This window comes from Centroberyx gerrardi, chromosome 11 (genome assembly GCF_048128805.1).
Source record: "Centroberyx gerrardi isolate f3 chromosome 11, fCenGer3.hap1.cur.20231027, whole genome shotgun sequence".
NCBI classification, from domain to species: Eukaryota; Metazoa; Chordata; class Actinopteri; order Beryciformes; family Berycidae; genus Centroberyx; species Centroberyx gerrardi.
In genome coordinates, this window is record NC_136007.1 from 21,391,595 (window position 1) to 21,448,535 (window position 56,941).

The 56,941-nt window shown below is 42.6% G+C and overlaps 3 protein-coding genes across 6 annotated transcripts; 1 reads left to right on the forward strand and 2 right to left on the reverse strand.

Annotated features, from left to right (window-relative positions):
• Positions 1-1,525: 1,525 nt before the first annotated feature.
• Positions 1,526-8,393, forward strand: stk36 (serine/threonine kinase 36 (fused homolog, Drosophila)). The gene is made up of 20 exons (XM_071900882.2): positions 1,526-1,634; positions 2,141-2,281; positions 2,461-2,538; positions 2,637-2,767; positions 2,865-3,114; positions 3,475-3,568; positions 3,712-3,878; positions 3,987-4,159; positions 4,280-4,385; positions 4,607-4,735; positions 4,820-4,996; positions 5,119-5,210; positions 5,309-5,372; positions 5,519-5,629; positions 5,748-5,822; positions 5,927-6,044; positions 6,141-6,267; positions 6,395-6,575; positions 6,789-7,733; positions 8,209-8,393. Exons 1-20 carry the CDS (start codon positions 1,551-1,553, stop codon positions 8,302-8,304), a joined length of 3,339 nt encoding a protein of 1,112 aa, XP_071756983.2. The 5' UTR covers positions 1,526-1,550; the 3' UTR covers positions 8,305-8,393.
• A 2,589-nt stretch (positions 8,394-10,982) lies between these two features.
• atf5a (activating transcription factor 5a) lies at positions 10,983-14,718 on the reverse strand. Its single transcript, XM_071900810.2, has 4 exons — positions 14,654-14,718; positions 13,281-13,529; positions 11,762-12,956; positions 10,983-11,656 (listed from the first exon to the last, which is right to left on the reverse strand). The coding sequence occupies exons 2-4, from the start codon at positions 13,420-13,422 to the stop codon at positions 11,470-11,472; spliced, it is 1,524 nt and encodes a 507-aa protein (XP_071756911.1). The 5' UTR covers positions 13,423-13,529; positions 14,654-14,718; the 3' UTR covers positions 10,983-11,469.
• Positions 14,719-21,718: 7,000 nt separating this feature from the next.
• Positions 21,719-53,426, reverse strand: phldb1a (pleckstrin homology-like domain, family B, member 1a). Of its 4 annotated transcripts, none has more exons than XM_078286560.1 (22): positions 53,329-53,426; positions 47,124-47,225; positions 45,631-45,754; positions 44,474-44,644; positions 42,575-42,700; positions 39,935-41,007; positions 36,136-36,387; positions 35,888-36,019; positions 35,344-35,481; positions 34,287-34,415; positions 33,589-33,744; positions 33,365-33,475; positions 33,087-33,176; positions 31,291-31,431; positions 29,641-29,754; positions 29,446-29,524; positions 28,982-29,126; positions 28,521-28,611; positions 27,493-27,639; positions 26,807-27,026; positions 23,305-23,390; positions 21,719-22,823 (listed from the first exon to the last, which is right to left on the reverse strand). In XM_078286560.1, the coding sequence occupies exons 2-22, from the start codon at positions 47,181-47,183 to the stop codon at positions 22,683-22,685; spliced, it is 3,726 nt and encodes a 1,241-aa protein (XP_078142686.1). In that variant the 5' UTR covers positions 47,184-47,225; positions 53,329-53,426; the 3' UTR covers positions 21,719-22,682. The 4 variants fall into 4 exon arrangements, with proteins under 4 accessions (XP_078142686.1, XP_078142685.1, XP_078142687.1 ...); XM_078286559.1 differs by lacking the exon at positions 53,329-53,426 and adding an exon at positions 49,313-49,437; XM_078286561.1 differs by lacking the exons at positions 34,287-34,415; positions 53,329-53,426 and adding an exon at positions 49,313-49,437.
• Between the last annotated feature and the right edge of the window lie 3,515 nt (positions 53,427-56,941).

Sequence of the window (56,941 nt, forward strand, 5' to 3'; positions counted from 1 at the left end):
CTAGGGCAACGTGCAGTGACTATGCAGCCTAAATGCAGGAACTAGTGCATCACGTCATTGCACCACTTGGTTGAACTCTGAAATGCACAAGCGTTTTGACACACTGAGGAAGATCAAGATATGCCTGTATGTGTTTTTCGGGTATTTCCCCAGATAGCCGAACATGTCATCTTAGCAGCAGTTTGTATTGTTAATTTGAAACGACTTATTTTCCCTTGCTTAAGGCTGAGAACTGTTCCTGCCTCCCTTGCGAAAAAGAACGATAGGAATCCTAAAATACATTTTAGAAGGATATGCCTACTACAGAAACATCACACCAACACTATAATATAACCTCCTACAGGAATATTATAGAAATATTATAGTGAGACCATAGGAAATAATAAATAGGCTACCATTAAGTAAGATAAGGTCATTATAAACTCACTATTAGCGTAAGTTCCACACTCACTAGTCATTTTTAGTCAAGGCTCACATGGATGCATCGTGGTAAGATTTCCTTCTCAATGTAAAACACGTACGACATCTTGCGGACAATAGAAGAAGAAACAGGAGCCTTTAGTTATGTGTTTTAATTAATTAGGTTACTAATCACAGAGTAAATTAGTGGGACGTCATTCCATACCACGTGGATGGAAAAAATATTTTTATCACTAATGTGTAGGGTAGGCTACAAGCAATTGACAGCAATTGTTGAACCCGTTGAATATTACCATAGCCTACGCTTTATGCAGGGTCGGTTTTCACCAGAAATGACACTGCTGAAATCCTTGTTTAAAAATAGAGAAATGAGACATTACAAAATAGGCCTAGCCTATGTGCACTGTGCTCTCAAAATGCCCAAAAAGTTTTCTAGGAAATGTCGCAAGCAGCGTTTTCAAATATTGCTATTATTATTTTCAATATACATTGATAACAAAGCAATGTTTGATATGAGCACAGAAAATGTGTGTGGAGCCCAAGGGTGCGGTCACTTTCGTCAAGCCGCCTGGTGGATCAAGGTCTGCTGCACCTGGTTTGTTTTCCGCTCTCAGCACGTTGCTAGGAACGCAAGAATGGTTGCTAGGCTAAGGACCCATGCGTACTTGTTGTCCGTAGAAAAGCCAGTTCAGACTTTTCATTGCAATGTGAAGAAAACGATAAAAAATAGCGGCTTATTGTTAGGGTAAGTTACTAAAAACTGAGCATCTACAAATACCGAGTTTATGCTCGTGGCAGCCAAAACTTTACCGTGTCTTTTGTGTTTTTTATGAAACGGCGGATAGACTTGCTCGCTAAGCCTTGTTTGTTGTTTACCGTTTCTGGAAAGTAGTACATTGACAACAGTATGCTTGCTCAAAATTACCGTTACATCTATACGGATTGCAAAAAAAATGTAAGAGTTGTAGTCTAAATTCGGAGTAACAGATACTCGCAAATGAAGGATGAGACAAACGCTGCTAACACTGACATAACGCTACAACAGAAAACTTACCGTTGCTAACAGGTTGCAGTTTGAAGAAGTTGTGTCTTCAGTCGTGCCAGCGGCCAGCCTGTCGTCGTTCGGTGACATGAATTCATATCATGTGTTGGAGCTGGTGGGAGAGGGCTCGTTTGGTCGAGTTTACAAGGGAAGGAAAAGGTTTACTGGGCAAGTAAGTAGCTGGCTTGTATGCTAAGTAGTTACCAAAATCTACTTGGCTAATTAGCCTATTGACAACACATTGGGACTTTTTTTGGACACCTTTATTTCCAGCTAAAATCATATAACACTAGCCTACAGTTTAGTGTTTGAGAAAAGTTTGAAAAACACAAACGAGCTTTTACATTTGAAAATCATGAAGCGCTGGATGGAATAGCAATATAATCGATTATTTGGACAGATCCCTAGTGAATACACTAGGTGGAAAAGGGGGAACCAACTTGACAACTTGACAGCTCCAGTATTAGCTAATAGCCTATGTGAAAATTTTAGGTCTGTTCAAACAATGATGTTAAATTTCCTTGGGTGTCAGAATCCATTCAAATTTGGCACGTCCAATACAAACCAATGCTAATAGGTTGTATGTATTCACAGTACTGTATTGGGCTGGTTAGATCTAGCTGTCTAACTGGTTGTTTAGCCACATCATTTCAGCATCTGTCCATCTGTCTCCCTAAGGTGGTGGCCCTGAAGTTTATCCCAAAGGTGGGTCGCTCTGAAAAGGAGCTACGAAGTCTCAAGAGGGAAATTGAAATCATGAGGGGACTTCAGCATCCAAACATTGTTCAGCTGTTTGACAGCTTTGAGACTGAGACAGAGGTTTGTTCATTATGATCCACTGATGTTGTCTTTTCCTTTAAAAACATCATAGAATATCCCATTTAGCACACAATCATTCAAATTGCCCCCATCTAGAATTCTTTTGGACTACCCAACCACTTGTCTTTATACTTGTGGTGATAATCCCATGACCATGATCCCGTATTTGTTTGTAATAGGTTGTGGTTGTAACTGAGTATGCAGAGGGAGAGCTGTTCCAGATTCTTGAGGATGACGGAAGCTTACCAGAAAGCCAGGTATTCAGTTTCAGCGCGCAGAAGTATGCCAGAAATTGAACACTGACAAACCATGTTTTCATTTGATCTACATATGCTTCTTGTTCTCCTCTTCCAAGGTTCGTGAGATTGCCTGCCAGCTGGTCTCAGCTCTGTATTATTTACATTCCCACCGGATTCTTCATCGTGACATGAAACCGCAAAATATTCTGTTGGGAAAATGTGGGGTGGTGAAACTCTGTGATTTTGGGTAAGCAGGTTTTGAACATTTTAAATGAAAAATAGCCATGCTAATCCTTTGTACAGAAATGTATTTTGGGTACATATGTAACATAATCTCCCTGTAGGTTTGCCAGGGCTATGAGTGTCTCCACCTTGGTCCTGACTTCTATCAAGGGAACCCCACTGTACATGTCCCCCGAGCTGGTGGAGGAGAAGCCATACGACCACACTGCTGATTTGTGGTCCCTGGGCTGCATTCTCTATGAGCTCCACACGGGGGCACCTCCGTTCTACACTAACTCCATCTTCCAGCTGGTGCAGCTCATAGTGAGAGACCCAGTCAAATGGCCAGACACTATGAGCCAGACCTGCATGGTACAGCACAACTACAGTGTTATGCTTTGCCTCCACTGGTCAGAGTTTAGCCGTGCTGGGGCCTTTCTGGCTCAGTCAGTGTCTGCACTGTATTAAGAGGCCTGTCAAACCTGGCTGAAGCACACAGACCTAGTGGTGAACTAAATGCTAATTTGATGTTCTTGTTATTTTCACACACTGTTGACCTTTGGCAAGCTGATTAAACAGTGGAGACGCAAACCATACCATACCACATCGCAGCCAGGCTGCCCCCAGCTGGGCTAAACAGAGCTAATGGAGGCAAGCATTAATGGTTTTCTTTATGTATGATTAACAGAATGTTATGGCCTATTCAGTGCTTCTCTGATTTTGCCCTGACAGAGTTTCTTGAAAGGTTTGTTGACCAAAGACCCCCAGAAGAGGTTGTCATGGCCTGACCTCCTGCATCATCCTTTTGTTGCTGATGAGGTTCTAGGTGAGGTCCTAAAACAATTATCATATGAATTTTAATAGGGATTTTCAAAATATATGTGAGAGATATGAAATATCTGTTTGAGATTATGCCTATGTCTCACTGTTATTGTTGTTTTTTCCCTGTAATGATGATGATGTTGGCAGTGCTGTCAGACACCGGTGTTTTCAGCCCTCTGACAGTCACACCCAGCCCAGACGTGCTGGCGCTCAAACTGCAGCAAGTAGTGGAGAAGACGTTACCGACTTCTGGAGAGAGCAGGTTATTGCGCAAGGCCAGGGAACAGAGGGACAACGATAAGAGAAGGAAACAGGTAGGTGGTCACAGTATGAGAGTGAGTCACCAATGTATTTTTCATAAGCAAAGTCAATCACATAGAAATTGATGGAGGAGCTCTAAGCTGTACTGTGTACGTTAACAGAAGATGAAGGGTGGAATGGGAAATGAAAGGGCCGACTCAGCGGCAGCAAGAACATCGCCTAGAACCAAGCCCCCCTCCAATGATGTCACCACTACCTCAGGCCATTTGGTCCAGTCAACCGCCAATCTAAGCCTCAAATCAAAGGATCAAGCCAGTGTGACATCAAAACACAGGTGCATATGGAATACAATGTTGAAAAGGAGCCACTCACAAGTCAGCATAAAACTAAAATCAGATACACTAGTGGAACAGACTCAGGTGTGTATTTACAGGTAGTGACTTTTCCTCTGCAGGGGTCAGATCAGCAGGGACTATGAGCAGGAGTTCCCGTCTGTAGAAGTCGGGCCACGACTAGTGCGGAGGTGCAGTGAAAACAGCCGGGCTACACTGTGTACGCAGGTCAGTGTCCCTGACACATTCTCTGGTGATAAAAAGAAAATATAGAATGTAGAAGACATATACTCTTCCTTGTAATTGGAAGAGAATATGACTTCTATATTCAATATTTGCCCTGGTAATAAAGAAGCTGGTTGCATCAACTTAAAAGAAAGAAAAGAAAGGATTTTTCTGTTGCGTATGCAATCCATTAATGTTCCATTGATCATTTATTGTTCTATCAGGATGTTGACAGTGAGGAAGAGTGGGAGAAATTGGCCCAAGAAACAGACCCAAGGCACCAGACAAAACTATTAAACCATGAAGCCATTATTCCTCAACTCAAAAACAAGTTGCTGGCTTTTAATACTCAGGTAATTAAGTATAAGTTGAATTGAGCATGAATTGACACTTTCCTTGGAGCAATACTGTTTATTAATTCTCTATTTTTTGGTCAGCTTGCAGATGGCATTCTGGAAGGAGTGTGGCGGATTCACCAACCGTTGAGGGTCTTGTGCAACCTGATCCTGACCTCTGACCTTGAGAGCTCATACCATATTGGCTGTGAAGTTGGACTACCCCATCTCCTCTTCGACCTGGTCCACAATACTGTAGAAAACCCAGTTGTCGTCGAGGTTAATACACACAGGAATGGAACCATATTCAGCACTGGATTGTTGATTGGCTTCACAGTGAGGCATCAAGCAACACTGTTGATAACTTTCTTGTACTTTTTTCTCCTCTTTTGCCTGCTCAGCAACCATGGAGTGTGACAATGCTTGGAGAAATTATAGTAGTGCTCCTGACCTACTGGGAGAAGCATTGTGACTGGGTGCAAGAAGAGGACAGGTACAGAGTAGTGACTACGATACATCTAGTTAGACGGAGTTTGCAAAGTATTGCAGTATATATTGTAGTATGGCTCATCAGCTCTTCTCTCACTGTAGGCTGGAAGAGTTCACCAAGCCCTTTGTCAAGATCCTTAATCAACCGAACCCCAATCCTTTGGCAGTAAGTACCTATAGAAGTTGGTTACTAGTAACTGATGTCTCCCATGCTCCACATGCCTTTTATGTAGTGACTCTGGCTCTTAGTTTTGGGTGAATACTGAGCTGGTCAATTGTCTGTCACAGTTGTTTTTGCTGTCTCTCCTCTAGCCTCTGGCTGCATCAGTTTTGTCTATGTTCACGCAACATGGGGTCTCTGTGGATGTTAGTATGGATAATCTAACCCCCATGCTGAAAAACCTTCTCTTGGACTCATATGAGGTACCTGATCTACAGGGAGCAATTTGTATACTTTGCACTATATATTTAACATTTTGTCATGTGACTATAAATGATGCAACATTGTCTAAGCTGTTTCTCCCTCCTCTGCCCCTCTTAGCCTCAGCTTCCACCACCTCCTGGCTGGGGACTGTGCGATGGCCTCCTGTCTTTGGTTCTACACACACTCTCTGAGGTCAGACAATAACTAAAAGAGACCGTATAAAATGTAATCCAATTGGCTGTATGGTGTTCAGAGTTCGAATTGTAATTCTACATTGTCCATTTTTCTTTTTTCAGCATGAAAATGGCCCTCCGTCTTCATCTTTAGATCCAGGAATTATTCTCGACCTGTGGAAAAGAATTGGTACTTCACTGGCAAGGACACCGCCTGTCACAGACATCTGTTCAGCAAATGGTAATTGTGTCCTATGAAACTTCAACCCTATTTGAAGCGACTTTTAAATGTTACAAATATTACATGAGATCATTTTTCCAACTCCTTTTCCAACAGGACTGTATGCCTTCCTGTCTACTGTGCTGCTTGTCTTCACCAAGGATCCACACTCATGCGTTCCTCTGCTCTCAGAGAGTGACTCAAAATGTGTATACAGCCTTGGCCATCTGCTTGACACCGATCGGTTAGTGTTCATGATTTCCTAAGTAGCAGATGTGCTCTTTCACCTACAGATTCAGCTCTGCCACCAGTCTTAGAGCAGCGCAGTAACCATGCCTGGAGCTAACAATAACTCTTTTTATACCCCACAGTCTTCATTTGCTTTCTGAAGGCACTCCTGGGAGACTTCAGGAGGATTTGAGTCACGGCAGCTTGTCCGTGCTGAGCTGCCACCTGCTGTGCTTTCCATTTGCCCTGGTCCTTCCTTCACACACCATGTCCAGGATTCTCCAGTTGTATGACAGCTGTGGCATTGCTGCGGGCCTCCTGCAGGTTCGGGCCTTCCTGTGCTCTGATACAGACCTCTCTGACTGTTGTAGCAAATGTCACACTCTGATGCAACAGCGGATAACTCTTGCAGTAGGCACATCAGGCACATACTAAATCTTAATGTCTCTGTACCCTTGGGAGAGCATTGTGTTGTTTCTTGTCTGCTGTTTGATCTGTGATGGCTTGACTGGATGATGCTTTTTCACGCTTTGACAGGTGATCCGAACTCTTCCTCCTCCGCTGCTAGAGCTGCCTCTCTCACTGTTGGGCCGTCTGCTCCTGTGCGACCCTGGGCGCTCCGTCTCCCGCCTCAAAGCAGCTGCTGGGGCCTGTGGCTTCTTCTCGGCACCCAGGGACAGCCAGCTGATTGCCTCCAGAGATCAGGCTCCAGGAACCAGAACTGCCAGCTCTCTGCTCTCTGCCTTGCTGCAGCCGGATGCACTATGGGACTCTGGCGCGGAGCTCCTAACTCTGCTGTCCCAGGTCGCCCGTTGTTCCCCTCGGCCTGCCTGCGTTCAGCTTCACCTGGAACCCACGGTGCTGGAGCAGGCTCTGGCTCACTCTTACGAGCGGATTAGGGCTGCCACCTGCAGCCTGCTGGGAAATTTGGATCCGTTTAGGCCTACCGCACCGCCCGCCCTGCAGCCTGCCATTTTGGCAGATATGATAGACTGTCTTCATGATCGCTGCGTGTCTGTCCGGCGGATGGCTTGCAGGGCAGTGGGGAATTGGTTGGGATGTATTGGGGAGGCAGGGTTTAAAATGGGAAGGTCCAATGGAAAGGGCAGTGCCACTACAGGGTGGGGCAAAGTGAAGGACAAAGAGAAACTTGAGTGCTCACACATTGGGGCAGGAGGAGATTTGGCTCCAATACTAGAACAGAGAGTGGACCTCGAGGAGGGGAGCAGGTGGATAGAAGAAGCCAAGAGGACGGCAGCCATGCTGGCAGCTCTTCTCACTGACCCTGATGCCCTCACACGCCGCCACTGCTGCGCTGCCCTGGGAAACCTGGTAAACATCTACGGCGGGGTGTCCTTGTTGTTGGAGGAAGATGTGTCCAGCCTACTTCTGAGAGCAGCGTGTACGGATTCCCATCATGCAGTGAGACAAGCTGCCATAGCAACCCTCTGCTTGTACAGCCAGCAGGACGCAATACGCCAGGTAATAGAGTTAACAGGTTACATGGGAAGGCAGACGTTAATATCTCAATGAGTCTGCCATTCCTATATATTTTTTTTTTCCTTTCAAATTTGGTTAGTATCAGGTTAATCTGACAGTTATTACATGTTTGAATTAAGGAAAGTCCAAAATAGTATAATTAGCTTTTTAGAATATATTCAGTTTCTCTGTGGAAGAAAACAATTCACACTATCTTCTTTCAATTCTTTAATGCTTCACCTTTATATTACTACTCACTACAATGGCTAGTATTGCCTTGGGCTCATGCATTCTTTTAAATAATGTTGCTTGCTGGTCACAGTATATTCTGTATTCCTTTGTGGCTTAGTAAAATCTTTTTTGTCTGATTTGTTTAGGATCAGTCATTCCTTGCATGCATGTGCTTGCACTCAAAGATATTAAAAAAAGACCTAAAATATCTTCAAAATTGGTCACTCTCTTTTGCATCTATTTGAAGGTCCTGATATCCCTTGATGCCTATCAGAAACTCCTGCAGGCTTCACACCATGCTCCTCCACAGTGTGACTATCGTCAGCTCATTGGCCAGCTATAAGTGAGTGACCATAGACGTTTCATTAGACATGACACTACATTAGACATGTGGTGTGACTACTTTCCTTCTGCCTGTCTAAATGAACAGGATACAGGACTATACAGATATATATATTTTTTTTTACTAAAAATGTGGTGCTTGTTTTCAAAGATGTGGGCCTTAATACATAAAAACACTGGTGAAATGAAATATAACTTTTCTTTATGCATAGAAAATGTTTGTGTTCTTGGCGTTTTATTAACACTGTTAAAATTACTATTTTACAATCTATTTCCTGAAATTAAACGAAGAGTTTTTACTGTTATCTGATGTTTCATTTTCTACATTAGGCCTGCACTATTTGTACACATTTAAAAAAGAAACTAATTCAATAGAAACGAATATAGAAAGTACTGCATTTTTTAGATTTGTAGTGCGATTTTATCTTTATATTTCGCTACAGTTACCACACCGATATAGTTGGAGAGATGTGTGTTTTACCCAAGTTTTACTCTAGTTTTAACCATACCCAAAACTCTCTAATTATGCTCATCCTTGGAAGAATAAGAAATAATGTGTCGGGGTCGATTACGTTAATTATATTTCTATAAGCCTACAGCCTTCTCCTGTCGCATTTACTTTATTTTTTTATTTCAAACTGTTTTTGTTTCACGGAGCTGCCACTGCGCTGAGAACTGCAAACAGTTTTTCGGAGGTTATTAAAATAGGACACAGACTTAATTGTTGAATCCTCTTAGAATTATTCCGTTTGCAGCGTGGTCTGATCAGCCACTAAAACAAATAAGGTTTTCGTTCCTGTGTGTAATTGTCTCAGTGAAGTGTCTGGGCCCGCCGCGTGCTGGCAGAAGAGCTCGCCGTGGCTGCAGTCTGTCCATCAGGCTCTGGAAGTTTAATCTCTGCTTTGTGCACAAGGAATTAAGCGCTTTCAAAAAGACTTATTTTAGAGTTCATTTGTAGCCTACAGCAGATTCAAATGTTATATCTGCAGCAGTTTGTGCAGGCAAAATCATTTCTGGTTGATAATACCCGGGTGATGAGGAAAAGCTCTGAATAACCACAACGGACTGCGACGAACTGTTGACACAATCACTTTATTTTGGAAAAAAAAAATCGATGACACATAAAGAAAATAGTCTATGTTTATGATTAAATTAATTGCAAATTACGAAGCTTTATAATTTGCTTTCAAATGATCGTAAATTAGGTTACTGTTAAACATTTTAGGATTTAACATGACCTATTTTAACATCGGAGTTGATAGTACATTGCAAGGGTCAAAGCAGACACGTATTGGCTACCAAAATATAATAAACATGAATAAATAAATGTCCATAGGCTAGCGCTTAATATTGTTCATGATTTTCACAATACAATAATTGTGCATGGGGAAAAAATAAAAAAAGATGTAACAGAATCGGTATCTGTCCTATAGGTAATTATTTAACACAGCTGTCGTCTGCCTAGGAGTACTCGGTTTGCCAAAACAACATTTATAGTAGCAACACGTGTTGGTTGAAAATAATTCAGACAATATCCTCATACACCGAAGCTAAGAACATTGCAAAAGCTATCACACATAATCTAATGAAAAAGGTACATATTTTGAAGTTAATTTTCTACAAAGCAAAGGCTTACAAGCTCCACTCCCTGAACATACAAAAAGTTGTTACAAATCAGTGCAGACCAGCCATAGGCCTATAAAACTTATTGCCTAAGCAAGCAAGTAAAGAGACAAAATCCCTCAATGAAATCCTACATTTTCTATTCCAGAGAGAGCACATTAACGAAAGACATGCAGAGTGAGGCTGCTAAAAAGTCACTAGTCACAATATCTGTACATAAGGAAAACCAATCTGTCAATAGCCATCAAATCTGTACCACATAAAAAAGATGGACTGGAATGCGCTGAGCCTAATCTCCTGTCATGAATCATCAACTGACACTTGAAGACTGGGGGACAAATTGCATAACCTGAGCTGCAAAATAGATTGTATTGCAATTTGCAACTGAGGAAAGGGTTACAGACTGGCAACAACATGGTAAAATGCAGTTTTCACTTTCAAAGCAGTTTGCATTATAATTCATTTAACTTCTCTTTTGGTTACAGAAGCAGTAATTTGGAAAATTCACAATCACCTGCTGGAACTAATAGATGGCCTGTTATTAGTTGGGAGAATGAATTTTAATAAAACGAATGAAAATATAGTGGACAACATTAAGTTACTAACAGACCAGGGATGAATGTAAAAAAATAAAATAAAAAAAACAAACAACAAAAAAAAAGAATCCAATATTTTGTTTAGGAAAATCAAATGCACTCTCAAAGTACATGAATCCCATTTAGTAATGAATATTTAAAGCTGCCAACTTTTTCACATTACTAGACTAAACCATAAATCAGAAGGAAATACTTTGCCAAACATTTGGAAAAAATAGATAAGATATTGAAATATTGACAAAAAAATTTAATTTTTGCTAAGGTTGATGATAAAAAGTTTTTTTCCCAATATATAAGATGTTCTTTCCACAATTGTAAAACTCAATAAATATTCAAAAGCAATTCCAATATTTTAAAATATTCATGGCGATTGAAATATTATTTGCTTCTCAAGGGACCTTAGAAATAATTCTAGAAAAATATTTGATTTGTAAGATATGCATTCAAAAATCAAATCAAACTGTTTCGCCTGTTGTCACAACATATTTGACTACTTCAAACTATTTGAAAAAGGGTGATATTTACAAATAAAATTTGAAAATAGAAATACTTTCAGTCTAATCCTATTGCTGACATCAACTCCAATGTAAGGCCGTTAAAAATTCTAAACCTGCATAATGAATAATATTAATTCTCTAGAAATCAAGCCTATTTCAGTTAGTAGATTCACTCAGCGTGAGATCTATTAAAAATGATTGTCATTTAAAGCATTACAACGTCACAGTGCAGGCTCAAGTGGTTAGATTTGTCGAGTGCGAAAGCAATGGAAGCATTGGATAGATTGTTGACTTGAAATGTAAAAAATAATTCACATTAGCAAAACATGCAGTTACCCCACCCGCCTTGAAAAAAGACAAACATTCAATCTTGGACAATCAAAAAGAAACGAAAAAGCTCTACAATTTCCCTGTTATGTCCTCTTTAAATGTACTTGCAGGAGCTCGGTGTTATGCGGTTGTGTCCTGCTTGAGCCTTTGGCTGCGGGCCTTGTACACTTCAATCAGTAGGTCTTTAACATACTGGATTTCACGTTCTACGGACTCTGCCTTGTCCCGGAGCTCCCGGTTCCTCCCCTCAAGACAGTGCAACTGTTCCTCCAAAGAATCTAACTCCGCCCTTTTCCGTTGGCGATACCTGCATTGAAATGGGCGAGGAAGCAAAAGCAAAAATTAATTAAAAGCTCTTCATCTGTGAAATCCCATTATTTCCTATCAAGCAGAGAGCTAGGCCGAAACATACCTGTGAGCGGCAGTTTTGTTCTGATCTCTTTTCTTCTGTTTGCGCTCCCCGCCCTCTGCTGGAATGAGGTCCTCTTCGTATTTCATAGCACAGTGATCTTCCTTCAACCTGCATGCTTGCCTGTGTCCTGGAGACTCCAAGCCAAGACTCTCCCTAGCCATCAAAAGACACTCTGGGCCCTGATCCTCAAGGAAATTACAGTGTAAATCATGTTGATGTTGCCCTATCTGTAAACTCTCTGTTTTGACCTGTTCATTGATGCTGCCTAAGAAGCTATGATAGGCCTCAGACTGTGGTGTTGTTGGAAGATAACAACCCTCACTGCTCTCACTTTTCCAAGAAATGCTGGCTTTTGTCACCTCCACACCACTTTTGATATTGCTCAGCACTTCGCTGTTACCAGTGGCTCCATTGATCTCCCTCATGCCATACATCAACAGATCCTCTTTCTTATGCGAGACATCAAGCGGCCCGCCAAAACCAAATCCACCACCAACAACCTTTGCACCGCCTATGATCTCTTGACTGAAACAGCAATTTTTCTCGTCTTTGGGTAGAGGGGCGCATCTTCTCACCTCGACTGCACTACCCAGACAGTAGCTTTTCCCTACCAGCTGCTCGTCTTCTACACAGCCATAATTGCCAGTAAGGGTCACTGCTGAGTTACCTGAGTTATTTCCTTTGGAACTCCACAAACTATTCTCATAGCCTTCCCCCAACCTCACCCCATCAGGAACTCTTTTCCTACCACACCCATTTGGGCGACTGCAGCTGTATGGGGCGTGTCTAGGAATTTTGGATCGCCCAATGGGCCCGCCACAGATACTCAGCAGGTCCAGTTCTCCGGTTGCCAGGGTAACAAGAAGTGGGCTGGATTCCGATTGGTTGGAAGTAGAGTATGATGCGTATGGCAGCTGACAGAACGGCTGAGGACCCGCTGGCAGTGGACCCCTGTCGCATTTTCCCAACTTTGGCCCTTTCTCTGGCAGTGGTTCGGACAGGAAGTAGTCCTCCAGTTGAGCAAGTTCCTCTTGCAAAAGAGAGGTCATGACCTCCAAGTCAGAGGGCACCTGGGTATCATTCTGAAGGGGTGAAGGGGGAAGGGAGGCATTGGTGGGGGAGGGAGGGGAAGGAGGGTTTGGGAGGTACGAGGAGAAATCCACTTCTTCCGTCATCCAGTCAGTGAGACCATCACCTATTGAGAGAAAAAAACATAGTGCAATCTTAACAACTAATTTAATAAAGGTAATCAATCACAACTAAAGAATAAAGGTCATGCAAATGTTTCCTGAATGTCAATCATGCAACATTGCACATAACAGGTTTAATTTTATAAAGGCATATTCGGAGCGACAAAAGTGAGCGCATAGAAAGACTTTCTATTTAAATAAAGTTGCAGCATTTCAATATATTAGACATAGCTAGTTGATTACTCACTGTTCGAGGAGGACGAATGTGCTGCAGTGCCGAGCCCACCTGAAATGGGGAAAAATAAAAAAGCGTACTCGCTGCAACTCACCAATTAAGTGCTGACTCTCCTCTGACACCTCCCCCCTGCACCCCTGTGATTGGCTGTGGTTAGCCTGTGGGTGAGAGAGAGCGAGGGGGTCTGCCGGGCAGACACGAAGAGTCTTCCAAACAGGAGCTGATGTTGCCATCATTTTGTCTATCGGTCTTTTGATTCAATCCAAGTCCAAGCATATGCTGAGAGCGAGCGGGGTCTGACAGATGGGCCACAGAGAGCAGGGCTGGGTGAGCATAATGAAACCTAGAAGGTAAACAGTGGGGGTGTTAAAGAATCTCGGAAATGTGAGCATCTAAAATGATCACACTAATAAACTATTCAGTCTAGTGATGGAATGAGGAATATCAACATGTGCTGCCCTCAGCAAGTTTCCAAGCCTGACTCAGTCTTCAGTAGAACTGTTTTTAGACACAATGAAGAAACCACCTGCAAGTGTTTTAACTCCAAATCCCAGTACTACAAGTAATTACATTTCCTTCATCTAAGAATCAGAAGCTAACTCAGAAACACTGTGATTATATGCAAAGTACACAAGAAGTGTTGGACAGCAATGCACTATTAACCTTTCTAAAGAAGCACCATGTTGGCAAGTATCATGAACAGAACACAAATTCATTCAGAAACACGCCCACGACAGTGACAGAGGGATGAGAGCTGAGTCCTTTGGGCGTTGAAGCGCCCCCAAGCCATGCACTCAGTGCACTTGATGTGTTCAAAACACGTGGGACTTGTCAGTGACGTTGTCATGGGCCCAACTGTTGGCAAGATGCACCAGACTAACTCGCTCTCTCTGAGACGCCCAGATCATTAAATCGGATTAATGCAGATTAGCTGCTTCAATCGCATGTTCCTTTTCAATTAATCACTTGTGTTTTACCACTAAAGCAGATTAGCAGATAAGTGACAATAATGCGATATCCAAATGAAAACAAGACAAGACGTGAAACCGACTGAGACAGAAATGTGCTATTTCCAGTGTACAGCTGGTTATGCGTAGCCTACATAAAGGCTGTACATTTAGCCTACATTAAATATAGGCTACTACCAGCTGGTAACACACAGCTATCGGACATTAACCCTACGTTGTATTGCTATCATGACCAGTGTTGGAATGGTTCAGCACCCATAATACACATGGAAGCACAGCGTTATTGAAAAGTAATGAAATAGGCTATAACGTTTGTGAAAACTGAAATAATAGAAACAATCTAAACCAGAGACACAGAATGGACCACTCCACAATAAAGACTAGAAACATTTTGACAGCGCACAACAACAAAGTGGCAACAGTAACACTACCAACACAGTAACAAACTTCGCACAGCCGCTGGATGGATATGAAGTAACGAGCAGAGAGTTCAACTTACTCCATTCTTGCGGGGAAAATGTAGAGCACTTGGGGGTGCGTTGCTAAAGCAAAGCACGTTTTCTTTTCGGGTTCAACTTCTTCACGAGTTTAAAGAGCCATATTTCTGCTCGGAATATCCGGGACAGCGCAGAGACCGAGTTGTTGCTTTGTTGTGATCAACCTGATGACTGCGGAGCGGCTTAATTGGGGGCGAGCATCAGTTCATTCACACCTAGCAACCAACTGCGTCACCAGGAGAAACCGTGCTGTAGATTCCTCCGCCCCCACTCCTCGATTTACAAAGAGACAGCCCACATTTTACATTTTACTCACTGCCGGGCTCCTTACTCAGAAAATGTAATGAATTACTCGTTTCTTGTTGCTCATTTCGAAAGCAACACCATTAATTTATTTATCACTCATTGGTAACAGTAATTAGTCAGGCTACATCACTCGTTGCATTACTTTCCCGTTACAGCCCCAAAACGCTTGTATCCTCTCCTAACTTTGGAAATATTCTTTGCATCCTTTGGCTATATAAAATCACAGTATGGTGCTTTCACCCGAAGAAAGGAAACTGTGCCACCTCTGATCTAAACTAGTTCAGTGTGAGAGGACAACGACTATTTGTGGTCGGGAAAGTTTCAATGTGATAGGCTATTTAGAAGAGATGATAACAAATGTAACTACTTATTTTTGAATAGTAACCGTAATATCGTTGATGAGATTGAAATAGTAACCCGAAAAGTAATCTCATTACTGTAACGCGTTACCAACACTGCATGCATTTCCCAGACTGTATCTTGAGACCGAGCAGTAGTAGTATAGGCTACTATCGGAGGAGGTCTTTAGGTTGGACCTATAGACTTATTGACATGGACGTCCATAGGCTGCTGAAGGAGTTGATTCAAGACAGCATCGCTCGCGAATGCAAACCCATACGCATTCCCGAGGCTGTATTTTAAACCCATGGATGGCACGGTATTGTTTGGGAGGGGACTAGTTGATTCAGTCAACGTGGAAGTACATACTATGTGTTGTTCAGGAGATGTATGTTCGCTGTTGCATCTCAGTTGCATCAGTGATCCAGGCAGACAGCGATTGGCTGGGCGCGCTGAGGCTGCCGCTCCGTCATTGGCTAGAACGGATACGTGTGTAATTTGATTGGTTGGTGGTAGGCAAGGTAAAGCATCCCAGTGTTGTTGTCTTTTTTCTGTGTGCGGTGCGGTGTGCACATGTTTCACGTAAACAAACCGGGTGAAGAGAGGCATAGTGCTACACTCAGTCTGAGAAATGATATTGACATGAATGGGCATTTTATGTTATACTATAGCTCTGCCATGGAGACCATTGACAAACCGACATTCATGTGTTGTCAAAACGAACAGCTTGCAGTCATCAAGAGCCCAGAATATCGTGTGTCTCCTGTTTAAAAGTTAGTCTGAGTGAGAATACAGTTGAGCAGAACAAATGACCTTAACTTTACACTATATTGGGCAGGACAGAAGTTTGTATTCTTAGGAAATGCATAGCCAGAGGAGAGAGACTATTCCTGTATTTGTCTATCAGCTAATATGGTTTGCTTCAGATTTTTAGTAAGCGTTTTGTTGGAAAAGATACATAGACTACAATAACAATTTATGTTTTAATCATAGGCACACAGTGTCTTTCATTTTGTACATTGTACTCCTATAATGATGATAGGTTTTCTTGTTATTTTGCCATTACTAGATTGTTATTATGTCACATCATAGTTTCATTTTTATTTTATTGCCAAACGTATCAAATCAATAGCTGTCAGCTCACGTACTGGCTTCAGTTGGGCATTGTAGCTGCTTTGATGAAACGATAACTGAACTCACATTGCACAAAGTCTGGGAAATAGTCCTTCTACTTGGTTCGTTGGGCACATAGAGTCCTGATTCACACACGGGACTGTATCAGCCAGTTCAGTGAATAACGGAAGTTAAACTGTACAATGAGGCTAATATACTTTGAGAATCCTGGCCAATTTAATGAGACACATTTGGCCAAACCAAACTAATTCACTGGTAATGACTGTCAATAACAATTATGTAAAGAATAAAGCATTGTTTTTCTCCTCTCAGCAAATCCCGAAGCTGAGTGAATGTGCTGTTCTCCTGTTGCTATAGTAATAGCGGACACTGCCCCCTATTTTAGACTTGTTTTCTGGTTGCTGTTGCCATGGGATTTACAGCGCTCTCTCTCTCTCTCTGTCTCTCTGTCTCTCTCTCTCTCTCTCTCTCTCTCTCCCTCTCCCTCTGTCTCTCTTTCTGTCTCTCCCTCCCTCCCTCTCTAATGTTTTCCTTCCACTTCTGTTCCTTCACCCCTCCCTGGCCAATCATTCCTCCATCTCATTTGCTGAGTTGCATCTCTGTAACATTATCATTTTGCAAAAACCAATAGGCTCATCACCAGTTCTGCTGAATTTACATATTGATGGGACACTAGCATCTAGCCTCTAATAGATTTGTCCACTGAGCAGCATGCTAGTCTATTGAGTTAAAGTTTTGAAACAACTAAATTGGTTCCACATAATCACACTGTCCAGATTGGCCATACATAAAGGAGATGTTTCCACACAAACGGAACTTAAAAAGTGTCCTTTGAATCGAGTTAACCTACAGAAAATATGTATGTTTAGATTTTGGTAAATTATTCAGCACTTGCAGTTGAATGTGAGTTTGGGTAGAATGATCTGTTATACACATGTCCATCTTGGGAAAGACCTCTTGGATTGAATCAATTACAGGGACAGCCTTGTTGCAGAAGAGCTATTCAGCAAAATGTCTTTTGTGTAGTAGCCATCCTATCATTTACTGTGAGTGGAGCCAGTGTTGTGGAAGGGCAACCTGATGCAATCTAGATAAATGTGGTCGTAACGGAGACCAGATTGAGATGGTAGTGGCTGGTAAAGTTAGAGGGTCTCCCAGGAAATCGCTGACTGCTCTCTCTGCCTGTATTAATTGGCCCACTGAGGCTCCCTGTTTGCGCAGCATGAGAGAAATCCAAGGTGCAGCACATGACAATACTGCTGCGTTTCCCTGTTGTCGCCACAATGAACCATAATTTCCTTTGTCAGTAATCATGAAAAAGTATATAATGACTTGATTACACAGCAAAATACCTTTAATACCCCCTCCTCCTTTAAATACCTTTATGTGCAGTTTCTGAGCATAAGCTGGATAATCTGGATTTTCCCAGGTTGTTAAAACAGTGCGGCAGAAATCAACAACTGGTGAAAGCAGGAAATAAGCTCATTAGACTACATCAACAATGTGAGATCGATTCCTATTTGCGATGCCGTGGCAAATTATTTTTCTCTATTTCTTGGCTGTCCATTATTTCATACCCAAATTCATTGTCTCAACATTGTGTACTAGCAGAGAAGTCAGAAAAAGTAGATGCAGCATGCCAAGTGCATGTATGGCACGTTAGTAAGGGTTACACCATCATTTCATCATCATCTCTCTCAGAATTTATTGTCCTCAACTTTTGCCCCTCTTTGAACATACGATGAAAACATGGAATTCAGTTACAACTTGTGAATGGATGCGTCTCAGAAGGGATTTGTAGATGTTTTTGTATGTGTTTAGCCTACAAATCATTCCTATTTGTTTGTATTTTTGGCAAAAAAACATTTAATCAAGTCTCAATAAAGCGACAGGCATAATATCATTTTCTCTCATGAATGTTTAAACCAGGCTAACTCCATTTGCATTCAGCATGACAGATCTGTACCAGACAGTCAGGTGATTATGTTTATTTACTATTCCCCAAGGACATCATGGTAAATTAGAGGTGTTTGATTTGAAGGACTACAGCTTTTTGTTCTCCTTTGGGATGTCACAGCTTTAAGAGATCACTCCTAATTCCTAAAGGCGTCTTGAAATAAAGGCGTGCATGGCACACAAAACCACAGGGCGCAGCCTATACTGAGCTGCCATGGTGGTATTAACGCCTATGCTGTGAAAGTTACCTTTAATTTCACAGATACATAGATAAATACTACTTTATTTATTCCGAAAGGAAATTCAGTGTTTCACAAGGATTCCCTAAGAATTTTTAACAGAAAAATGTAAAAATTGTAATCAGATATATATAAATTACAGGTGAAGTGGTCTAAATAAAACCCAAGACCACTTATACATTAACTGTAGTCTGGACTCTTAGCTGTGTAGATTTGCACTCAAACGTAACCTACCTAGCCTCACTTGTGTTCTTCAACTTTTCAGCACCAGAGTGACACAGTCGACACAGCCGGGTCCCAAATGGTTCCTCGGTGTCATTTACTGCACTCAGGCTTTTGTCAGGCTGTTCCTCCCAGTCAGAGCCACCAAAACCCCGGAGGCTCAGCGTCTATCACCTTTGAGTTACGGCTGTAAAACTTTCCACAGCTGATACTTATTTAGGCCATACAGTGTGCTTCATGCTCATAATGCTTATACAGTAACTTATACAATACACTCACCAAAGCTGAATTAGTGAGAGGATGATCTAAATTTACACACATGTGGCATGTTGCTGATATCCCATATTTCATTGGCATTTAAGTTTGAATTATAGTCTAATTCATCTGTTCTTTTTTTGGCTTATAGGTTAATGTTGTAGGCCTTTGAAAATGGCCTGTTTTGAGGACTATTTTACTATACAATACTTTATCACATTTCTCAATAGATCTTTTTGATATATATTAATTATTTTAAACATTTACACGTGACAAATAAATTATTGCTGATTGCCAACTGCAATAATGTGTCGGATAAAATGGACCTGTTGGTAACCCTAGAATATAAGAGAGAAGAAAACGGAGCTAATGATAGAGAGAAACTATTATAATAGTGCATAAAATAACCAATACTTCTGATACATTTACATTGTTTTCTAGGCAGAGTGTAAGTATTGTCACGATTATAAAAAGCTATACTATTTAGAATTTGGATGGATAGCAGCAGAACTTAAAATATTCACCATTACATCAAGTGTTGACACAACACTGGTGTTGGAAAGCGCTTCACGCTCATGGTTGGTAAAAATATCATCCACTGGTGTGCTGTTGTGGTGTTGAGATGGATGTTTTTGTTGGCCTCATTAGGTCAGGGCTGGCTCTCTTAGTTCTGCCTTTCTCCCTCTGGATGTTTTTCACACATTCACATCATTGTTCTGCTTGCCATGAAATCCAGAAAACATGTTTCTTTTATTGTACTTTAATGATTTGTATATCGTGTACCCTATTTTGGTGTAATGACATAGTCGTTTGGCATTTCCTTCAAAAAGAGTGGAGATGATTTGTTCAAAGCAATAAACATTAGGAGTGGAACTTTATCGGTCTTGGCTTACCGGATGCATTTGATGAAAGATACTTTCATCTGCAGTGTGTGTGTGTGTGTGTGTGTGTTTGCATGGCCATGCATGCATGTGTATGCATGTATGGGGGGGTTGGGCAGGAGATTTTTCTCTTTTATCTCTTAAATTACTCTGAACTCAAATGTGGATATCAAAACGTATTCATTAGCAAACGTCTAGCTGTGCATGTACAGGACTAAAGGCAATTTCAGAGAAAATGTTTTGAAGGATGTGGGAGTAGAAGTCTTTGACAGGTGATGCTGTAGACTCGCCCCCTGAGCAGAGAGATGTCTTCATTTCATCAGATTTTTTTTTTTTGAGGTTGTTTTCAGACACACTTAATATCTCCCATTAATATTGACAAAATCATGTGAGATCCTTGCTAATTCGCAGCCAGGCCATCTTATTTGGGGGAGATGCCAGTCTGCGCGTGTGAAAGTGAGAGTAGATCACCCTTTGCTCATTAATATTTCACCAACAATGAAGCTGGGTGTCACTCACACTCATCACCGCGGTAATGAGCTCACACTTCCCTGTTTATTATTCAACCAGGCACTCCAGAGACTCCAAGGTACTGAATGGCATGATATGTGAAAATCTCTTTCAAGGTCAGGCAAATACAAATGTGTGCCAACTTTGTGAATGAAGCATCAAAGCGATAGAGTCCTCTCTGGTCTCTGTTGTAAAGTAGGGACCAGCACTTTTACCTGTCCTGACCTTAAGGAGGGTGGATAGGAGACAACCTCTATTCTGAGTATCAGCATCACTGAGCATAACATGTTTTCCCCTTCAAGCCAGGGAATGAAAAATTAACTCCTCAACTTAGTGCTAAAACTAAGTGAATCGTACCTGTCAGGAACCAGGTATGTTTCCGTGATTACCTCCATGTCTGTTTAATATTGCAATGATCTCCGCAATGAATTAATCAAACACAGCCCAGCCACACATTACTGTCTGTCAGCACATGCATCTGTCTTTCACTGATATGATTTGAACCAAGGCCGACAGGAGAATATAGTGATATACAGCGTGTGTGTTTGTATGTTATAACGGTGTTATTGAGAGAGGAAATCATAGGAGCGCTTACTTTTTGCTGGACCAGACAGAAGAAAGCGGCTCTAATATTTGCTAAGGAACATTTTGCACGGAATCTCCTCAAAATGAAATTTGACACATTTTCAAATTTCTCAACGTTGAATCATGTTAGTAAATTGCATGTAATTGCATTACATGATGTTTTGAGGCTAGGTTTGTTTTTGTTTGTGTGGCCTACCTAGTGTAGGGCAAAACATCAAATTAATTACAGTGTGCTGAAACAACCAGAGTATAATGAATGCTGTATATGGGACATGATTTACATTTTTGGAACAGCGTCTGTAGATAATCAATGTTAACACGCCGATTAACTAATTAAACCACCTGACTCTTCTTAAGCAAATAGACAAGCTGCAATGTCTTGAAGGGAACACCTAGTATGTGTTCTCTCATAAGTGTGCGTACCAGTAGCTCATTAGGGCAAGCAAGGTTATTTAAAGAAAGCTGGTAATTAACAGCTTGTTTGTGAGGATATTGAACTACTAATTAAGTACCCAAGAATTTGTTTGTTGCTGAATGTATTCAGTTATGCCAGTTTATCAGCAACAAGCTACCCATTTATCAGGGACAAAAACCAACAGATGCTTCATACATTTTTATTAAAGAGATGTACATGGTAGTGTTACAATATTATTATAGGATCATATCATCTCATTTGTGATTTTTGTCAGAATGCTGACAGAATGTTTTCTCTGACATGAGATTTGTGTAAAATACAGACCAATACAGATGCATTAATGCTGTGTTATCTCCCTGTATGAAAAGCCCTTGGAACAATATAAAAACTGATATTAACATGTGGATGGTAATAGTCCGAACAAACATTACATAAAGAGTACAATATTTGGCACCAAGTAATGTTTCAACTGAATACGTAAAATATGACTATTATTATGACTATAATTATTAATTAGTGTTAGAGTATTTACTAAAATAAGTTCATTGGTAATCAGTCATATGGTGTATTAACAGATTCATTCATTTTTCAGCTGACAAAAATTACAGAACTCAAGGGAAAAAAGTACAAATGTATCAAAAAGAAAAATAAAAGCATAAATTAGAGTGATACACTGCTTGTTTAAATTGTGTAATGGCTTCAGAGGTGTAAACAGTTGGAGCTTATAATAATAAGTAAGAGAAAATTTCAAAGTATTCTTCCTGAAACCCTCAAATAATAATAATATTAATGATACATTTTGGCATCAGGAACAGAATGTGATGTATTAAGTTTCTCTATACACAGTTCCCTTCATAGATCCATTGACAGGTCGTATAGACTCTTTTTTTCCCCTCATACTGGCTGTAAGACAAATACAACTCATAAATCTTTAAAATGCAGCTCTTTCATTGCTAAGCCCTCATTTGCTTGAAGGCGCCAGGCGTTCGGTGCGAGCCCCAGATTATTCATCCCTTCACATGTCCATCCATCACACACCGTCGAGCCGCATCTCATCCGTTCCGGCTCCGGTTCCACTCCACAGGCGGCGGCAGGGAGCGGCTCAGCGCGGCTCGCAGGTGTCTGGGTGCTCTCTGGGTGCTCGCCCCGGTCCCCCCCCCGTCATCCAGATGTGTCACCCGGTGGTCCCTCAGCTCATGAACTGTGTGTAGCCCTCGGCACCCGTTACTATGACATCCATCCAGATCCTCATGGCCTCCGGAGACGGGGCCACCATGTAGTAGAGGCGGTCATGGGTTTTCACACAGAAGGTCAAAGACGGGTTGGGGCTCTGGAGACGGCAGGGAGAAGGGAAGCAGACTTAGACCAAAGCCAGCAAGCTGCACCTGTTGCACCTTTTCCTCAGAGACATTTGCAGCTAAACAGTTAAAACATACTAGTCCATCTGTTTCAGAGAGACCTTGTTTAGATTGTTTTATCTTAGAGATGCAGGTGACTAATTTAATAAATACACACAAGGAAAACAACTTAATCCATTCTAACCTGGATCCATGTCTCTAAAAATATTCCCCATTTGAAAACAATGACATATTTCTGAAATGCAGAAACTGAATTTGGCAGCAAGACATCTTAATTCATGTTTTAAAATAATTTAAACAAACTACTGCTGTTCTGACAATATCTTCACACTTAAATATAAATGTGATAAATATTATTCTACCAAGCTTATTCCTAAATTTGAAAAAAGATAAACTTCCATACCCAAATAGAGTCTGGAATGGTAAGTGGTGAGAGAAAGAGTTGTTCGTTACCTTGGTGGCACTGCGTAGGTGATCGTAATAAACCTCTTCAATAGCCTGAAAGTAAATGAGCCCTTTCAGCTTGGTCTCATGCTTGTCTGAGAGGAGAGAAAGAAGATATATTAAGATACAATATATTACGTCTTGTACTGATGCAATACCAAGACCTCTGTCAGCCCGAGCAGGGATACTGCTGAAGCATCTACAGCACAGTCAGCCAGCATAGTGTGGAGACATGTTTTGTTTGTTTTTAGTGAAATAATATTTCAGGCTTTTTTTACATATATTTTCTTATGGTTGTCTGACCCAGGGTTGCTATAGACATTTGGTCACAAACTGGAAAAGAGCATTTTATATTACATTGTTCTGTCTCCAACATCTGCCTTTTCTCTTATATTTACATTAACATTTTAGCCATGTGGCAGATGATTGCCTTGCAATACTGGCAACAGTAGAAAAACCTGAAATTTCTAAATCTGCAACATTACAAGCGGCCAATAGTAAGAAGTCCAAGGATCAAAACAACAGCTCCCAGACAAAATACGCAATAAATATTCCTGTGTCCCTTGAAAATTTGTCTAGACTAGATAAGGGTGGTGATAAAGGAATAAGAACCAAGCAAGGTCAGGTGTGAGAAGATGAAGAAAGTATATTCTGTAGAGGAGAGAGGGATGTGAAGTGTGTCTTGAAGAGACGACTTTTCAGTTCACGCTGAAAGACAGGAGGTGAATCTGCTGTTGTGTCTGTGGTGGGAAGGTCATTCTACTGTCGGGGGACCAGGAGGGACAAGAGTTGAGGCTGGATGTAGCGCTGGTCAGGTTGTCACAAGGAAAGGAGAGCTAAATGCATGTAAAGAATGCAATCACCTATCCCTGAAATAAAGTTTTGTGTAATAAAACAGCGTCCCAGCAGAAAGCCAGATGGGGGCATAGGATGACGGGACAAGAAAAGTGTAGAAAGTTGAATAAGCTGGCAACTTCTTTACTCAAATGAAGAATGATTTGCAAACCAACTAGACAGGTGATTTAGGTTACTTGGGAGCGCTTCCAATTCACTGGAAATTATAAAATGAATTCTAAACTAGTAGCAAGTTGGTTTGAGCAAGTTCACTTATTTGGTATTTGTTAACACTGACTAATCTTCTCTGTCTATTTCCACCTTGATATTCCACAAGCCTTTAAAACATGTGTGCTGCTCCATGAATCCTTTTCAATTTGAACCTTAAGCCAAGGATTTTTATTTTTGATAAACCTTTCTCTGCCTTTTAATTGTTGGTGAATTGACTGAACTCAAGATGCCTAAAATTGTTCAAGGTTCAGAGAAATGCCAATAGCTCTAGATGTAATTGAGGGGATAGGGATTGTATTTAGTGTGGCTTAATTTTGATTACTTTCAAGAGTTAAGTTGTATCTTTCAGTTATTGTTTTTTTATCCTGTTAGTTTCTAAAAAAAATAAAATAATTCTTTAAAAATAGTTTGCAGTAATCGAGTCATTTTCATTGCCGAACACCATAAAACAAAGAAGAGCAATAACTTTCTTTTTGCTTCCGCTTAACTCTAGACAGAGAAGCCAGACACAAAGGCAAGTTGAAGGTGAAAGATGTTAACTCTCAAAACACAAAGGATTTTTTTTTCCCCAGCAAGATAGAATTCATGAATACATATGAGCACTGTTGAGTCAGAATAAAAGTTAAGCAATAGGACAAGTCCATTACAAGCTAGGCCTAAATTCTTTCACAGTTTATTAATTTGACTTACTTTCTTCAGTCTTATACTTTGTTGATTTTCTTTCAGGTTTTTTTTTTTCTGAAGCTTTTTCTCGCCGGTGAGTTTCACTCCTTGAGAAGTTTTGCAAATCTTAAAAAGAAATCCCTCTTTTATATATCAGATTTGATCTTTCAGTGCAGGAACACAGACGGTTTCCTTCAAACAGGTCAGATCTTATGACCGTTCCTTTGGATTGCTGTTCTCTGTTCACAAAATATCTTTCAGCGTTCTGCCGTTGCCACAGATTGAAGCGTTTGGCAGTTGTATTTCAGAGAAGTCTGAGGAAGCTTGAAGGGTGGACTTCAGCTCACATGATTACTGGACTGATGAGGTTCTCTTATTTGGGGCTGAACTAGAGGCCTTTCAGTGAGAAGGAGCCTTTTCTCTCATCCAAGATCTCTTACTCTACATTCTCCGCAAATGAAATCTGTAAAAAAAATGTTTTTGAATTCCAATCTTGTTCAAATAAACAGTGGTCTTTTGTTTTCATCTTTTCCATGTACACTGAAGGGCCTGGCTAAAAAACAAACATCCAACAACAATTAAAGGCAATCTTTTGAAACGCGTCCGACATTTGCTCTTGCTCTCCCTTTTCCGTGAGTCAAATCTGCTTAGTAATGAGATAAATGTTTTTGAAATGTGAGTTTCGTTTTGTTAGTCACGAACAAGCCAGGAGCTAGCCTCCTCCCCAAGAAAAACACATCTAGAGAAAGTATTGCATCTTATTTCATCACCATCATCACCATCATCTTCGTCAGGAGTGAGGGGGTGAAAAGGCTAGGCAAGTGAGAAGAGAGAGAGGAGCAAAGAGAACAGGGGCCTCAGTAATGAACATATACTTGGGTTCCATTTTGAACTTGATTGTAAGATAATTTCTCAAAATATGCCCGTGCAGGTTTCAGAAAATCAACTGTTCTCATTTAAAGGTGCCGGCTGACGCGTGACGGACGTGTTGTGAATGAATTACAAACTGATTTCAATTTCAATACACAAGAACAAGCTTGGAAATTACGCTTAGAACAGCCCCAATTCGTGTCATTTCCAGATAAATAGACCCTGGCTGGGACAGAAGTCAAGTTTACTGTTGCAATAAAACAATAATACAGTGTAGTGTACATTCATGTGCAGCTCGTTCGTCTTGTGAGGCAGAAGTAGCCTCAGCACTGCTCCTGGGGAAACTGAATAAATCAGGTCTGGGCCCGGAGTAGAGCTGGGAACTCTTTCTACGTGAAGTTCAGAGGTTATAAATACTACATATGAGTGAATTCCTGTGTGAGCAAATCGGTACGATCACTTTAATCCGAAGCCCTTTCTGTAAACGAGACCCTGGGGCTGCAGTGGACCGACCAGGCCAAGCAGAATATCAACTCGTAACACACAGTAGGCTATTATAAAGTCATTGTAAGTGATGTGATTAAACCCACTTGTGCTCCAAAGGCATGAAGGAGCAGATAGGGAGGAGTTCTTGCTTTAACTTGTGTCTTTGATTGAGGCTTTGACTGAAAAAAAAGGTCAAACTCAACACAAACTATAAGATATTGCAACTGTCTGTTCATTTTAAAGGGGTATCTTCAAATGTATTTTTCTTCACCAGGTACTTGTCTCATTGTGGATAAAAGGTTTCTGTATTGGCAGCTTAACTAACTGTGTATAACCTATATTTTAGCCTATAATCAACCTCATATAATGCACTAAACATCAAAATGTCAAGGTATCTTTCTCAATCCCGTCAACTGCAGCTCCTCACCCACGTAGTAGTTGAAGTTCCTCTTGAGGCGGTCAAAAACAAACCAGCGCTTCTTCCAGGACTTGATTTTGCCGCCCATCTTGACCAGATGGCCCTTGCACATCTTCTCAGTGAGGATGACGTAGGGGCAGGTGTCTATGCTGTGGCCGGACGACTCCACATGGGCGCGCAGGTCGAACTCCTCCTTCCGGTTCGGCAGGTAGCGCGTCATTGGACGGGCCTGTGGAGAGGACGCAAGGTAATGTATGCAGTTCTAAGTATGGAATAATTAGCTGGGCCAGGTGCGTGTTTATTTGCTGGTTTGAGGATTTTTGTTTACCTCCATTATTCATACCCCAGAAAAAAAAAAAAACGACAATTACATACAATCAGCCAAGATTAAAGCTGGAATGATGAGTATATCAGACTTTATAGTGAACCCCTCTCCACCCCATCCTCGCTCTTCTCTCACCCATTTCTCTCTCTGTTCTTCTGCTCTCGCTCTCCACCCTCCCCCACCCCCTCTCCATTTCTCCCTGCTCTTTCCCTTCCCTGACGCTCTTTGATCTTCCCATATACCCAGCCTCTCTTTAGTGTCTCGTCTCTCATCCTCTCCCCCAAGTCTCACTACCCCTCCTCCCTCCCCTCCCCTCCCCGCCGCTCTCTCTCCTCTTCCCGCCGCTGTCCCCTCCCGCTGCTCCACTGACCTGGGAGAAGTGCTTCTCTCTCATCTTCACCTCCTCCTCCACGAGCCTCTGCCTGTGGGCCGTCTCGTCCTGAAGCCTCCTCTCGGCCTCCTCTCGCCTCCTCCGCTCCTCCTCCAACATCTGCCGCCGAGCCTGCACCTCCCTCTCCTGGGAGCGTTGGGAGAGGAGAAAGAGGAACAGATGGGGAGAAGAGAAGAAAAAGAGAGGAGAGGGAGACGGGGAGAATATGTTAATGGTAGGCAAATATTGCAATACAAAGTGAATGAGTGTCAGAAGTGGCGCAGGAGAATTCAAGTCCCAATCCAGGGTTTTGTAAAATATATCCCTAAAGTCTATATACAGAAGGGTAAGCTTTGCTGATGTAAAATGATCCTTTGCAGCTTTCAGATACTTACATACAGGTCTACTTTGTTCCAATATTTAGAAATAGTACAAACGTAATCAAACTATTTATGGCCTCAACATGCATTTGTCCACACCTCAAGTTGTCTTGTCCCTGTTTCAAGAGCTTAATCAATCAGTTTGAGAACGAAAACACATTTCCTATCCATTGAAGTAGCGCTACACAGCAGAAAAACCGGGCTCCAACAATGGGAGCACAGGTGCAACCATAAAAATAGTTTAGAAGCTCAAAATGGATGGGCGCCACCCTCTCGCCATGAGAAGTAATGTTTATTTATGTAGAGAGAATATTAAAAACATGATGTTTTGGCCAAGAACGCCTTCATCACACAGTGAATGCTGATCCTCCTTGGCCAAAATGTCATGTTTTTAATATTCTCTGGATACATAAATATTACCTTTACTGGAGAGAGTGTGGCACCCATAGATTTTGTGCTATCAATTGAAGTAAACATAAATAACTAGTACAGTGGTCTTTGTGCCAGAGGGGATGCGATAGGACTTCAGGTTTCCCGGTTTGAACTTTAGACGAAGTTAAAGCTAATGTGAAAGGGATAACTGGATGCATTCATTTCAAATATCTGTTCCTGCATCAGTGTTGGTGTGGAACATAGTCAGGAACTCACTCGGTTCTCCATCAGCCTGGCTTTCTCCTGCTGCGCCTCCTTCAACATCTTCTCCATCTCCTCTATCCTTTGGGCTTCTAGCCCACTGGCACTACAACACACAGAGGGAACGAGCATGTGATGACATGGGTACGACAAGACTTGGGATGAAAAGTAAACACAGACATGCCTTGAAACCAAACACGGAAAGTAGGAAGAGATGGATAATAAGACAAAGGCTCCTTCATGAATACCAGTAAACTGAGCCTTTGAACTTTTAACTACTCCACTTCATGAAACACTGAAAAAAACTTGAACAGGTTGGCATGGCAACAGGCAGTGTACTAGTAGTCAAGGGAACAGACATATAACAAAACATGTTGTCAGGGGAACAAAGCGCAGTGACCCTTCTTCTGGGAGACAGGGCAGACTTGAGTGTTCCCATGGAAACAGAGCCAGTTGCTCATCTTCCAGTCTCTCACCTTTCTGGTGAACAGGCGGAGTTGCCGGTGGAGACGCTGGTCTCCATGCTGTCGGAGCTCTCCAGACTCAGGGTGTCGTACGCCTGGTTGCCACTAGGCGGTGTTTGATGGTGTAGGATGGAGTGGTGGACCATGGGGGAAGGACCTGTGCAAGCAAAGGGGTGTTGAGACGGCTGTCAAAGACTCGCAGTGCCCTCTACTGCTAGTGAGGAGTCATTGCCACCCGTTGTTTACAATCTGACTCCACCACTCCTCTGAGCATGTTGTCGGGCTGAATAGACTTGATGTGATACACTGTTCTCATTGATTAAAAAAAAAACCTTTCCTGCATGTTGCAGAATAAATGACAGCAACTCTCAAGGTACTGCTTCCTCCATGGGCTTTTATCTGGCTGAGAATGATACGGGCGTGACAGGTGAAACCCTCCAGTGTGTTAAATTGATGGGAGTGAGGGACTAGAGTACCTTTGCTCTGCAGAGCCAACTGCTTCCTACAGTCCAGGTCTGCTGGATTTGACAGCTCTCTCAGCACCAGCTGTAAACCCTGGGGAACACACACAGAAACCATCAGACAGTGAATTATGTGGAAAGAACTAATTTCAACTAAGCAAAAAAGAATAGAATATCACATTCTCATGTGTGTGAGATTGATGTGCTCACCTTGCCAGGTGCATTTTTCTCATGTGCAACGCCATTGGAGTGTGGAGGGGCTGCAGCACCACTGACACATGAAGCTGCCTGTCCGACCTCACCATCTGATTTGGACTGAAACAACTGAGAGAATAAATACAGTTCAGTCAGCTTTGCCCGTCCTCTTGCCAGTCTTTTGATAAGGACATACTTTTACCCAAAAAACATTTCTTGGCCACTTCACATCCTCATTCTCACCTGGTCTTTTCCGCAGATTAATTGGATTAGGGTTGTCTTTAAAGATTTCTCTTAAAGAATAAAGATCCAATTTTATGTAAGCAGTGGTGTAGTGCTAGTTGAGGGGTATAATACCAGATTTCTAAATATCCTGTTTCTCTTCCTTGATGCCTGCTGGATGTCGGAGAAAGAGGAAGGCTCTCTGATGCCTTGTGGAAGCTGACTGCCTCCAAGCTGTACCCCTAGTGCCCTTCTAGTTGTGTCCCCTGCTCCCCCAAACCACAAATCCCAAACCTCTGGCTTAGCATTGATCACTGCTGCCCTGAGTGAGTCTGTTTGGTCTCTGACTCTACAGACATCACTTGTCCTGTCCTGCTGTACTTCTGTACTGCTGTACCGATCCCCTGGCACTGTGATTCATGTTAGTTCTGTCCTGATGCTCATCTCTGCCAACAGAAGGGCCTCAGCTTACCACTTTGTGTCAGTCAGCAACAGGCTATTCTTTCTAACAAACTTTATTCACATATTTGCAGAACCAAATTTCTCCCTGCAACCACTACTGCACAAATATTATATCCATTATGAAATTTGGTCAATTGTAGACTATTCACAGATGCCCAGAGATGCTTCAAAGGACATTTCTTTAAGTGGCTATAATACATGTTAAACTAGCCAAGGACTACACAACTCTGAAGTATTGTTGACTCAAAATCTGATGCTATACTATGCTATACCTGACGCTGCCATGATCAAATACCCAACTGACAATTACACCACAGTATATCGGTAGGACTTCTGTCATTGCTACATCTCAGCATCTTCAAATGCAGACTATCAATGGTACTGTTGAACATTTTGGAGCTCACTGATAATATCTGCCACCTTGTCAAGAGTGGAACTGTTTCTGGCAGTAGGAGATAGGAGAACAACAGAGAGGGGAAAACAACTGCATTGACTGGAGATAAATAGACTACCATGAATTTTATTATTTTGTCCACTAGAGGGCTACCTAGTCTTGAAAATACAGGCAGCCAGGCAGCATAGTGAGTAGACCACCATTCAACCTGAGGACCCGGGTTCAAGCCAATGTGTCGGCAAGCATCTGTCCTGCTGAAGTGCCCTTCAGCAAGACACTAAATCCCTAATAGCTACCTGTTTTGTGGCTGACCCTGACCTCAGAAAACGAAGAGAATTTCTCTTCAGAGATCAGTTATGAATGATATTATTATTACATGGGCTGGTTTGAGGTGACAGGACGTATGGGTCAGGGTTGAGATACACTACCAAAAATTGGAGGAACATGAGGCCAGTGTTTCAAAACCTTACCCATGCCTTCAAACATATCTATCAACTAGTGAACTCTTCAGCCTTACTGTGATCCAAACAGGAGAGAGCTGAACAGGAGAGTGAAAGGCTGTGAGCGAGAAAGAGTGGAGAGTTTACCTGCCCTTGCCTGCGTGTGGAAAAAGACTTGGCAGGCAGTGGTGGAGGACATGACTGGGGTTCTCCAGCAGCCATGATGTCCTGGTACCAGCGCTCTAGGTCAATAGCAGGCATGGCATTCCTGCTCAGCTCAGGCTGGCTCTAAGGTGACAAAGAGTGTCCAGCCAAAGGAGAAAGAAGCAGTAAAGCATCGGCATCAGTATCAGAAGCATCAAGCAGCTAGGAAAGATAAAAATGGAGTAAAAGCATTCCTTACAGTAATATCAAGCTGGCAAAGATCTGCTATGTAAATGGTAATTACCATTAATTACCATTATACTAATAGCACTGGCATAGAATAGTAATAAAAGTTCAGTGGATACATACATTGATTGGTGACAGTAATAGACATAAACAAGCAGCGCCCCTTTTCAATCACTCAAAAAGGTTTTTCAAAAACGGGGTCATGGACCTCACTGGATAGGTGAGAATAACACACCTGCGCAGAGAGGAAGGGGGCGGGGCCACATGCAGTTGAGTGGCATGAGAAGGCGGAGTCAGAGGGAGCAAGCTGGAATGACTGGATAGAGGAGGGAGGGGAGGGATCGACTTTCTGCATCCCGAAGATTTGGCTCAACTGATTGACCGTGATGTATTCCTTAACCAGCAACCAGCCGTTACAGATACACAGGAACGGGAAAATACATACACACATACATTTACGACATAGGGAGAGAGCAGAGATGGAAAAGAATGTTAAAAAGAGGCATCTATAAAAAAAGCCATCTAAATATAACGTGAATGTGCTTTGGCAGGTAGTACTGTAGGTGAAGGGAGGTCAGAGAAACATCAGGAACAGAGAAAGTGCCAGAGAGCAGGTGGGGTTTCTACCTCGCAAGACAGAGCTGGAGCTACAGCGAGGGAGAGGCAGTGGAGAGCAGCAGGGGAAGTAGAGTGAGGTTGGACAGAAGCGTTCCCATACATCTTATAGACATCAGACAGCCGGAGGTACTCCTGCACCAACAGCCAAAACACAGGGGTACAAAGGCTGAACCAGGAGCAGGCAATATAGATAATACCCAACAAAAGATGCGCCAAGATTCACACACCAAACACACAGGACATCACCACTCACATGGCCTCTACCCTTGAAATGAATATGCATGACAGTTACCTAATAGTTTAGTCACCCCACAAACCATCTCCCAAGTTCTTGCACGATCATCTAGCTTGTCAGGTTAAGAGTTTTACAACATAAGAAACAATTCTCCTCAAACATATCAATTCCAGATGGCACAGCCACTGATCAGCATGAACATTGTGTAACATCCTTATATTATACTGTACACACACCAAGGCGCAAACTAACTTAACAGCAAAGGGAGAAAGGCACAAACTTTGAAAGATACCAAAAGATCCATAACAAGCTGGATATTATTCTTCGGTATTTTCTAACACATCATCATGCCCATTTCTTTTAGTGGACAAACTACAGGACAGGCTTTTAGGATTTGTTAGGTTTTGTCGTAAAGAGGATTTTGTTGAGGTTTACCTCTTGTGGCCTAACAGGATGGGGGACAGGACAGAGTTCAGGGGAGGGGATGTGAGAGGAGGAGAAGGAGGCAGGAGAGGGACAGGGACTATGAAGAGGACCATCCGCATAAACAAGGTCAGGTTCGCTGATGTGAAGCAATTCCTGTTTAAAAAGTTCAAAAAAGCCACTTGCAAGCAGTCTTTTTCACCTGCAGTAATTGTAGTCCAGCTTAATAATCACAGATGGCAGTGTTTAAGGTAGGCCAGCACATGTTCCTGCTCACCTCTTTCATGCCGCTGTTGGGTTTAGGGAAGCTCCTCCCTCCTGTCAAGATGTGGTACCTCTTCTCCAAGGCACACAACCTGTCCTTCTCCTAGGATTAGATTAGATCAATTAGATTTGATCTTTGTCCTGAAGAAGGAAATTCATTTCCAGCAGCAGGATGCTCATACAGGTGCTGTCACCACTAGCCACGGCTATCGGCATCAATGGCGTGCATCAACGCTGATCATTTGTATACCATTCAGCTAAGACTACAGTGATTCACGATGAAAGACTGACCTTGTGTAACACTTGGAGAGTCAGTGTCCTGTCCTTAGCCATCCTCTCACAGTCCTGAGCTGCCTGCGATCCCAGCTGTTTGGCCTGAGCCTCCAGAGCCACCATCTTCTCCTGAGGAGCAACATGTCCAATATCTTGTTGTCATGCTGCCACATCATGTCTGTTGTTTTGTTTGGTGATACTGTATACATGTCTATGTGCATACCGTTGTGCACGTTACCCACCTTCCTCTTGGCCACGCTGCGGTGATACTCGGCTCTCTCTTGGAGAAGCTGCGAGCTCTGAGTCTCCTTCCTCTCCTCCAGACTGCTCTCCTCCTCCAGCTGACAGAACTCCAGGTCCTCAAACTGCTTGGTCCCAGACTCCAGAGCTTCAGCTCCCTGTTCACACGCAGACGTACACGCAGATTATTCACACTGTTTGAGCTTACTTCAACAGCTTTACTAAAGACCATGATGAGACAGTCTCGTGTGTATGTGGAGAACCATTCCTTACTGTTTGACAATACACTAAAACATTCAGTGATGATGTATTTTTAATGCAAAAAAACATGCAAGATTTTAGAGGAAAGCTGTTAATAATTATCAATTGATTACTAATTGCAACTAACATTTTCAAGCATCCAGAATGGGGGAGCAGCAGAGATTAAGCAGCATCAAAATGGCTGAGTAGCAAATGTATGGTCATACTTACAAATGGCACAGACATAAAAACCTTTAAATCTGACATTATCTTTTAGGTAATGAATGGCAACAGCAGGAAAGAGGAAATGCATGATCAGCAGATTGTGAGTAGTTGTGTTTTGAGTGCCTCAGACAGAGTCAGTGTTATGTTTGCGCCTATGGTTCTGTCCAGAACATACAGTACTGCGGTATATTATAACTCACTGTTGCCAGCCAGTGGGCTGTGTGAGAACACTGACCCTGCGGAGCTGCTCCTGTAACTGTTCCCTTAGAGACAAGGGGCACTTATCAAACTGCCTCTTCAGCTCATTGTACTCATTCCTCTGCCTTTCCAGGACCTTCCGCTCAGCCGACACATTAGCCCTCCCCTAAAAACACACAGAAACACACACACGTACACGCACACACACATGTACACAGCACACACGTACAATCGCGCACAGACACACATATGTGTTTGCATTCACACACACATACACACACACACACACACATACACCACCCCAGGGAGAAACAAAAATCACAGACATCTCAAATCCATGCAGCCAAGCATTATAGGTAACAAGCCAAGGCAGTTAAAGTATATTAGGAATGAAGCAGAGGTTAGACCGCCAGGAGTGTTAGAGGTTGCGACGCTTCACACATTTGGTAGCATCAAAATGAGAGAAAAAAAGAAGTGGGAATCTGTAGATCTGCATCAACATTTCGGTGTCTGTCACATCGACACACGTATACAAAGTTTCTGCTGTTTTGTTTTGTTTTTAACACAAGAGCTGTTGGACGCTGCAGAGTGAAGACAGTTTGGGCTTTGTGTTTTAGGACAGCCAACCTCTTTACTGAACAAGCAGTGCAAGTCATTGGAGATCTGAGAAGAGAATCTATACATTTAGACTGTGTGCACATTAGGGATGGACTGGTTCTCCAAAGTCACGGTTCAATACATACCTATGTCACTGTTATGTGTTGTAGGTATGTTTGTGGTGCAGCAGTGGAAAACCAATTTTAGCATTTTCACTTTTTAATGTAGAAAAAGTCTTTAAAGATGGACTACACATTTACATTTTTCAGCGAAGAATTCATCGAAGCAGATGTTTTTGACATGCGCCTTTCCACTCCAAAATGTGCATACTGATGTGACACTGGTGTGAGTGTATGTATTCAAACACACGTTCAAGTGCACCTGACATGCCTGACATTCACGTGCACACACTTGTCTGTGCGCGTATGACTGATGGTGTCGAGTGCACTGACAGCTCAATATTTACTGTGTCATATTGTGTTGTCCTGGGTGCCCACCTTGTCCTTCTCTCTCTGGGTGGCCTTGTCCAGCTGGCTGAGTTTGAGCTGCAGCTGAGAGATGATTTCAGTTTCTGCCTCCACCTGCTCCTGCTCTGCCTGCCTCTCCGCCTGCAGCAGAGCTCGCTCCATTTCCACCTAGAGTCGAACAAACAAGGAGTCGGAGTCTAATCAAAATAAAACTAGCATGATCAGTAATGAAAAAATAATTTGCAAGTAAGTTCTTTGATTGGTGTGCTGTGAAACAAGATGATTGGTTGTTACTTCACCTGAGATTATGCAAATCTAACTCCACTAAACATAAACAGAGTGCAAAAGCATTAACATGCACTGTGGCAAGCTAAATAAATACCTAACAGCTGCCAATCCTCTTGCCATACAATGGTAAGTTGATTTAAGAGCTTATTGGCTGAAATGTCTTGGCTGATAGGTCTTTAAAGTACGAATAACAGTCACTTACCTTTCTAGACGTAACTGCTAGACGGCTATGCTTTTGTCCAGTGTGTGTGTGTGTGTGTGCGTGCGTGTGTGTGTGTGTGTTGACCTCCTGTCTGGTCTCCTGTAGCTGCTGCTCCAGTTCGCAGACTCTGTGCTTCAGGTCATCAACCCGGGCCAAGACCCTGTTCCTCTCCTCCTCCAGGTAGACCTGCTCCTGACCGCCTAACAGCTCTTCACACTGACCATTAGAAAACAATAGAGACTTTGATATAACTTTGTTTGTTGGAAGAAAACACAAATAATATGTAATCTGTGTGTGCATGAGTGTGATTTTATTATGGGTGACTGTCCCACCTCTTGATGAGTGCTCTCTGTGCTGCTAGACTCCTCTCTCTGGATTTCCTCATCATGATCTCTCACCCTGTGGGGTCTTTCTGCTCCCTGATGGGACGTCCCGCCTCCTGCGTCTGAGCAGGTCCCTCTCACGCCCCCCTCCCCCGGCCGAGGGAACAGCCCTCTCCTCATCGCCTCGCCCAGCTCCCCGGCGATGTCGTCCTGGTTATATTCTGCGCACAGATTCAGGATGGTCTCCAGTCTCTGTCGCTCCTGCAGAAGAGATCTGAGGTGTCAACATGACGGCCGACAATATACTGTAGATCACATTGCAGAGCAGCCTGAGATGTCCTTGTGTGACATTGTCCCGTTTAGGCAGCTGTCCCTCAGCCATTGGCAGTGGACAACTGTAACCTGATAGCAGGAGGGCCGAAGCTGACAGAGTTTGACCCTCAAGAGGGGGTTCATAGTCCCTTCTGTCAGGACTAGTACTGTTTATCTAAACAGGATCTTACAGTAGGACTCTCATACCTGGCAGAGAATAAGTTGGATTACAGATGAAATTGGATTGATTATGGTTGGTGCTTGGGTGTTTCTGTGTGGAATTAGACTTGGGTGACATATCTGGCCCCAAACATAGAAATGTAGGACATGGGCCAGTAGTGGTAACTGACTGGAAAATGATGGCAGTATCAAATAAACTCAGATTACTACTGACAGCACTGCAATATGCCCACTGCAAGATGCTTTAAATGTTGCTCATTTTAAAGCCCGACTTCTACAATCTTGTGATTCTCTTCAGTGTTTTGTTTATTTATTTGATAAGACATTGACCGGTTCTGTCTTTGCTGTCAATTTATTGTCTCTCATCACTCCAGCCAACTATGCTTATCCTTTAGCAAAATAGCAGTGCAGTTATGTAATGTAATCGTTATGCACATTGCACAAAATGGCTATTACAACTCATTAGGAATCTGCCAAGACCAAGAAACATGGTGCCTGATGTGCTAATCACTGCTGCCTTGTTGTTCCACCATTCACCGTTCCACTGGGCTCTCTGGTATTCAAAACATCCATGCAGTTAAAATAACCGTGCCATCTCTGTCATGAGCATATGGCTTCAACTAGAAGATTTATAGCTTAGACAGTTGTTTATTCTTATGCTGTAGCCTCAAATTCATGCTTTGGATGATTATATGTGGAGGCCCTTGGGAAACAAGTATATAATACCTATAATTAAGGAAAGCAGTGACACAATTACAACAGATCCAAAAACGTATTTATGTGAAATTTAGATTTGCAAAGTGAATGGCTCAGTAAATACAGGCATAACACAAAATTTTCAGCTATTTTTTTCTTAACTGTTTCACATTCCCAGTTGGTTCAAGAAGCTGTTGACCTATCCTAGAGATCTGGAGTATGTGAACAGCATTTGAGAGTACATAGAAAAAATGCTACACCAAAGTGAGCTGGCAAAGATGATGGAGTGCATCAATTTTTTTTTTTTTTTTAAACAAAGCATTATTGTGTTATTTGTATCTGAGGGAGGTATAAGGAGAGATGAGCAACTGGAGGGGAGAGGAGGGAAGGAAGGGAGGCAAGTGCTGTTAAGGTACAAATGAACATGGAAATGGATAGGCCTGATCCTATTCTGGCAGCATCTGGGCAGATCCTGGTGCTGTTGCAGTAGGCTGATTCTTTTAATTAAAATCCTCTATGTGTATCTCCGCGAGGATTCAGCGGTGACTACACATGGCTCTAAAAAACTTTGAGGTAAGTTGTGCCAATGAATGCATACTGGACTAACTGGAAAACCTTTATGGAATGTAACTGCTCTCACTATTGCTTGCTGGCAAGGTGGGAACTTCAGCCCATATCACAAAGCGGGTTGTGACGAGGCAACGCTGCAACTAACAGCTAATTCTCATCAAGGGTTTTTCAGCAATGTTGTGAACACCCAATTGACTTACTGTACAGTCAAAAATAGGTCTATTTGGACTGTATGCCGAGCCAGCAGTTAGCCTCTTCCCATTGGAATTGATGCTAAAATTAAATTCTGTTCCGTCTCTTCCTCTCTAGCTATGCCCTTTACTTTTCTTGAGAGATAAAGTGCTGTGCAGCAGGCACTTTTGACAATGTCAGTGTGTATGATTTAATAAAGTGAGATAAAAAAAAATGCCAGCATAGCTGTGCCAAGTGTGCCAAGAGAACAATGTGCCAGATATAGAGCATTTACCTCATTGAGAGGAAATCCTCTCTTTCTCTCTCTGAGCTATACAACTTATCATTTTTTTGTATGCCTCTTTAATCCGTCATTATAGAACAGCATAAGGAATCTACACAACAAGTGTAATCCTAAACAAGGTAAAAGGGATTGCTATTTCCTATCAGTGCTTTCTTTTGCACACAATGCTTAAGTGCATTCGGTATTTGTGTGTCAAATTTGTGTATGTGCACGCACTCATACATGTCTTCACATGCACATAGAGTAAACCCTATAATCAGCATTTAACATTTGTCAAGTAGACTAGAACAGAAGCATAATACAACTAGAAGGCACTCTGTACAGTGCAAACCTCCACCAACGTTGAACAATTCTCCAACTTGCAAAGCTGCAGCCTCCGTAACAGTTTGTTGTTTGTGTAAAATTTGTCTTTGAGGTATGATTTTCCAACAAAATAGCACATGAAATGCAGTGTTTTTTAGCAGCCAACATGGAAGTCTCGATTGTTGGACTTTCCAACCATCACATGAACACAGCATAATAGTTATGGCAAAAGAATTAGAAATCGTCTATGGTGGATTATTTCTATCAACTGATCCTTGGGCCATGGGCTATCTGTTCAGCAAATTTCAGCCAAATCTGTTTGTTTCTTTTTGAAATACCTTGCTAACAAACAGACAAACAGACAGGGGTGAAAACACCCTTTGTTGGTGGAGGTAATGACCTACATGGTAGTAACCCGTGCAGTGTGTACCCCTAAAGGTATTGGGCTACTCAGAAGAGGGTAAAGTAGCTTTGACATTAACATGCATATTCTGTAGGCACAGCAGTCAAACCCCTCCCAGTCCAACACAGTTGCATGTTGTGACTAACTCTCTTATTTGTTACCAGAAACCTTTTGGTTCCTGAAATAGCCTGTGGAACTGGAAGGCAGGGAATTGCCCCCCTCTGTGGTCCCTTCAGCTGTCAGGTTCGGGCTGGGGTGGGGGCTGAGGAATGGTGGGGGGCTGGAGGGTGTGGATTGAGGATGGATAAGAAGTATGTATGTTCTAGTAAGTGTACTATGAATAAGTGAGAGCTTCCAGTCAAGACGAGGCAGCTTCGAAAGTGAATGCCACTTGTCCTTTTGGTAAATATAGTGGTGAGCAATAACCAGCCACGCCCTCTGCGCTGGACTGTCAGACTTCCTGAAGAATGTACACCGGCGTGTCACTCGGTCCACATTGGCGAACCATGCCAGTAATGCCTTGGGGAGCTGAGCTAGTGGCTGTATGCCAGGAGACTTAGACAAGATATCACAAAGTAGACATGGTGTCTACCATGCCAGCAGGCTCGATCCTTGTCCCACTTATTCTCACAGAAACACTGACAGTAAATATAAAGACCACCCATACACAGGAGATAGAAAAAACAAGGATTCACAGAGGACAAACCAGAGCAGTGATGCATCTTCGAAACTGCCTAAACAATCCAAAATACAGTCCCAAGTTCACATCAACATCTAGAAGTGGACCAATCCATTTCTATCATGTTGAAAATTTGCCAGGAATGTCTATTCTCAAGTCTAAACTTATATCTAAAGTTCTGATTGCTTACCAGTTTCTCCATCTCCTGCTCGCGGAGCCTCTCCTCTCTCTGCCAGCGGTGGTATTCCAGCAGCTCATCCTCGTTGTCACTGATCTCGGAGATGCTGTTCTTGCGTTCCCGGGCTCGGGGCATCACGAGACAGGCCTCCCTGCTGGAGGATCCTGTAGAGGTCGTGCAAGAGGTCTTTCTTTGGCAACAAGGGCTAGCGAGAGGAGATGAACCAGACAGAGAACCCAGGCCTGGGATGTGGCCACTGCCCGGGCCGGCCTTCATTTGCCTGCGTTGGCCCTTGGGGCTCTCGGAGACCGGTTTAGCGGTGGAGATATGTGAGGCGAGGGAGGACGCCGAGCCCTGTGATCCAGGAGTCCCTCTGCGGGACATGTATGGGCTGAGAGGAGGCAGTTCTCTCAGGCTGGTGGATCCATCACTCATGGGACTGGGCGGTCTCTTCTGTAGGGACGAACCTCTTACCCGAGGGCTGGATGGAGCCGCTGGGGAAAATTTGGGAGTTGGTCTTTGGTTAGAGACAGGGGATGGGCTGTGACTTGAGCTAGTGTTTTCTGTGTCCTGACCTGGCCCTCTGCAGGGGGGCGTGGGGCTCGATGTGGCCTCTGCTTGGACGTTCCTAAGAGGCCTGGGGCTCTCCTGGGCCCTCTGACCACCGGCAGTACCACTTGAGGCCCGTGGGTGGGGGACAGGGGTGTGGTTGGCATGAGTGGAGCTCATGGACCGGGCAGGTACTGGAGGGGTGTTGTTGCCCAGGTTCTGGCCGGTGTAAGTGGTGCCGTGTGCAGCTGATGGAGTGGAGGAGAAGAACGGGGAAGTGTTTTCATAGATGGAGTCCTCTGTCATGGCTGCTAGGTTGGTTTGAAGGGAGAGCAGGATGTCATCTCTCCCATTGAGCATGATTGGAAGGGGGGACTGAGGAATAGGGTGCTGGGCCGGTTTCCTAGACCCTGATAATGACGAGTCCTTCAACACCAGAGAGTCCTGGAGGTCCTTCTCTAGGTTGTTGGCCCTGGAGCCTCTGACTGGGTGACTGGAAACAGAGTGGTGGTTCCCATTCAGAGCACTACGTGAATCTGTAAGAAAGGAGATGGAAACACTTGTGCATGATGACTCCAGGAGAATAAATGAAGAGGACAAGCACACTTAAAGAGATAGGCGTACACACACACACACACACACAGAGTGGGAAGGCACTGTCTTGTATCGTCTTTTCCCTTTTGATTTGCATTCTCAAATGCATCCACCACACCTCAGTTCAGTGTTGTAAGAGAAAGGAGGTCGCTCATGAAAAGAAACACACACACACACACACACACACACACACACACACACACACACACTGTCTTGAGTTACCTAGATGGTGATAAATGTCCTTGGAGCCCTTGTTCTCTAGTATGGATCCTGACCAAACCCAGTGGTCAGGATGTTTTGTTTCTCAGCTGAGTTGTAATCCTATAGGGATCTGGAGCTGCTAAATATAAAAGCTACAGCCCCATACTTCAATCAGAGCAGATGCAATCAGTGCCTGGTCAGGAAAGAGTGGGCCATACACACTGGACTGGGTGTGGTGGCTCATACTGTAGGTCAGACAGTAGTGACGACCGAACCAATAAGGTCAGAGGAGAATGGATTCTAAATAGCATCGACAGCACAGTCATCACCACAGGCAATAGGCCAGGATAATATGAAATACAAGGGGTCACTTTTGAATAAGACTTAAAAAAATAAATATTGTCATCCAGCAAACTGGGGGCAACATAGTTTTTTGACTCCTTAAATGTCCCCTTAAACACACCATCATCTTTCACAATGGGGTCACACCTTAAGCGAAGACCACCGATTTGAATGAACCAGGTTATTATGTAGGCCACAGATAATTAGTTCTGAACAGGCTATTTCTGCATCCTGATAATTACCATTTTTTTTCAGTCAAACCACAAGACTATATCTGACTGGAGATGTATAAATCAAGAGTTAGGTGAACAAAAGTAGTACAGAAGAAGAAAGAAGTACAAAACAAATACAACATCTATTTTTTATATTTTATATGAAAATGTCTTTTCTCAGTTCTACATCAAATTGTCTAACAAGATTTACCAATCAAGAGTTTACAGTCAGCCCCAGTCATTTTAACCCCTTATAGTCTACAGCTACAGTAGACAGCTTACGAGGATGTAAGCCCTAAAACATGGATATTTTTCAACGTATATTTATGTAGCGTCTGTTCACAACATGTCATCCTACCCAAAGGCCAAACTCACTCACAAGTCTCAACTAACCTATATCAGATTGTATGATCCCTATGGAACATTCACTCCCAGCCTTTGGGTCAGAAGCCCATGTGGGTTCCCTTCATTTGAAAATGGGGTCACTGGAACCCAAAATGGTCATAACAATCTGAGTCTTATTTTGAAATGAAAACCTACTGGCAAAAGCATTTGGTCATAGCTGTCACTGACCAGCTCACAAGAGCCACTTGATTTCTGTCTCCCTGATTAATGAACCATTATCTACTGCATGTACTCAGTATGAACACACAATTATGTATTTCAAATTAGGGGTCACAGGAAGTTTCAGACCTCAATATGGAGTAAAATATTGCTTTACTGTATTATATAATGTCAAAAGCAGGCTCTTTACCAGTATGATGAACTCTAGTGGTGCCAGGTCCATGGCTCCCTCCAGGCAGCATGCTCTTCATCCTCAGGGCCTCTTCTGGATGGTTGAAGCGGAAAAAGGCAGACTGACCAAAACACAGCATGCACCCTGCCAGGGGAGAAGACCATGTGGGCAGCAAGCTGTCAGTGGTGTGGTTCAGTTGTCACCTCTTCACATCAGCCTCATTTGGGTGGAGGAGGGGCAATGCACGCACAGCCTAAAAATCATGAATGTACTAACCAAAGGTTACAACTGAATGATTGATTGATGCTACCCACTAATCAGCAGTGTTGCTTCTCCAATACTTAAAATGCCATCAACTATCAACATTGAATTTTTAACTTCAACCAAGCCTCTGATTCTGATTAAAATCCAACACTGAATCAATCTAACATCACAAAGGCTTAACAAATAACATATGTCCAGTGTGGCTGCAATCAATCAGCATTTTTTTTCACAAAACACACAATACTGCATATGTGCAAAACAACTTAGTAATTCTTTCATACAATAGCATTTCAAAACAATAGGAGATGGATGTGTTGAAATCCACTTTTCTGTGAGATTTATCGAGGAATGCCTTGAATGTAAACCGCATTCCAACTTAACATGTGGCAAAGTAACAGGGTCCAAGAGTGCGAGCGTGTGATGGTTCCAGCATGAGTGTGAAGAAACAGGAATCCGACACGGACAGGGCAAAGAGACAGAGGAGAGGAAGACGGATCCAGCTCTACAGGTTAATAAAGACTGCCCCTATAGTATGTGTCTACTTTGGGTAAAGTTGTTGGTATGCTGCTGCACTGAGTAGGAAACCTGTCCGCTGATACAACACACTGAATTCATAAAAAGTGACCTATCATTTGGCTATATCATCTAGATGGCAATTTATTCATCTTATTAAAGAGTAGGAAGCTTATTGACTGTTTAGTTGACTCAAATTGAGTAGTTTAACTCACGTGCGCTTAACCAATAAGTGAAATCATTTGTTTCTCCTTTTCCATTTCCAGTGGCTTTCAAGAATGCCTGATGTAGCTCCTGAGTCAAACGATGAAGTTTTGTTTCCAACTGTGGATATTCACCAGGTAAGCTGATATTCTTTCCCCCTCCGATACAGGTTTAAAAGTCCATATTGGTGATATTGATAAAACTAAATGTGGAGGCCTGATAATATTCCTTATAATCCAAAATAAGCAGTTCCTTCCATTCAGAGCCCTTTTTATTCAGCGTTGCATGATAGTCCTTTCAATGAAGCAAAGCCTGAAGTATTCTTGTTCAGCAGCTGCTGCCTCCACACACCGGCTGATCACCCTGCTCCAAATGACATTATGGTGTAGCTGTTGGCAAGGATCCCATGGAGAGGGGACTGAAGGGGGCGGGATACTTATGCCTTTATGACGGCAAGCATGCACGCTATTGGAAGGACAAGGGACTGTTTTACCATTGTGTGGTTAAACCGTGTTGTTCTCCACTCTTCCTCCACTTTAGACATCTTAAAACTTAGTAGGACCCAGTTTATCTGCAAATGAGCTTTGTATTGTAGTGCTGCAATCAGTTTAGAAACAGAGAATTTACCCAGATCACAAGACAATGATGTAGCTGTACATCAGTGTGACTTCACAGATTAGTGGGAGTGAAAACACTTACAGCCAGAAACCAATTTAAACCAACTAATTGGTTTCTGGCTATGGGAGACAGAAGTGAGTGTTCAGTAATACAGACCAAGCTGTCCTAATGCATATTTCAAAGATTAAACTCAGTGGTAATTCCCTTTAATTGGCTTCCCACGATTTCCGTTCATTATTACAGCAATGATATTGTAATAAAAACAAGCTATAGCATTAACAACTGCATTAGTCATTTTATAGCATGTGACTGTGCTACCTTGCGTCAGGCGAACAGGCTTGGTGATGGGGAGGCCGTCTACAGAGCACTGGCTTCCACATGGGTGCAGGGTGATGCTGCCTGTCTGGTTTTCAATGTAGCAGTGCTGAGCCGCGATGCCGGCGCCGTGCAGAGGGATATCTGTCTCCCCACTGCCCAGTGTGGTTCTCCCTGCAACAGGAGGAAATCAGTCACTGGAGATGCTTGTGGGCCTGTGAATACCTTTGTGAAGTATTCTTGGGACTGCGGTTCAAAGCCACGGGCCGAGGGGCGCTGGGCTCAAAGTAAAGCCACATCGAGGTCACGGCCACATGGGCGGAGTCACAAATGGAATCGGACTCAGCAAGTGGTTGAATGTGGAACAACAGGTGTTGGGCCTAAGAGATGTGCTTAGTCTGGCAGATGACAGGCACACAGCCAGAGGCAAATAAGGTTAACCACTATTTTAGTGTCTCAAAATTTGATTATCAGTAATAATACATAACATGGCTGTCTGAGAGAAAGATGAGGTGCAAGAGAGGTAGAACTCATCACCAACCTTTTCCCTTCTTCACCAAAAACCACTGACACAACCCACACCCCAACCCCACACCCCTACAACCACACACACACACACACACACACACACACACACACACACACACACACACATACAGTGAACCACAGAGGAGAGGCAGCACAAAGAAAATCCCAGAAGGCTTTGCTTCAGGGTCCCATTCCTCTGGGTGTCTACTGTCACCTCCCTCCTCCCTCTCTCTCTCTCTCTCTCTCTCTCTGGTGTCTGGGCTCTTCGCTAGACAGATGGTGCAAGAAAAATCACAGACATGGGTGCAATTGCAACTGTGGCACACTATGAGTAACAATACCAATGGTAAGAAGGCAGTGTATGTGTGTGTATGTGTGTGTTTGTGTCATCATGTGGCTGTGTTAACTAGAACCGGAAGCTATATTTCTATTTTTTCTGTCAATGCATCACTCAAGATGAGATTTGCGTTGCTTGCTTATAAAAAGACTATCTAGTGTTATAACTGACTCAAGTTAAACAGCATGCTTGCGCAAGTGTCCATATTGCTCATGGTGCTGACAAGAGGATAGATTACAGAGCTGTACACACACACCCACACTCACTCACACACACACACACACACGTTTCTTACCTTCCGGCAGGGGTAACAAGGTGATGGCCGTGCTCAAGCGACCACTCCCCAAACTGACCAGGTGGGGGCGCTCTGCCTGGACTTTCAGGGACTTGCCCGTCTCGATCAGGTCTAAAGGAGTACTCTATCAATACAAAATCAGATGGAAAACATCACCACACGGCCTTGAGACCAATACCTTTTCTTGACGATGTATTATCACTTTAACACACATTAACACACCTTGGGAGTCACTGAAGTGGGTTTGTAGATTAGGTTCCCCACATCAGTTTTGTACACAACCCTAACAGTAAATATTATACTTTCTGCACTAAGAGCACTGTTCATATCTACTGATTACAAAGCATATCTCTATTAAAAATATCACCACTAGATGAGAATTTCAATGTACCCGATTCAAACCATAATTCAGGCCCACATACTGACATGTGTCTCGCATCACACTTTCTGTGATTGGTTTATTTGCCATCTTTCATGCTGCACAGCATTATGGGTGGTGTTTTACTCTTGGTCTTGGTTAGTGTTACCTCTGAGTGTGCTAAATTATCCAGGAAACCAGAGGATAACATCTTGGTATTTCCAGTATGTTGACGTTGGATTCAAATTGCGTTCCAAACCATTTTCTAAACCATTGTAATGAATATGTTCACTGATCAGCAGGTACTATTGTGACATTTTCAGATAGGCTGTCTGTTAAAGCGCCCCACCATATGACAAGTGTGTATTCTGTGTCTCAATTCTGAAGTGAGAAGAAGGGGTGAGTTTGCACTGTTGATAACTGTGCTCATCTAAGACACACATGAAATGGATGCTGAGCTGTGAACTTTTTCATGACTGACAGAGATATTCAGTGAAGAAATGGTACTCACAGTTTATATGTGTGTGATTAAGTGAAATTTGAAGTCACAAAACATGGTGAGAAACACTGTGATGGAAAGGTTGGTTCTGGAAATATCTAGTACAGAACAGTTTTTATACCAACACAGCAATGTACCACATTATTATACCAGCACAACTGGCATCCCGACTGTCACCCGCTGATATATTTTGACCAACTATATTTTGTGGTCTGGACAGTGGCTTTAAACATTTTCCTGCAGCTGGAAAACTGGACACTGTATGGTACAAAGTCTGACTGTAGGACTCAATATGAAACACTGGTGGAAAGTGGAGAGAGCAACGTGTTCCATAGCAGAGAGAGAGGGCCTAGAAATAGCAGGAGAAATTGAAAAGATATCAAATCAGCATATAAAGCTGTATGTAAAAAAGCAGTCAAGGCATAACATGTCCATCCTAAAAGCAGGCACAGATTCTCAGATTTATTGATGTTAGTAAAGTGATTTATTGCTAAATTCTTACTGAAAATGATCTTCTTCTAAACTACTTTGAATAACAAACTGACACATTGCAGAAAAAAACATTTGCACTTGACTTAGCATCCCAGTCTAATCATCAGTTAAAGGTAATTGGCCCAGAGGAAAGTAATGACTCACCTGTAAGACCTGGTGTGTCTGTCGCCCATGCTCTGCTATATTCCTGTTCAGACGGTCCATGTCAGCTGGCTTGTCAGCAGAACTGTCTGACACATGAAGATCCTGGAGCGCGCACACACACACACACACACACACACACAACAGCGTGAGCTTGAATGGCAGCACTGGGAATACTGCTACTACAGCTGTACTACAATAGGAACAGTGCTCTCCTTAGAAACCCCTCTGTCCCAATTATAAGCCCACGTGACATGGGCACCCTGTCAAAACCGCTATACTGGGTCATTGTTCCTCCATAACAAGCAAGGCAGAACGATACATCAAGAAACCGCCACTGATTTATGCTTCAGTCTTATGAAGGATTCCCATTCTTAGATGTTAGAGAATCTGACAATATCTCAGCAGGTATTCAACCACAGACATAGCCATATGTGATTATGTGATTACTATCTCAAATGTGCTCTTGGAGTCCAACAGAGTATGTGGAGGAGTGTGTGCTGCAGGTGCTGTAGACATCAGGGGTCAGATCACTGCTTCCTCTGACCGTGATTCACCGTGACTCACACACAGCTCTCACAGACACAAACACACACTCCGTGTTCACAGACAGATGCTACAGATTAGATCCAGCTGTAGGCACATGGTCACATCAGTCGAGAGGAAAACAACCCACGGGGACCAGACGTGTCTTGGATACACACACACACACACATACACATAAGCAGTACAGATGACTCACCATGTTTGTCTGCTAGAAGATATCCATGTCTTTCACTATCACCCGCCTGTGTTGCTTGTCCTGACAGCAGTTTAGATCATAGTTGATGTATCAACTCTGCATTCCAAACAAGACTGAAATAGACACAACTGTCTAGTATTTTGTCTATAGTAGACCTGGGTGCAAACCTTGTATTTCTAAAATGTCAACTTCCCTGGAACTAAGAAAACAGTCCCCACCATGCATTTTTCAGTTTATCTAATTGGTTTTGAAAAGGTTTCACAAACCCATTGTATAATGCTCCCAACCCATAGAGGAGCGTATAATCCAGTTGAAGTTAAACATGAAAATGACCAAAATTGCAGTTACAAGGTTTTCATCCATCAACAAAGATATGATACATTAACAGTTACAAATGAAAATAAATTACTTCATACTTGACTCTTCTCATTTTTAATTTCAGAGGTATATTTTTAATAAATACGATTGAAAAGGTAAGTACACTGGGATTTATTGTTTCCAGTGATCTGGATTTCCAACAATATCAATGTTGGGAAATGACCACTAAGATAGGATTCTACTTCAAACGAATTACACCACAAATCATGACTCTTGCACCAAAAAAAAAATGCTTAAAGACTTTGCCGCCTCTGTCACTTAGCATGGTGACATCACTGGTCAAGTAAAACTCTTGAAAATGTAGCCATAGACCATATAGAGCAGCTCTCCAAGCTTAGCTCTGGTTGTGCGAGACAACAGGGCGTTCTCTCCGTGCCTGATGTCACTTCAGACGGGGCTGCTGGGTAAAACCGCCGGGCCGAATCTGACAATCCTGTCCAGTGTGTGAGCCTCAGAGGACCCAGTGACACAGAGAACAGACCATCCTCCTGTTCCACGCTGACGCTGGACCCCCCACTCCTCTACTGTCACCCACTGGCTGTCAACACTGGCCTCCTCTGATCCACATCCACACACTCAGACCCCGGACAGTGTAATGTGTCACAGTCTCTCTCTCTCTCTCTCTCTCTCTAACTCACACACACACATACACACACATATGCTTATATTCCCACAAGCCTCCCTGATTTCATGTACACACCCAGCTGGGGGAATAGTTTCATGCTCGCAAATGCAGGGCCTTCCTCTGTAACCTGTGATTATGGGGGCAGTTATGCCCTTCAGAGTTGCCATGGGCTTCTGAAAATAGACACCAGCAGCCACATAGTCTGGGCTGCTACTTTTAAAGAGAAATGACTTCGATTGAATATACAGAGTGCGGACATCGAAGAGTGGAGGAAGACAGAGAATGCGTTAAACATAAAACAATGAACACTAATGTAAAACATGTTATTCCATATAGGAGAATACAGGAAGTATCCGAAAACAATTTCAGATTGGCTGGCGTAACCTGCAGTGTTGACAGGTACAGTCAACAACTCACTGACTTCACAGACAGAGATGAAGCTCTTACCATTTCTCTACTTTTAGAGAGTCCAAAGAACAGCTAAATCCATGGGTTTGTCTGCAGAATATTAATCCATAGAGAAGTGTCCGCATTGTTGTTTATGTCTTGCTCCCAGCTTATTTCATTCACTCACTGAACTCCTCTGCTATTTCCCTCCTCCCCACCCCCATGCCGGTGCAGGGTTACACCCTCCGACATGCAGCAGAGGGGGACACAACATCGGAGGTGCCCTCCAAAATGTGGTTGGCATAAAGGTCGGCCTTTGTATTTACTTCCTCATACTTTTCTTGGAAAATAATCCCCATGACCCCCCCCCCCCCCCCCCCCCCATGGGTAAATAATTTTACTGAAACACTGAATTCCAGTTTCAAGACATTTCAGAATAGACAGGCTTTAGGTCAAGTTCAGATCATCCTCAGAGAGTCCAAGAGATGCATTTGCTCTCACAGGGATTCCACTGATAGAAAGATCAGATGGACCAGGCTGGATGATCGGAGCTGAGGAACCAAGCGCCGCCCTGCTGTGAGTCTCCTTAGCATTGTCAGAGTGTGTTGGTAAAGCAGCCAGGTGGGGGAACCCAAAGTGAAAATAAGTGTGGCGTAGGAGTTGGAGATGGAAAAGACCTTGTGTCCTAACAGCTGGCTTCCTGCTCTGAGCTTTGTGCTGCTGACGAAAGTGGGGGCTTTCCAATCTGGAAAACTGTCGAAAAACAATTCAGACTAATACAACTTGGTAGAGTGGGTGCATTATCAGTGGTGCTTGGATAGAGAAATACTATGTTCCACAGGAAGCGAGTGAACACATGCGAGCCATCTTTTCAGATGTCCCACAGGAACAATTTGGCCGAGACAGAGAGAGAGAGAGAGTGGGAGAGAAAGGAGAAGAAAGGCTCCACTATTGATCTCTCAAGCCTTTTCCCATGGTCCAGGCCAGAGGAGAGATGGAGGAAATGAAGCAGATGATGATTCACTGAGGAAAATAAAAACAAACAAAAAGACGCAGCTAAGTAACCCAGATGGACTCCAACTGTGGAGAGCAAAGCCTACAGTGAAGGTAGATAGTGTGTGAGTCAGCCTCAGTGATGACGTGGAAGTTACTGCCGACCAGCTGAGGGGCTGGAAGGCTGCTGAATGTCTCACTTGGTGATGTTGAATTGAGATCAATCTATCTATCTATCTATCTATCTATCTATCTATCTATCTATCTATCTATCTATCTATCTATCAATCTATCTATCTATCTCAGGACCATATAATTTTGCAAATAGTGGACATCTTGTTTTACAGCTCATCTCACCTCTTTGCCCCATCAATGTATGGAGTGCATGCATTTGTATGAATGGCTTTAAAGTCATAAACACTTTGCTTTTTACTAACACCGGAGCAAAGATGCTTACTATTATAAAGGCTGTTACTTATGAGCCTAATAACACAGTGAACTAAAAGATGCTGTTTGAAGCATCTAAAAAGAAGTCTTCAGTCACATTGCGGTTTGAAAGAATGACTACATTTTAGAGAGATATTCCTTGTGAAAAGATAGTCAGCTAAAAGGTATTCACTACAAAAGACATTAATGCTGTAACTTAATAACTTATTCTGGCTCTTAAAACAAAGGGATTGTTCCAATACAAAGCTTTGACAACTGCAACAGTCCTGTAACTATGTACACATGTCTAACATATGCCAGGTTTCACCCAGCTAAATCCAACCAGGTTGGAAATTCCAATACATACGGAGGTTTTAATTTGCTTTGAAGCTTACAGCACATTAACTAACTGAAGGTAACACTCAGTGGGCAATACAGTGTTGTTACTAGCTAAATTATGAATGATATATATGAATGCTTATTGACTGTATGCCATCTGACCTTGATTACTAGTCAATATTGTGCTTCTGCGTGTCTTTATTTGCACTGTTAACATTTAGTGCAGCCGGCCTTCAGCATGGTGTCAAGACAGAATTGTCTGTAGTGGTGCTCTAGCATTCAAACATGTATAGCTACATGAACCACTGAGGAGAGACACCAAGGTCATGGTTAATGTGGGTAAATTATGAATTCACAACTACTGGTAAATGTGTACATTTGCCAACTGCTTGCTAAATGTGCATATTTACTGGTCACCTTGGTGTGAGGTTTTCTCACAGTTCTTGAATTATGTGCTGACCGCTTGTGGGAGGCACAGATTGTGCAGCTTCCAAAACTATACACAGCTCTATACATCATCTAGCTTGACTGTGGGCCAGATGTCTGCAGATCTCAGCATGATGTCTGGAGGTGATATGAGAGTAGACAGACAGAAGAACGCAACAGTGCAGCCTGGAACAGAAGACCAGGGACAACTATGCATGTAGTGACTGGATGAGAAGGAGCAACACAAAGGTTGCATGACTGGAGAATTCAGTAGATGACAATCCCTTGACAAACTGAATATAGAGGCTACATTTAACACTGTGCACCTGTACTGGGAGATAGAGGAACATATGGATGAGTGGGAGTCTGGTGAGCAACAGTGAACAAAATCACAATTGTGCTTTCTGATGTACTCATGAGCTCATGAGGATGAGTGTCCTTCTCTAGAGTGCAGTGTGAATCAGGTGTGGTAAGAGAGTGATTCATAGAGGGGTTTCATAGATGGAGAGGTTAAACCACCATGCTGCAAAACCACCACAGTCCTATCCACAACAAAGAGCCGGTTAGAATCCCACTCAGCTAGTTGCATGCTTCATGCCTCCAAAAGCATCAGGAAAAAACAATGATATCCTGTTACATGGCAACATACCAGGGATGTGAAAAAGTCTCTTTTGAGAATAACATTTTTTTTTTTTCATCATTCAAATTCAAACTGAGTCAATCATGAGATGCTTCAGTGATTCTTTGAATATTCAGAATCCCTACAGTACACTCTACGGTATATCCATTACACACCAATGCCATTGATATCCTGTGATTTGTTCTGCTGGATTTATTTAACACCCATGCCCTTGGGTTCTGTAACAATAACACAAGTACAGAAAGTAGCAGATCGCATTATGACATCAACCACATACCACACTGACAAGGTATGAGCACAAGCAAACCAGAAACAATAAGAAAGAAAACAACAACAGAAAACTACTGACATCACCCGACCTTTCTCATCAATCTCCCGCCTAGCAAGTACAGGTGTACAGTTTCTCATATTTCTCATTACTTATTCTGTCCCTTTGGTGTTCAATAACATGCACACACACATGGGAGGAGGGAGGCACACATACAAACACACACACACACCACTTGTTATGATGACATATTTTCACCTATTGAACACACAAACGTATTACAACAGAAAGTTTATGGCATCTTACTGTTAAAAAATGTACTCACTCAGGCTCATGTGCACCTCTCACTTCTGTTGGGGAAATTATTCATCAGCCTGCATAAGCCTCCAAAGCACATTACTGGATGTTTGAGCCCCAAAGGCAGCCTGATCTCACACACACATGAAAGTGTCCATTCACAGAGCCTGCTGGGTCTGGCCCATAATCACCCTGATCTCTCTCTCTCTCTCTCTCTCTCTCTCTCTCTCTCTCTCTCTCTCTCTCTCTCTCTCTCTCTCTCTCTCTCTCTCTCTCTCTCTCTCTCTCTCTCTCTCTCTCTCACCCCATGACTTCCACCTGCTCTGACAGACCCTCCACTCATATTTGAGTTAAAACTTTAGCCTGACTCCTGTGTCATTTGACATGGGAAACTGGCACTCATCAAATTCTCCAATACATTATATCTGTGGCTAAAGAAGACAATAGTTATGGAAATAATAATGGATAATGAAATGAGGATAACCATTTCTCTCAGTGCACAACACACACACACACACACACACACACACACACACACACACACACACCATGTGAGGAATAACTGGGCCATGTGAGACTGGAAACCTTGAACGTAAACTACTACAATAGCCCCATTATCTCTCTCTCTCTCTCTCTCTCTCTCTCTCTCTCTCGCACACACAAGCACATATTTTTGTTTTTCATTACCGGAGCTGGTTAGGAACGTTTTGTAGTCTGTGGAGTGATTAAATCCAAAGCTCGGCTGAGTCAAGGCATTCTCCCAACTCTTCAAGAGGAAAGTCTCCCATGCTCTGTTCTCCCAGGATGTAATAAATATCTTTTTTTATAGCTTATGTGTTGTCTTTGCAGTCAGCTGTTCTTTGTTGTTTAGATAGTTTCAAAGTGACACATCCACATATACATCTTTCCATCAGACCCAACCCTCTTTCCGGCCCACTCTCTGTCTCTGTCTCTCTCTCCACCTATCATTCTTTTTTCCCATCCATTTGCATCTACCCACTCTGTCTTACCCTCATTGCACTCTCTCTCTTGCTGTTTCTCTCCCACACTCTCTCTCTCTCTCTATAGTTAATACAAGGCAGATTTGTTCTCTAGCGGATAGATGCCTTGCTCAGACTCTCACACTATACCCAGAGTGAATATTTTGTAGTTTTGTGAGGTAAATCTAAACTCTATTTTCTCCCATCCCTGTTATTTTGTCTCATTTTTGCAATGTGGCATTTACTTCATTACATATTTGGATTTAATGATGTGAATTTGAATGCTACACACTGTAAAAACGACTGACTAACTTGGAAAATCTACTTCCCCTTCAGTATCCCTAAGCTAGGCTTTAGGTAATGCTAGTTTTTAACATTCACTATTTCACCAAGCTGTAATTAGCACAACATGGACCAAGTGTTTCCTGGATGAGATCACTTCAAACTCATTAAGGACAGCACCAGTATAGTCCTGGCTGTGGTTTACTACCAACATTAGTTCGCACTTGAGGAAAAGCACTTTAATCTACAACACGTTTACACACACACATAAACTACAACTGTGAGACTTCCGCATCTCTGCTTTATACATGAAAGATTTTATGGATGAAAGACGTTGAAATATGTTCAACTGAGACATTATTAACAGAGCTACTGCTACAGCTACTGCCATAACCACAGCAAAAGCAGAATAATGAACTGAGAAAATCCAAAAACCATTCTGTTAACCAAGAGAATAACTTTGCCTCGTAGGAATGAGAAATGGTACACTGTTAAATTTAAAGCCTTGGACAGAATGCCATTCAGGAAATTATAGTTATCACAGCCAATGGACGTTCAAGTTTTTCCTAGGTGGAATTTTTAGCCTGGCTGTTGACGTTGGACACGTTGTCTGGGCCGGAGTAATTGGTTCAGTCTGTCCTGGGCTGGGTTCAAACTTGGTGCGTCATGCTGCTTTTGCCACAAATGAAAAGAAAGCAGACAGAAATATCTGCGTGCTCTCACCCTGCTGAAGGGCTGTGGGTCTTTTTAGCTGTCTGAACTGTAATGAGCAAATTGTTAGAAAATACAAATTATCCACACCACAGATGGCATCAAGTCTTCTAGAATTGCTGTTGTTGATAAAAAAAAATCACCACACATAGACAGACATCAGACAGGAGATCTGGGTGGTGAGAATGTATAATTATTAAGTTAAACTGTTGACAGGACTAATGGTTTCTCCAGATAGTTTTTCAGATATCCTTTTATTTGACATCATATTATTGCCAATATCGAGTCCACCGACTTCAATTCCAGCAGGAAACCTTTTCACCTCCTTCTCCTGCTAACGGTAAGAGGAAATAATTCAGAGAAAGTGCACATTAGAGATCAAAGAACATGAAAGGCAGGCAGGGAATGGAGGTGAAGGCCTGTCCTAAGGCCATTTAAATTTTCCATCAGTTTACAAAAAGCGTCTGGGTCGGGAGGCAGCGGCGTGTATGTGCGGTTGTTGTCACAGTGTGTCATTAATTTCAAAGAATCAGACAAGAAACTGCTGCAGTATCTACATATCTATACATTTCACTCAATGTGCTGAGCGTCACAGGTGACTCCAGACAAACAGCTTTCACCTCAGTGCCAGCCAGTGGGTATCTGAATAAATTAAAGCATCTTTTCCTGAAAATTGACTTTTTGAAGATACACCTGCAGGTTTTTGTGTTGCCAAATCCAGTGTCCCAGCCTTGTTCAGGCGTATGAAACCAATGACCCCTGGTGGAAAAATCAATGAAGTGCATTCTCATCCATTCAAACTTGTTTAAGAAAACATTGCAGCTGTTGACATGTTGCTCTGGCACATGTTTAATCTAATGTCTTAAACTATTGTGTTGTCTGATTTGTGTTATTTCTGCTGAAGTGAACCTTAATTCTTCTATTTAACAAGATGAAGCTATGTGGAGGATAGGAAGGGTTTGGCAAAAACTGAAAAGCTGATTATTGAAGTGCGGACGGATGCATTTGAGCCCAATCCAATATTGCTCTTGCATTCTGTCCATTCCTCCAGTAGCTCGGTGTCAAACTGCATTATTTGATCTCATTTTTCACTTACACAAATAACAGCTCTTAGGATGACTGCAGTCAGATCATTGTACATTGGCAAGGTGTCAGAAAACATTCTTTAACAAAGTGGTGTGCATTGGCATGTGTGCCTCTGTAGTTATGGTGGGCAGATGAGACATGGCTGTGTCTTGGTAGCTTTCACTTTCATCATAAATGTAGTTTGGCCAATTGAGGCCTGTCTGGTTTTAGGATATCCCATACTCCCCAAATACAGTATAACCCACCTACAAGCCCTTTCAGACTGGACAAATAGCTCTTTGCAGCAATGCTTCAGTGAATACTGCTGCTACATCTTCTTTGTCAATTCTTAAGGTGCTACATGGTATAATTTAACTTTTAACACACTGTTTTAATCTTCATTTCACGGTCTCTCCAAGGAATATTACTCCACATGACGTAGTGGCGCTTCATCCAAACACTGGTGAAGGCCGGCTTGAATGTATGATTTATCTCTTCATTTCTAGCAGACATCCTGTGCATGTGAAGGACGCATTTACAAATGGAGTGTCTTGATTAAGTGGGTTATGTTCCACCCAGAGCGGCATGCCTGCTGCAGTAGAGCCATATCTTAAGTGTCACACAGTATTTGATCAGATATATCTCGGTGCTCATGTTGACAAACTAGCTGCAGTAAATTCTAACGTTATGTGACACAAGGAAACACCTGGTCTTCCAGCAGCAACAACCGTTACAGTGCAGGATATAACCACACAGACTGTTATTTACTGACGGCGATGATCAACAGACTAAATCACAAGACATGGTGTGCAACACATGCCCCATTTTGTGTAGTAGCTACTGATACTGAATAAGCTACTACAGTATAGTGAATCTGAAAATAATTTTATCAATTTTTTTTCTACATCAGTGGTTCTTAATCAAGCCTGCTGCTTGACTGAGAAGACATGGGGAAAACACTAACATACCATTAGTAGGATAAAACAAACTACCCACTATGAAAATAAAAAAAGCAATATATTGGAATCAGCATGAAGCATAGTTTTGTTTTGCATACATTACAATATATGGCAGGTTGTACTGACTAGTCTGTGAATGCACTGTAGCCTATGGACACAAGGAAAACCAGGCAGGCCATTCCCATTTTCTCTGCATTAGGCCTACATGTGGATATTATCGTCACACACCTCTCCCTTTTCCACTCTAAGCATGTTTTATTTATTTCATCATACCAACTAATCCTGGACTTTGAGGAGCAAAAA

What these genes read in the sequence shown, in the direction of transcription:
- phldb1a (XM_078286559.1), bottom strand. An exon ending in CCAACAGCGGCATGAAAGAG is followed by an intron (nt 31,432 to 33,086) that starts GTGAGCAGGAAC and finishes TTGTCACCTTAG; the next exon opens with AGCCAGCCTGAGCTGAGCAG. An exon ending in CCAGGCTGATGGAGAACCGA is followed by an intron (nt 27,640 to 28,520) that starts GTGAGTTCCTGA and finishes CAACGCTCCCAG; the next exon opens with GAGAGGGAGGTGCAGGCTCG.
- atf5a (XM_071900810.2), bottom strand. Translation starts at nt 13,422, where the DNA reads ATGATGGCAACATCAGCTCCTGTTTGGAAGACTCTTCGTGTCTGCCCG. An exon ending in GGAGAGTCAGCACTTAATTG is followed by an intron (nt 12,957 to 13,280) that starts GTGAGTTGCAGC and finishes TTCTCTCAATAG; the next exon opens with GTGATGGTCTCACTGACTGG. An exon ending in AACAAAACTGCCGCTCACAG is followed by an intron (nt 11,657 to 11,761) that starts GTATGTTTCGGC and finishes ATTTCAATGCAG; the next exon opens with GTATCGCCAACGGAAAAGGG.
- stk36 (XM_071900882.2), top strand. Translation starts at nt 1,551, where the DNA reads ATGAATTCATATCATGTGTTGGAGCTGGTGGGAGAGGGCTCGTTTGGT. An exon ending in GAAGCTTACCAGAAAGCCAG is followed by an intron (nt 2,539 to 2,636) that starts GTATTCAGTTTC and finishes TCCTCTTCCAAG; the next exon opens with GTTCGTGAGATTGCCTGCCA. An exon ending in GTGAAACTCTGTGATTTTGG is followed by an intron (nt 2,768 to 2,864) that starts GTAAGCAGGTTT and finishes ATCTCCCTGTAG; the next exon opens with GTTTGCCAGGGCTATGAGTG.